Genomic DNA, 60,948 nt, shown 5'->3' on the forward strand with positions numbered 1-60,948 from the left:
GATGATGTTTTTATCAAGGAGGAAAAAGACGGGATTGTTCACGTGGTAGCTCGCTGAGCACCTATTATGTAGGAAGGATGGTGAGGCCCGGGGCTAGAAAGGTTTAAGTGTTAAGGATTTAGAGTGGTCACTGCAGTAGGGGGACGCGGATGGGGGGCAGCGAGAAGAGACCCAGGGCCACTTGTGCCTCGCCACCGAGAACCTGCGGAGCTCCCAAGAGCGGGCATTCCCGTTGGAAGGGCACCTGGAATTGGGCTCTGGCTCCAGCTCTGCCGCTCACCAGTCAGATGGCTTTGGCAAGCTCTGCACCACCCCCAGGGGCCTGTGTTGTAGGTGCTCTTCTCATCTGCTGAGTATGGTTTTACCGATTTTTTTAGAGAGGAGGGGGAGAGAGAGCGAGAGAAACATGGACTGGCTGCCTCCGGCACGCCCCCTACTGGGGACGAACCATAGACCCGGCCCTGCCTGGCCGGGGAGGGCTCGTTACGCACCCAGTTCGCGGTGTCCCGGCACCTAGGGCAGCTCTCCGGCGGGGCTCACTTCCCACGCCTATGGCCGAAGAGCAAACATCGGTGTGTTGGATTCCTGACCTTAGGGGGAACAAACATAATGGCAGGGAATCAATCTGACTTTTTCTCATACGTCCAGAGCGGGGGCCACTTCTTTAAAAAATATAAACCCTTTCAGCCCGGCCGGGTGGCTCAGCGGTTGGCCGCGGGCTGGGATCCGGGAGCTCGCGGTCCGGCTCCGGTCGGGGCGCAGGCCGGCTGCTCCCCAGCAGGGGGCGAGCGCGAGACAGCCGGCCCGCGACTGGCCGCTGACGGTTCCCTCTCCCCTCCTCTCTGACGTCAATTACGACCAAACACCTTTATACGTCGGATCCATCACCCCGGCGTCTGGCTACGGCGCCCTTCCCGGGGTTTGGGGCGCGGGGGCCGGGGCCCCCTGCAGTCACAGGCACCCAGCCTTCCCCTCGCGCGCAGACCCCCTCTGCGTCTCCAAGCACCTGCACCTGCTCCCGCACCCGCCGGAAGCGCGTTTTCTAACGAGCCGGCACCGCGCCTAACGGCCCCGGCGTCCGACGGGGACGGCTCCTCCCCCGGGCGGCCGGGAGCACCGGGCGCGACGGAACGGCCTGCACACGGCTTCGCCTCCGCCGCGGAGCGGGACGCACGGGGCCCGCCTCGCGATGCTCTGCGGCCTCCGCCGGCCCCGCCCCGGGGGACGCAATGTGGGGCAAGTGTCTCCGCCGAAACTCGGGCGGGCGGGCGCGTCTCCGCTCCTGCGCGACCGCGGCCTCCGGGACCCTCCGCAGCCAGGCGCGAAGCGGGCCACCCCGTGGCAGGGCCTCCGGGGCGGCGGCCGGGGCCCCCCGACGGGACGCCATCCCGGCGTCACTCACGGTTCCCGCGCCGCCCGCCGCCTGCCTCCTCGCGGCCCTGCAGCACCCCGCACGGGCCCCACCGGACCTCGGCCGCGCAGGTTCCCGCCGCGACGGGCGGGCAGCGGGGACCGCGCGCCTGCGCCTCGGACGCGTCCGGCGGCCGACACGTGACCCACGTGCGTACTCTCGGGCGGCGAGCGCGCGCTCTTCGGCTAAGTCCGGCGTGCGCATGCGTGAGAGGGGCGCGCCTCCCGACGGCGGTTTCCAGGGAGCGGGGCGCATGCGCCGCGGGACGCTCCCCGGCCCGCCGCAGTAGGGAGGGGGCCCGCCCGGCGCGAGCGCGCCTGCGCAGGCCCTGGGCGCGAGCGGCTCTGTCCTCGCTCCTTTCGAACGCGCTCCGAGGGGCCGACCGGAGGCACAAGATGGCGGCCCGGGGCGCGCCCGGCGCTGCGGCTGCCCCAGCGGCGTCCGGCTGAGGGGACGGCTGTTTCCTCACTGCCGAGCGCAGAGAGACGAGGCGCCCGGGGACATGGTGTTTGAGACTCGGGGCCTGCCGATCACCGAGTCCTTCGAGAACCTCCGCGCCCCGGAAGCGGCCCGGGGCGCTCCCCCGGCGGCCGGCGGCCGCCACCCCGCACCTGCTCGCAGCCGGCACCTCGGCCCAGCGAGCGCCGCGGCAGCCGCCCGGGAGGTGAGAGGCGGCGGGCAGCGCGGGGCCGGGAGGGCCGGGCGCCGGGGCCGGGGCCGGGGCCTGACAGCAGGGCGGGGGCCGGGGCCGGGGCCGGGGCCGGGGCCTGACAGCAGGGCGGGGGCCGGGGCCGGGGCCGGGGCCGGGGCCGAGGAGCCGCATCGGCTTGTGGGGCCCGGGCCTGGAGGGGACTTGGGAGGATGGAGCCGCCGGATCGGGGTGCGGGCCCCGGGCCTGGAGGGGACCTGGGAGGGAGGCGCCGGGGTGCGGGCCCCGGGCCTGGAGGGGACCTGGGAGGATGGAGCCGCCGGATCGGGGTGCGGGCCCCGGGCCTGGAGGGGACCTGGGAGGATGGAGCCGCCGGATCGGGGTGCGGGCCCCGGGCCTGGAGGGGACCTGGGAGGATGGAGCCGCCGGATCGGGGTGCGGGCCCTGGGCCTGGAGGGGACCTGGGAGGGAGGCGCCGGGGTGCGGGCCCCGGGCCTCGAGGGGGACCTAGGAGGGAGGCGCCGGATCGGGGTGCGGAGCCCAGGCCTGGAGGGGACCTGGGAGGGAGGCGCCGGGGTGCGGGCCCCGGGCCTCGAGGGGGACCTAGGAGGGAGGCGCCGGATCGGGGTGCGGAGCCCAGGCCTGGAGGGGACCTGGGAGGGAGGCGCCGGGGTGCGGGCCCCGGGCCTCGAGGGGGACCTAGGAGGGAGGCGCCGGATCGGGGTGCGGAGCCCAGGCCTGGAGGGGACCTGGGAGGGAGGCGCCGGAACGAAGGGCCTGGGGGGTGCGGGCGGTGGGGCGCCCGGGGGGCCGCGCTCGGAGCCGCTTAGCTCGGGCTCTCCGGGTGCTGGGCCCGGCGGCGGGGGTGCGGGGACCGTCCTGGGGGACCCCCGGGTTTCCTCCTGGCGCCTTCTCGCGGTCCTTCTGTCCGCTTGGCCGGCTCACCGGCCTCCTCCTCGGCCTGGCCGCGCTTTCTGACCGCGACGCCGGGCCCGTGATGCCCCACGACTGTTCCTTCACGAAGGAAGCCGTTTCTCTTTAATTGACTTTCAGAGAGAGAGAGAGAGACCGGGAGCCTCCCCCCCCCCCGCGTTCATGGGCCGCTGCGTGTGCGCCCCACGGGCGGGCGGAAGCCGTGGCGGCCTCTCCTCCCGGGCCTTCGCCGCCGCCTCACCCGTCCCTCGCCCTCGGTCTCCGGCGCTTTCGCCTCAGGGTCGGCTAACGCGGCCTCGGCGCGCCCCGGCCGGGCCCCGGGCGGCGGCGAGCACGGTCCCCGTCGCCGTAAGTTTCCGCTTCCCGGCCCGACGCCGCCGGGAATCGCCCCGGACCCGGGTCCTTCCGGCGCTTCCTCCCTCGGGCCACAGCCGCCCCGACCCCCGCGCCGGGCCGCGTGCCTTTCCTCCTCTTGTTAAAAGGAGAACTTAGTGCCCGAGGTGTCAGGCTTTGAAATAAAATGCGGATTTGTTGAAATATGTTCTAAAGCTTGGCTCTTAATTCAAGTAAACTCTTTTCCCACAGTAGAACTTTTACATTTTGGAGGGAAGATAGTACTGTGTGGCCTTTGCCTCTAACAAAACTTGTTCCTTTAATAGTACTTATTAAGCCCTTCCTCTGTTCCAGGCACTGTTCGAAACCGAGGTTTTTGTTTATCTCATTTAATTTCCATACCTCCCTGTTCTGCATAGGAAAAAACGGAGGCACAAAAGTTAAACAGCTCGCCCGAGGTCTCCTGCAAGAATACAGGAGAGCTGAGGTGCCCACGTCTTTCTGGAGTATTTTTTTCAAATACGTGGTTTCCCAGCTCACTGATTCAGCAACAGCTAGAATACCTGTCTGGAGATGGGCAGGCTGGGGTGTTGGAGAACCACCAGCACACCGAGCAAAGCCCCCTGTCCCCTGGTTAGGCTCTGACTTGATGACTGTGGTAGGATATGGGAGCGGCTACATTCAGATTGTTTTGCTATGCTGGTTATGATTGTCAATTGTGGGTATGACTTAGAGGTTAAAATTTTACTTTACTACAGTTTTTGCACTTTCAGCTCTACCCCTTTTTCCGTTGAGTAGCTTAAGTTAATAGTTAATTTCGATCGCAGCAAGACTATGTCAACTCGCCTCTTCCGCCCTCTGGTGGGAGTGCTAGGTACTGAACAGCAAAATGGCCAAAAGACTGCAGGCGGAGACCTGGCCTCCGGACAGCCACGTTCAGTAAGGAATTACGTGTAAGAGTACATTGTTCTTGTTTGGGTCACAAAAGTTAGTAGCAAAACTTGGCCAAGTGTTTGCAGAGGACATTCAAAGATGATTAGTCAGTTATTCAAAGCTGGAAAACCCCTATGTAATTACAGGGGTCAGATTTTGGAGGGCTGGAATGTCAGTGTTGGAAGTTTACTTTATAGAGACCAAAGAGCAGAAGGTGACGTGTAAGCGTGTATCTTAATGACCCTGAAGCTCCAGGAAATTACTCTCCGGCTGTGCTGAGGACAAACTAGGGTGGAGAAAGGCTCAGAAAGGATGTAGGCAGTTTCAGGAGCCCCGAACTAATTGATAAGTTCCTGGGTAGGTGGGGGCAGAGGAAATAGAGGGTGTTTTTTTTGTCCATTTACCTGGTGAGTTACGCCACTCACAATGGAGTGCTCCATTTATTATTTTTGTTTTTTATAGCAAAGGATGTGATGTAGGATCAGAAAGCAAATTGCAAACTTTAAGGGACAGCTGCAAGCACCCTCTTTGGATAGGTGCTCGTAATACCATCAGTCCCCACCCCCAACCCCGCCCTGCCACGCGGTGGTGCTGGAGTTGAGCTCCTGGCTTATTTTTGAAAGGGCTGTAAATTCTCAGAATGTTAACACATCCATATTAATTGCATTTTGAGCTTTTAAATGATGTCCTATTTTAGCTGTATACAATGTGGGATAATTAAATGTTCAATCTTGGGAAATGTATTTATATCAACTGTGTGTAGCCTAAACAAGAGGACTTGTGCTATCAACGTAAGACCAACGCCTTATTAAAATTCCTGCCTAAGCCCTGGCCGGTTGTTCAGTGGCTAGAGTGTAGGTGCGCACCCCAGCAGGTCTTGGGTTCGATTCCCAGTCAAGGGAGTGTGCCTGGGTTGTAGGTTCCATCCCCAGCCCTGGTTGGGGCCCTTGTGGGAGGCAGCCAACCAGTGTGTCTCTCTTGAATCCATGCTTTTCTCCCTCTCTCTCTTTTCCCCCTTCCTACTCTAAAAGTCAATGGAAAAACATCCTACGGTAAGGATTAACAGCAGCAATCCCACCTAAGGATGAACGTCTTCACTGGGTCATCTTGAAGAAAGTTTTAAACATTTAAAACATTTTGTCTGTAGCAAGACTATATGTGTAATGTGCACAGAAAAAGTAGTTAAACACTCCTTGATTATATATACAGTACTTAAGATTTCAGATTTAAAAAATCAATTGAGGTCGCATATTAATATTTTTCAAATGGAGTTGGTTTGGTGTTGTTCAGAAAGGGTGCCGGTGTTCCTTAGAAGACCTACCCTGCCTCCTCGCATAGCCCTTTATTGGATTTGAAACAGTGGGAGCCTAATAACACCTCTGTAAAGTTCTCGTTAGAGCAGTTCCCAGTGGTATCAGGAATGTTTTTTATCTCATATCATGCTACAGCAAATTTTTAAAATGCTTTGTAAGAGTGATCTCTTGGTCTAAAAAAGCAAACTTTTTACTTCTGATCGTTTTACTTTTAGCTTCGGAAAAATGGCCAAAAGAATTGCCGAGAAGGAATTGACAGACAGGAATTGGGATCAGGAAGACGAAGCAGAAGAGGTAAGAAATAGCTTTCCTGAGAGTGACCTCCCCCTGCTTCTAAATTTAAACTTGAGCTCCTCGTGAAGACTGTGATAAAATGAAAAGCCTTTTTAAGACCATCCTGCTCGGGAAATAGTATGGTTTCTTGTGACCTGTACTTAGAATAGACATTTATTAATTACATCCCGGTGTGCCTCCCCACCAGCGCTTATTCCCTGAATAGTCTCCTCCGTGGTAGAAGCGCCTTCCTCCTCAGTTCCGTATGCTTGCAGCATCTGACCCCGTGGTTTTAGTCAAGACAGGGTGACTGGATGATCTGGTCACGAACTTAGCACAGTGCCACACTCACACCTGACAGGTGGTCCACCCCCCACCCCCTTAGTCTGCCATCCTCGTTGTTTCAGATTTCAGGTGGTTCGGGCCGCCTCGCTAACTGATCTTCTCAAAGGCAGCTCTATTTCATATTCTTATAGATCTGAGATAAACTGTCTGCCCCCCCCCAACATTGGCATTAACAGGAATAGAATTTAGATTGGCCTAGTTTCTTAACAAAATCAGAATGAATGGCCTTCCCTGAAGAAATCTTAATTTTTCTCTCACAAAGAGTAGAGCACAGCTGCATTCCCGGTGCCTCATCAGCAGTGTGGTCCTCCTGGGTGGTCCAGCGAGGATGTCGGCAACCAAGCTAGCCTTTCAAGTAGTAGTGTCAAGCAAAAAAAAAAGTTAAAGAACCTGCAAGAGTGTCTTCAAGCTTATTAGATGGCTGTCTTCTTTCTGAGTCTGTTTCCTGGTGCTACCATTTTAACCTTTACAAAAATGTGTGCACTAACATGGTGAGAGAAGTCAAATCACAAGAATGGCAACATTTCAACAGGCTTTTAATGTTTCTAACTGATGTGCTGTTTCACCAAGACTCTGGTAGCTACGTTTTTCCCAGGTCTTATGCCCAGCTGCATTCTGGGCCTGGTAAGATTTAGACTACCATGTAAATGTTTGCTCGAAGGTATTTCAGGACTGAAGGAGCTCCCGTTTGATAGAGGCTAATAAATGACTGTGGAAGGTCGTCACATTTAATCTGGGCAAATGCCACTAAACAGTCCTTCTGTGGCTGTAGAGATCTCTCTAAGTTTAACATTTTCTGAAATAATTACGCATGAGAACTTTTTACAGGAAATATTTTATGCCAGCTGTACAGGGTAGAAGAAGGGAGGAACCAAATCCAGAGGTCTTCGGCCCATTCCTATGTGGACGGAGTACTTGGAGCACGCTCTAGAGGTTTTAGCGCTCTCCTAGAGTCCCAGTGCCGCCCTGGTCTCTTGGATGGTGGGCAAATGGGCAGAGCTCTTTTCAAAAATAGTAATGTGTGTGTGTTTCATAAGTACAATTTTATTTTTTAAAATGGTGGTAGTAAGATACTAGATATGGGCATCTGGGTTTCAGAACTGGTTCCACTCCCAACTGTTCATGATCTTTAAGGCACCGTCCAGCTTAAGTTTTATTAATACTTTTGAATATATTTGAAATAATTGAAGGCTGTGCTAAGTACTTTTACACCAAAGTTTCAATGGGCTTAGTCTTGTCAACTTTCATGCACACACACCTGTCTCTGATTCATATCTTGGATTTGTAGGTTCCAGAAGACGTACGATTTGCCAGGCAGATCATGGGCAAAAAACTTTTTTTTTTTAACATATATATATATTTTATTGACTTTAGAGAGAGGAAGGGAGAGGGAGAGAGAGAGAGAAACATCAGTGATGAGAGAGTCATTGATTCTCTGCCTCCTGCATGCCCCCCCACTGGGGCACGTGCCCTGACTGGGAATCGAACCGTGATCTCCTGGATCATAGGTCAATGCTCATCCACTGAGCCACAGCAGCCGGGCACAAACTTCATTTGAATGTGCTCTCTCTATAATGTTATTATAAGTATTAACAGTACTTTAAAACTAGCAGGTAATAGATAAGTTTGCCTGGTCTGTCTTTTTTGTTCAGCATTTTATTGCCATTTGGCCTTATCTTACTGCTCTTAATTTGTATGCTCCTACAGGTGGGAACATTCTCAGTGGCCAGTGAGGAAGTCTTGAAGAACAGAGCCATAAAGAAAGCCAAGCGTAGAAATGCTGGATGTGAAGTGAGTGTTTTCTACAGCTTTCTACTTGGGGGGCAATCAGATCAATAAATGGTCATTGAAGTGCGTACTCACTTGTGAGAGTACTTGGTGTGGACCATAGAAAAAGTGATCATAGATTTGTGCCTTACAGGGAGCCTACCCAGCTGTGGAAATAAGATACAGATGTAGACAAATGAGAGTTGTCACGGTGTGAGGGCAAATGAGGATAGCAATACAGGAGGCCAGAGGAGTGCCTGTCAGGTCGGAGTGAGGAAGGAAAAGAGAAGAAATTCTCAGTCTCCTCTACTGCCTGGGATCGAGGTGCGGGTGGGAGAAGTCCTTTCACTATAATAGAAGCATTTCAGGTGTTGACAGGATAGTGTATTAAAATGCTTCCTTCCTGTGCTCAAATGATAAAAGATGAATTGTGTGCAGCTCATGAGTTGAAATCATGTGCTCAGAATTCAGCAGTCACTCCACATTGAACAACTCCCCAGTACTGACCTCAGCCCCCCATACATTCCAGATCTGTGGGTGCTGTATTGGTGCCTGGACACCCGTGGTCAGGCAGCAACACTCTGGGTGGCAGCTTCAGAATAAACCTACATAGTCATGCCTCTGTCAGTTGTCTTATTTTAATTTCTAAGTTCTTTCCTTGTCTGATCTCATTCTTTAGAGCAGTGTTTAGTTGGATGTAGGTGTTAAGCTAGTTTTCAAAAAACAAAAGTTTCCATAACATCTGATGGGGAAGGGGACACCTTAACTAAGGAGGAAATGATGGGTTTAGTTTTGGAAATGTACTTTAAGGGCTGTGGTGTGAACTTTTCTATAAGACCGCTAGGTGTACTGGTGGCTACTCAGAACAGGATCTGGGGTATGAGTTACAGACAGGAGGGGTTCAGCCATACTGGAAGTTGAAGCCATGGGTGAATGAGAAGAGGCCTGAGTGGAGCTCGTTATGAGGAAGGGGAAGCCAAGGGGAGACAGGCTCAAGGAGGGAGGACTGAGCTGTTGGGTGAGCGCAGAGGAAGAACTAGACGCTGAGTAGACCTCCATCCACTCTGGGCCAAGGGGAAGGGGGCGAGGGAGTCCTTGGGCTGTTAATGAAACTTATGTGGGTATTTGAAATCCACATGCAGTGTTAGCTGTAACTTTCAGCATGGAGTTTCCATCACAGTTGATACATTAGAGAAGTTCAATGCTGAAGGAGCTTTTACTCTATAGTACGTTGTTCATCCACTCAGCAGATCTGCTAGGCACTGGGGATGACTGGTGGGCAAAAACGGACCCGACACAGGGATGTTTTGTTTCTGTGGAGCCCAAATGGACGTCTTCTCATTCAACTTTTAACTCGCATTGTTCTGAATGTCCCTCACTCCTTTTTTTTTTTCTCATTGGAGAGAGAAAAACATCAATGTGAGTGAGAAACACCGATTGGTTGCCTTCTGTATGTGCCCCAACTGGGGATCATTCGTACCCAAAACCTGGGTGTTTCCTGACTGGGAGTTAAACTCGCTACCTTCTGGTGTATGGTACGGCGCTCCAACCAACTGCGCCACACTGTTGTTTTTTTTAAACAAGTGGTTCTTGAACTTTTGTCATTCTGGAGCCAATTTACTATCAGTAATTTCCAAAATAGCTATAAATACTGTGTGGCAAAATAGAAGTTTCTGAAGAGCCACTGTCAACTTTACAGTTTGTCTGTGAATCACTGTTGTAAAATAACTATCCATTTGGTGTATTTTGGATTTTGAATCATCAAAAAGCAAATTTAAAGCATCAGAACCTAAGCTAAATTTATTACATGCATTAAAACTCATACAAGTTAAGATTTTGCATTCTTTGCCTAGTTTTGTTGCCGTAAGTGGTCAGTAACCATCTGAGATTCTATAGATGTTATGGAAACTTTTGTTTTTTGAAAACTATGCAATGATAGTAGGCTAGCTGGCCCATTTAGGAAATGAAGTTTCCAGTGGAGGTAATTTCTCTGTGAGATCAAGATTGTCGTTCATCTGTGTGGGAGCGTAGGGTTTGTGGCTCAGATGTTCTGGAGCATGTTTTCCAAGATGTAGTTTTAAGAATGTTTCCTACAGCCTCCCTTGGATCCTTATCTGAGAAACAGATCCCCCTGTGGTATAATCACTACCTTGAATGAAAAAGCGATCTTACAGAAATTGTCGGGACTTGAGCAGAGCCCTGTGAACTGAGGAAGCTTTCTCCAGAGGTTCTTGGGGACAGAGAGAGCGCCTTAGATTTTCGTAAGGAACGCCAGGTATTTCCCAGGCATCTTGGGTTAGAGATGAGAAAGCCAGCAACCAAGGAACATCCACTGGAAAGACACCTTGTGAAAGGGAGCAGCGAGGCAAGTGAGAATACAGTGTTGCCCTGCATTTCTCAGCTGTGGAAAAATCTAGATTTGAGACTGAAATCACCTCCCAAAGTTTCTGTAGGCTGCAATGGAGAGGAAAAAGGGGGCATCTGTAATACTTTCAACAACAAAGAAAAGTTTTTTAAAAAGTTTCTATGGGCTGAAAGCAAGTTGAAAGCTACAGAATGTCTTGGGAAATCATAGGTTAAGTGGGTAAAAACTTTCAGTTAACCTAATTTGATATTTCTACAACTTATGCAAGTTGTCTTTGAGCAATACACGAAAATATTTTATTAGGGGCTTAGTTGTGTTGATAATGTGTTTTTAGTTATAATTCTGGGCAGTCAGTTATTGCATTAGGGTTTTTTTTTTACCTTTTATATCTGAAATATATCTTTAGCAACATATTTCACTGTAAATTAGGACTCTCCTTGGCTGTTGCAGGAAGGCAGCTTTGGTTTGCAAAGCTGTCGTGAATAAAATCTCCTTTCCTGTTTCTGGCTCTGCCGGCAGTTTTCCTTTAATGCTGGTTGCGTAAGGACTCTAGTTGCTGTTTAGCCAAGATAATATTGTCACTCACTTGCCTATTGGTTATAAAAATAGGGTCACCTAATCTATGCTCTTTCTTTACGTTCCAGTCTGATGGTGGAGGGGCCTTTAAAGGCTTCAAAGGGCTGGTTGCTCCTTCTGGAGGAGGAGGAGGGTTTTCTGGATTCGGGACTTGTGTAGGAGGGAAGCCTTTGGAAGGACTGTCAAATGGCAGCAGCATGGCCGGTGCCCCGTCTTTCTCCAGTTCAAGGGCCACAACCAAGACCAAGGTGACCTTTGGTAAGTAGGTTCCCTCTCTCCACTCACTCACATCCGTGTGAAAAATGACTTCGCAAAGACGTTTTTCTTATGCTTACCCTGTGTCCTGGAACTATGTGAGCAAAAGACAGTAGTAAGGAAAGGGATGGGAATTAGGGAAATGCTGGGTATTTACGTATGTGATGGGTACAGCATGAGTTTTAGAGCCAGAACAGACCTAGGCTCTGTTCTCTGCCAGTTACCAGCTCTGTGTCTCAGTAAAGCTCCTTAACCTCTGAGCCTCCAAATCTTCAACTGTGAAATGAGAATGACCCTCAGAATTGACCTAAGGGTCAAAGGAGGAGAGGACACTCCTAGAGCACCCTATGAAGGCCTGCCCTCCCATCCATCCCCTCCTTCACTGCTGTGTGCTCGAGACTGGCTTCTGGCACACACCTTCCAGAAACTTGGGGGGGTCCTCTCGTCTACATTTCTTTTGCCCAGGATGCGTTGATTGTCTGATCTTGTTTTGAGGGTGTTATTTGAAGGATCTTGTTTTGAGGGAATAATTGATGGAATAACCTTGGGATTAGCAACAGAGAATGGGATCGTGGGTTAAAATCTTGGGTTCTTGGAAATGATCCCAACTGGTTGGATTATACTTCGCTAGTTATTCTGAAGTGTGCACTTTTATTTTAATGAGGCAGAATGTTTAGTGTGATTAAAATAGGCACTCTCTTTAAGATTTTAACTGCATTAATACATGTCCTTTCCTACAGTCTTGGGGATTAAGTTTTATACTAACAGCATTTTGATAGTTCTGGGTGAAATGGGCATCTTTTTGAAGGAAAAGATTATTTTAAAATTCCTGATGCAAGCATATAATAGATACTATTCCTGCATAAAGTTTGATTTGATTTTTGTGATGACCAGATCCTAAGTATTAGGTGTGCACATACTTCTTGAACTGTCACAAAAATGGGATGCAATAAAAGCAAAAATATGAGTGATAGAAAAATCTAGATGATTTAGTCAAATCAACTTCTAAATGAACCTTAAAACTTAAATTTTCTCTAGGATCTTTTGCTGTAAATGGCCCCACCTCCTTTGTTGGTGATAAGGTTTCAAATCCCAAAACAAATGGTGACAGTCAGAAGCCTTCTTCCTCTGGTGTTGCCTCAAGCCCCGCCCATCACGGGAACACATACCACAAGCAGCTGGCGGCCTTGAACTGTTGTGTGCGGGACTGGATTGTGAAGCACGTGAATGCAAACCCACTGTGCGACCTGACACCTGTCTTTAAAGACTATGAGAAGTACCTAGCAGGCATTGAGCAGCAGCAGCGGCTCGACGACAGTGAGAGCAGCGACCCGGCAAGGGAATCTGGCAAAATGCCCCTCAACTCACCGTCTCCCGTCCTATTTGGTTCAACAAAGTTACAGCAGGAGTCAACATTTTTGTTTCACGGGGACAAAACTGAGGGTACCTCTGAAAAGGAGACACAGGCTATGCCTGAAAAAAAGGGGGACCCATCACTAGGAGCGACAAGTGCCTCGTTTAATTTCGGCAAGAAAGTTGATGGTTCTGTTTTGGGCTCCTTAAACTCTAGCCCCCTGGCTGGGTTTTCATTTCCTTCTGGAAACTCCAGTTTATTTGGCAAAGATACTACCCAGAGTAAACCAGTATCTTCACCATTCTCCATTGCACCGCTGGAGAGCCCAGCAGGCGGCGGCAGTGCTGGCTGCAAAGGTGAGCTTACCCTTGAGTCCAGCTTAGGTCTGTGAGGTTTGTGTTTAGTGGGAGAAGCGCAGACATGGCGCCATCATTTCTGAGCCGTGTGACCCTGGATGGAGTTTATGAGCCTTTGAGTCTCGGCTTCCTTATTTGCAAAATGGATTAAAGCCTATTTTATAGGATTATTATGAGGATTAAGGATAGGATATAAAAATAAAAGTTAAGAATATGAAATTATCTGGCACAACTACTTTGAAAAGTATTGAACACATGGCTTGCACATGAAACAGAAGTGAATTAACATGTTTTGAAAAGTTGTGTTTTATTGACAGTTTTTCATGAACATCCATTGAATTGTTTGTATTTAGGAGATTTGGTTATGAATAAAGTCACTTACCGAAGCAGTACTATACATTTTAAAAGGTAGGCTTTCCATAGTCATAGGGAACAAATTCACGATGTCTTCCCAAGACATATCTGGATTGTAGCCGCCTTTCCAGAACTCTCTGTTGTGTGTGGTGTCAGTGCCCCAAGCAAGGCAAAGCCTGGGTCTTAGAGTTCCAGCCCCTCCACTCCCTCCGTAGCTCTCAGAAGAGTGAGGTTATTCATAATCCCTCTCCCTCACATGGGGTGATGAATGAATAATGTCTGACGCTACTTGTAAGCAGTATTAACGTATCAGTCCCTGAGAAAGAAAGAAAAGGCAGTTGCCAGTTTGTCACTAAATATTCTGTTTTTTACCTGGAGCTAAACTTCCATTACTGGTCCTCTGGCCCTGCCGTCAGGTGTATCCTCAAGCAAGGGCCCTCCAAGGAGAAGCATGGAATGAAGCCCCCCACCCTCACCCCCAGGATGAATGGTCAGTCTGTCCAGGCCTACGGCAGCCACAGGGACAGAGATGTGGAATCAGTTGAGTCTCCATCTCTGTGGGAAGCCACTCAGAGCACTTACTGCCGTCCTGTGCTTGTCACAGTTTTTGCATCAAAAAGACTTGGAGAGCTTGTTTAAACCTCAACCTCCTGGCCCACCCTCCACCCTAGAGACCCTCACTGGGGAGTCCAAAGATCTTATCTAAAAATAACCTCCTGAGGAGATTCTGTGGCACACCAGTTTGAAGGCCATGGCATTTGATGGAAGAATCTAGCCTGAGACATGGTGACCTGTCATGAACTACTTTTCGTTAAGTTTTAATTTCAGACCATCCTTTGCGGTTACTTTAGGTCTCTGAGTTTGCAAGGCCACTGTGCAGGCCTCTCCTGAGCTTGTCAGGTTAGCCTGTGGCTTCTTTTCGTCCATGGTTCAATTATTTGAGCACCAGAATTGTTTCTCTCAGAGTTGCATTTTAATTTAGGGAGTTCATGGGGCTGCCTTTCTCTTTAAGAGGATGTGTACTTGCATCTTTTGCAGTATCTTAAATCTCATCTCCGCTGTGGTTGGCGCTGGAGTGAAAGGAAGTACTGTTCTGGCTCAGTGTGGATATGGGTTGGGGGCGGAATCTGAACTTGAGAGGCATGCAATTCAGACAAAGCCGAAGTTACTTATACTTGGCTTTGGAGTAATTTCTCTGACAACTTGCCTTGTAAACATTCTGTTTATCTTCCCCACCTGATTGATGTTGACTGTTCCTTGGCATAATGCAGTTGTGGTCACAGGAACATTTGGGGATGAAAGTGTTAGAAGCGTATCTGAGATTTAAATTTTCCAGTGGTGATCTGACTATACATAAGTGTTTGTTACCCGTCTGTGTGCCCAAAGCTTCAAACTTCAGAGTTTGGAATAAGGAAAGGCTTATTGATCAGGAAGGCACCAGCCGAGAAGGTGGGAGACTCAACCTCAAATCCATCTTAAGAAAGTACAGAGTTTGGGTTTCTTTTATGTGAAGGGAAGGGAAGTGGGAGAGGCAAGAGGTGACTGACCCCAGGAAGCTGGGCACCAGCAGGGGTCTCAGGAAGATTGTGCTCAGTCTGTTGACCCTAGTTGATGTGAGTCTGGAACAAGGTCCTGCATATCTCTGATAAACAATACATACTTCCCTTATCTCCTGGAAGAGGCACTTTCTGGTAAGGGGCTGTTTTGTAAAGCTCAAGGGGCAAGCAGAACTCTAAGGGTTAGTGTGTCTATAGGCAAGACTGAGGAGCTCCCAGCCTGCAGGCCCTGGGGACAGAGCAGGCTGGGACAGGACGGAGTCAGGGAGGCCGACTACTTCACTCTGTCATGTCGTCTGATTTTTTTTCTGTAAAAGTTTGCATATGCACTGAATCATAAGCAAGGACATTTTTTCATTCCAAGGCTTTCTACAAATTAACACTTGTTTTAGAAGAGAGGTCTGTTCCCATTAAAAATTGTTCTTATTTTTCACAAAATCATTAAAATCCAGTGGGTGCACCCCCCACACAAGTTGATGTCAGCTTACCTGGGATTGTTAGGTTGACATGGGGGGTAATAACCAACTTCCTTTATCACCTTTTCAAGCGTTTGATTTGAGTCTCACCGAGTTAATGTTGTTTCAGAAGGTGGAGATGAAGAAAATGAGGAGCCGCCCCGAGTGGTAGTCACCGAAGTGAAGGAAGAGGATGCCTTTTACTCCAAAAAGTGAGCTCTGACCCGAGGGGCCCACATGGTGGACATACTTCCAGAGGCTTGGATGGGGGCTTCTGACGGAGGGTGTGGGGTGACTGTCCCCAGAGTTACTGAGCACCCCGTCCTGGGGTCAGGCTGTGCCTACCCTTTGAACCAGAACAAGGAAGAACTATTGGACTGTTTATCTAAAAACAAACAGATTCTAGAAATTTCCTTCTGGGCACAGCCCTCTCTCTGCTGATCCAGCTCCTCTCTGCATTTGAAACACTGTAGAGAGGGCCTCTGCTTTGCCCTCCTGGCCCGTCCTGTCCACTACTTTCTTTCCCCTCCATCCCCCACAGGCTACCAGTCACTGACTGCAGGGTCAGGGTCATTTTGTTCTTGGTCAGGAGGTGTCTCCGATCCTGCCCTGGAGGCCTGTTGGGCTTCGTGATGTTTCTCTCTCATCAGTGTTCCTGTCTCTCTCCCCCTCTCCCTTCCTCTCTCTCTAAAATCAATTTTTAAAAAACATTAAAAAAAAAAAAAGGCCAATAATTCCTTGTGCCCATTTTTTAAAATTTATTTACACAGATGAGAGAAGGGCATGGCCCTGACTTAATATTTTTTTCTTATCAGAGGTGCAGGCACTGGTGTTGATTTGTTCATTGATAAGTTCAGGAGCTGTGTGGCGCAGAGGCTGAGAGCCCTTTGACTGCACTGTCATTCCTTGGGGGGATCAAAAGCGGCAGGAGTCCTAGCCCTGGCCTGGTTGGCTCCGTGGGGAGAGCGTTGGCCCGAGGACTTAAGGGTCCCGGGTGGATTACAGCCAAGGGTGCGGGCCTTTGTTGCAGGCTCGGCCCCAGTCGGGGTGTGTGTGGGTCGGGGGGCAGTTGATATGTCTCTCATGGCGATGTTTCTCTCTCCCCTTCCACTCTCCTGAAAACTGTGTGAAGAATATCCTTGGGTGCGGGTTAAAAAAAAAAAAATTGACAGGAGTCTTGACGAGAATTCAGAAATAAGAAACGAGGAGAGGGGACTGGGGGCAGTGTTTGTCCCGTGGTTGCTCTTACCCCTGAAAGACCAGATGGGGTTACAGGAGGACAGGGTGTCTGGCCAGGATTTTGATTGTCTTGAGTCAGGGTAGTTTCAGAAAGTTACTTGAAAAGTTACATGGGGCCCACTGTGTAATAATTTGGAAAAATAGGGGTGGGGTTCTAGACTACCCAACCAGATTTTCCTATTCTGCCTTGTGCCCAGACCCAGTCTGGGTCCATAGGAGATGGGTCCTGACGCTTCTGCTCTCCTTTAATAGTTTCCATACAAGTATGACTGGTGGTTAGAGAACGGACTTGACTGGTCATTGCCTGTCTGACCATCCCTGCTGTTCTCCTAGGTGTAAACTTTTCTACAAGAAAGACAGTGAATTTAAAGAGAAGGGTGTCGGCACTCTGCATCTGAAGCCCACAGCGAATCAGAAGACACAGCTGCTGGTGCGGGCAGACACCAGCCTAGGTGGGTGCCTCTTCTGGGGCGCGGCACGCGGTGCACCGGCCCTTCTCCCTGCTCGTGTCAGTCTTTGAGGTTTTCAAGTACATTGATGTGGGGTTTGGATGAAGGAGATCGTTCAACCCAGTTCAGCCCATACTTAGCGGTGGTTTCCGGTTTGTTTGAGTGCTGGGGATGGTGTGTGAGAAGGGGCACTGTTGAAAGCTGTAGTGAGAAGTGAGCAATGGTTTTCATGTTCCTTTGTGTTAGAAACGTGAGGAAGGTGCTGGAGGTAAATTGAATGCTTTAATAATAAACACAAGGGGAATTAATCATTTAAAGGAATCCTTTTTCTATAGCAAAAAATCATTAATGCACACACCCCGCAGCTCACCCCGCAGCTTTACCCTTAAACAGTCCACAGAAAGGGGAGCTGTGGAGGGGCAGGTCTGAGAAAGTGGGCCACATAGGCTGGCTTGCAGAAGGAACCTTCCATGAGGCTTCTGCTTCCCTGTCAGCTTGACTGATTGGTGGTAATTCTGCAGTCATGCCACTCTATCCGGGGGGCCATGTCTCCTCTGTGACACGCTTCTTTGTTGACTGCTTTTCTGTGTGTATGATTTAATGCGGACTCTGGGCACGCCAGTGTGTTTGTCCTTTAGTGCTACGGTGGACGGGGTTTGGCAGGCTGACCATCAGCAGGGGCCTGGGTGGGAGGGTGAGTGAAGGGTAGGCAGAGGCTCCTCCAAGGTTGGGTCAGGTCCAGTCCCACCAGTGGCCTCAGGTTCTCTGGGGCACCATGCCTGCCTCCGTCGGAACCATGCCCATTTCTGTGACACTCTTGTGGCTCCCGGTTTTCCATCCAGGGTGTATGGGTTGGCTCAGTATTTAACGTTTGGCATATGGAAGCTCTGGTTCGTAGAGCTGTAGTTTGTCTGATTTTAATTATTATTTCTTTAAATGCAGGCAACATACTGCTGAACGTCCTGATTCCACCCAACATGCCGTGTACCCGCACAGGGAAGAACAACGTGCTGATTGTGTGTGTCCCCAACCCCCCGGTGGACGAGAAGAACACCAGCGCGCCAGTGACCATGCTGATTCGGGTGAAAACTGCCGAGGACGCAGACGAGCTGCACCGAGTCTTACAGGAGCAGAAGGACGCCTGAGCGCCTGGGCCTGGCTGCGCCAGAGAGCCGCTCCCCGCCCTCTGTGTAGTTAGTCTTTCATTGATATTTTGAGGACCTTTAGATGACTTAAAACTTTTGTGAGGAAGATTAATATGGCCAATAAAACCTTTAATGTTTAGTGTCGAGAAGCTGTATTCTCCCTTCTTAACTGTCTAAAGTGTAAATACATTTGAAAGATATTTCAGGAAAGATTTTTAATGTTCATTTATTAAACTAACCACAAGTGATTTCTTAATGGACTGAAATCAGGGTATCGTGTGGACTTCCCAAAGGCTTTTCCCACCCATGGGTTTGGCAAGGCTCCCAAGGGTGGGGTCCAGAGGAGCCAGGCCTGCCGCCTTCCGTCCAGATGGAGCCGCTGCCCAGCTGGGCAGGTGTGTGCTTTCTTTTAAGTGTTCTTTTAAAGCTGTGATGTGGGCACCAAATGTCACCTTCAGCGTCAGGGCCGCTCAGCAGACGGCCTTTCACTCTGGAGGCTGTTGTGAGGGACTCAGGAGCTGCTTAACCTTTTAAAAGGAAACAGGTGGCTTGTTCTTTGGTTTCGAAGTTTATTTATGAGGTGCTGTTACTTCCTTGTCCCCCTCGTGACAAATGGAGAGACGGGGGTTGCCAGGAATGAGGTTTAAAAGCACAATTTTGGTAGCTTACAGTTTGTAAACCATGTAAAAAAGTTAAGTCAGAGTTAAGTCATCCTACAGAAAGGAAGCGAATATGCTTAGTTGTACCACGGCAAACCCTATGGATCTAAAAACTGCTTACTGCTTAAGTCTAAGAGCTTTTATTACACACAAGCCGTGTGAGTTAACCAGGAAAGCTGCAAGGAGGCAATGAGGGGAAAGTCATGTGTGTAAATGTCGCCTTTAACTTAGGCTAGTCCACATTTGACGGCTGAAGTTCATTTCCTTTTTTTTTTTGAGTAAATCGTTCAGGAAGTCCGTGAGGAAGGAGGCACAGTTGGCCCAGGAATACTGTGTCTCCCCCGCGGCCGTCCGGTAGCCATACTAGCTTCTCTGAGGACTGGGCGCGTGAGTAGGTGCGGATCTGAAGGCTGAACTGTCTGTGTTCGTGGCTCGTTTAGTGCTGGCACCGGGCGATCTTCTTGTTTGAGACTCAGGGTCAGTGCCTGAGGGCTCACTCTCTGTGTTCTGATCTTCAGCACATCTTCTGACTTAGAAAAGAGGAATCAAAATAATTGAGATAGTGTGTTTGCTTTTTTAAAAAACCTATAATTTTTAGATGTAAAGGGGGCAGGGAAACTCAATCAAATGTGTTAACTCTTCAATACTCAAGGTCAGGTACTGGTCTGGTGTTTGTCATGGGGCTCCTGTACCGCTCTGTCTGGTCACTGCGGTGAGAGAGGTCGGCCGGTGTGACTGGGTAAACACGCAGAGGCCTGCTGGCCATGACAGGCGTGGTCCCACTTGGCTCTTGCCAGACCCTGGGGAAGCCACAGTGGTGGTTGCATTTACTGCTTAGAAGTGAGATTCTTCATGTGCTTTTATTACCGGTGACTTAGAATAGACAAGAGGTCGATGCTGTTAGAGCCACCCTGCCCAGCCCTGGCGCCTTGGTTTTTCCAGTGTGTCCAGTAGTTAGAAGGTGAGGGAGTCCGGGGAGCACGTTTCAGCACGTTTCAGCTCAGCCATGTGCTCCCGTGGTCCCCCTGAATAGCCAGCCCCAGCAGGCATCTTCAGGAGCCCTGTGGGGTCATGGCCTCTGCGCGACCAGTAGGGTGCTCAACAGAGGGCCCGGGAAGAGCGCGATGGGCCGCCTTTAGCAGCCTGTGGAAGCGGCCCATGCCTTTCAGTTACTGATGGGGTATGGCTTCCTCTGCTAACATTCCCAGCACATCCTTGCTGCTAAGACTCACTGTTAGAGTGAAAATTACAGGGAAGGTGTAATGTGTGTACATTAACTCCAAATGTGATCTTTCCTTAAATTCCCACACTTTGGGAACTCAGTCTCCACTTTAATCGTGGGCTGGTATAGAAGCGCCTCAGAATGTGTGGCTGTTACTGTAAACTCTACACCCCTTGTGTGACTGGGGGGCTTGCCTCTCCTTCCCCAGTGTGTTCATAGCTAAACTCCGTCCCCGAGGTTAGATCACTTTTTAACAAAGTATTAGAAATGTCTGTAGAATGTTTCAGTGTGGACTGAAATTTTCATTTTTGGTTTAAGAGCCTGTAACATGGATCATGTATGTGACCTAAAATGAGGTGTGTGTCTCATTCTGAATCAGGTGTCATTGCATCTTGACAAATGCTGAGCATCCCAGTGGCCTTTTCTCAGACTGGCATGTGTCCATCTCATCCTGAGCATTCCCGGTAGGAAAGTGGGCATCCTGGTTTGGAAGAAGTTCAGGTTGTGTTTCCCATGGCAGGGCAAGTCTGGCTGCTTAGGGACTGGTTTTCCTTAAAAGGAGACTGTTTTACAACTTTAATTCTGAATCACATTTTTGATCTGCTGCATGCCAACATGCCTACCTGCTATCGCGTTTGCTATTAATTCAGGCCAATCCTCACTTAGAGCCTCCGGTTGTGTTGGAAAGGCAAAGCTGCGTGTTGGGGGCATGTCAGTCATATTCCGGACCAGTCCACACGCAGGCACCGTGCACTGGGAAGCTGTGTACACCAAGTGGCACCCTCCTGACCCTAGTGTCCATTCTCATTCTGAACATGAGGCTGTTAAATAAAAAGTAGGCTGTCCTGTGGCACCGCAGGTGACAGCAAGCCACCTGGCCAGCTGGTCTCCCAGCTCTGCACTGTGAGCACAAGGCCTCCTGGTTGTACCAGGTTGGGCATCCCAGGAAGGCCTGGGGACTCTCCCTGCAGCCACAATTGTAGCGGGGATGGGAAACCTACTTCCTAGCCATCAGATGGGTAAATTGTTTGCTTTCTATTTTAAGTAGGAAACTTTTTAAAATACTTGAATTATCAGACCATGTAATCTCAGTTTGTGTTGGTTTCTGAATGATCCCACCGAGGACATGTAACAATCCTGGAAATGTGAATAAATGGAGAGGAAACAAAATCCGTGTTTGACATTTCATGTTCCTCTGTGAGCCCCTGGCGCTAGTGCAGGTCCTGCCGAGCAGAGGGGGGCCTGCGGGGGTGCCCAGAAACCTCTGCCTGGAGGGAGGCGGGACATTTACCAGCCCGTATGCGCTGGACGAGGCCACTTCCAAACCAATTAGAGTGGGAATATAGCTCCTTCACCGGCTGCCATTGGAAGCGCTGTGCTCGGCGCTTTCTGTGTGTGACCTGGTCTTGTCCTCGCAGCAGGCCTCCCTCACACGTGCTCTGGGGTGTGTTTCCCAAAGAAACAAGTTCAGGCAAGTTACGTTTCTTACAGATAATGTGAGTGGAGTTGGGATCTGTGTCCAGATCCATCTCAGTGAAAAATCAGGCCTCTTAAGGATGTTTTAAAACTAAGAGGATGGAAATGATCAAGAAAAACTATACTTTGAGTTTATATAACTAAGTTGTCGGTGCTTTAGAAAATTGCTATTAAGGCATTAACAGAATTACAGTATCTGGAGTCAGGTTCGCATTTTTAAAAGTTTCCTGAATTGTTCAGCACTTGGCCGGTTTATAAGAGAGGTTCCCTGGTAAAGAAAAGACTGAAAAGACTGACATCAGTGTTTTCCTGACCTGGCAGCAGCTAACGGAAGGATTGTGTTAGGCTCTCAGTGGAGGGGCTGGGCTAGAACAGTGGTTCTCGTGTGGCCCTGGGTGTAGCAGCCACCTGAGGACTTAGACATACTGGGCCCACCCCAGACCAGTGTCAGAGCCAGGTGGGAGCCAGCATGTCGTTTTGTTCTGTTTTTTATTAAGATATAACTTACATACTATAAAATGCACGCTTAGTGTACAGTTAAGTCATTTTAGTATATTCATTAAGCTGTGCAACCATCACCACCATCTAAGTCCAGCGTATTGTCTGGGTTTTAACAAGTGGTTCTGATACTGATACAGGCTCAGATTTGAGAACCACTGGGCTACATCTGTGCTCCTTATGACTTGTGTTGAAAGGTAACCTGTGGCACACCCGGCCGGCGTGGTTCAGTAGCTGAGTGTCGGCTCTGGAACCAAGTGGTCACGGCACATGCCCAGGTTGCAGGCTCCATCTCTAGTAGGTGGCATGCAGGAGGCAGCCAGTGGAAGATGTTTCTCTCTCTCTCCCTCTCCCTTCCTCTCTCTATAAAATCAATGAAGAGAAACATTAAAGATAACCCACGGCACACCCTTCGGGCACGTTCCAGTAGGGGAGGAACAGCAGTGGCTGTCAGACTTGCAGAACTGTGCCAGCCCTTGTACATGTGTCCCTCACGTGAACTGTGTTGCACCTGGGAAGGTAGCTGGCGGTTCTGTTCCCCAGTGAGAAAGCCCAGCCCGGGCTTGGGCAGCAGCCCACGGGGCTTAGATGCGGAGTGAAGGGGGCCAGACTCACGCAGCTATTGAAGGTTTGCATGGGCCCATCCAAGGGCTCAGCATGATTAGTTTCTGGAATTGCCTAAAGTCTTTTAACAAAATTGTTTATTCAAAATATAATCATTAAAGTTCACTAACAACCATGGTTATTTCAAACTGAGCAATCTAATGGTTTTATTAAATTCAGATTCCAAGATGAAAAACCCTTAGTCCAAATACAGGGAAGAGATGTCGTGTTAAACCTGTTGGCTTGTGTAGAGGCCAAGCCGGGAGAGAATTCGACATGAAGCTGGAAGCAAAAGAAAAGACATCTTTTCTCATCCCCCAAAACAAACATTTCCCTTCCTCCTAAGTGTTCCAGCTGTTCTGTCATTTTAACAACCAAGCACAAATACAGCGTCTTTACGCACTCGACATGTGTATGTACAGTGAGCCGTGGGGTTGGACAGGTTAGTTCACATTCCCCTCCTCCTGGGATAAAATTCCCAAAGGTTTTCCCTCCTGGCAACACGTTTTCCTAAGCTAGGGCCTGACGGTAGTTCCTAAAAGTCCATGTAGGTCAGAATTCAAGAACCGAACCCCATCGAGCGTGGGCGGCACATGGGAATGAGGTCCTGGTAGGTAGCTTCCAGGGCAGAGCCTTTCCCCCCGTGAAACATTGCTCAGGTGACTGCTTTAAAAGGACCTGATTATTTAACAAGAAGGGCTGAGCTGGACGGCAGGCCGTCTTTGTAACCTGCCGCACTGCCCGCGTCACCGCCGTCGCAGCCTGCCCTGGAGGGGCCGGGCGCCGATTTCCCGCTCAGATGTTCCTGAGGCAGTCAGCTTCCTGCAGTGTCAGCTTGGCGTGTGTCCCTCGCTGTATCTCAGACGCCCTCTTTCTATTCTACACCTTCCTGCAGAGCCGTAGGCCTCGCACCCATCGCCTCATGACATAGACTTCATCTGACCATAGAAAGGAAAAGCCTGTCGCGTGGGAAGTGACTCACGCCGCTTCGGGCTCTGCACACCTGCACTAGCAGGCGCCAGGGGTCAGCGAAGTGTGGGATCGTGCTCAGCATCGGCTTCAGTCACTGCAGGGCAAGGCCACGGAGAGCCTACGGCCCGAAACCCAGCTTCCGGGAGGCCAAGCAGCCAGCCGGGAGCCTGGCAACACTCGACCTTGGGACCTGCAGGTAGGTGACTCCACCATCTTTCCTACATACCACTTCACGGGGCTGAGCGCTAAGGCTGGGATGTGTCCCTTGTGACTTAATTTTGCAAGCACAGCACCTGACGGAACCGCAGCCGGGCCGCCCCGCTGGCGGACTCGAGGACAGCTGAGGCCGGGCAGGGGTGGTTCCTGTCCGTCTCAACAGCAGTTCAGAAACACAGCTGATGTGAGTTAAATCTTTGGGGGCGAAATAAGGCTCAATCACTAAGTTATCACATTGCTGTAATATCTGTATTTCATCTGAAATACCCTATTAGAGGGGAAAAATAGCTAGGTAAAGATTCAGTAGAGGGCAGAAAAATAAATAATCCACATGCAAATCAACTTCCAACAGAAATGCAACCTCATAAGCTCAGCTGAGAGCCAGCCCCAAACACGGGTCAGAAATGATTCCCACTGCGTGTGGACGGCGGCTGACCCGAAGCTGCTGCTAATGGGATGGAAATGCCACTGTGATCTGCCGGAGTGTATCCAGTGTGTGCCACCGTGGCGCTCTCGCTAAAACAGATTTTGTCGAAATCGCCTTAGTTATGACTCAAAGTACTGAAAAATCTCAACAGATTTCCTTGCAGGTCTCAGCATCCTCATACAGAGGATTGGTTTGGAAAACAGAAGATTCATATTTGCACCCACATCACCCAACTTCCTGTGAAGTGGGGACCCAAAGGACAAGGGAGGAGAGACTGCGTGCTTCCAGTGCTCGGCAGAGGTGCAGCGTGGTTGTCGTCTTAGATCCACTTAGCCCAAGGCCCGGAACAAAACGGTAACAGCGCCCGCCTGCCGCTGCAGTGACAGAAAACTGGGAACACATGCTCCGTGTCCGTGGCTCCCTCCGCTTCCGAGGTTCTGCCCGCTCGGAACTGAACCCAGCCCCAGGCCACTCGGTGGTCCAGTGATTCGGCTTCTGCGTTCCGAGTTCTCCAGGCCTCGGGGACAGGGCGGGAAGATGATCGTGTCAGTGCCAATTTCATGAGGGAAAAGAGAGGAAGCCCCAGCTCGCGCCTGGCACCCGGCTCCCACAGGCCGTCTCCCGAGAGGGACGGGGGAGGCTCTGGCCGCCTGGCCCAAGGAGCACGCTCCTGGAAGGGGAGCCGCTGACACCCCGAAAGGCTTCTCCATTCAAGCTCAAGGGCCAGACGTCAGCCAGCACTTACATTTTCATGTCTGAGTCTGTGTCCTACCAGCGTGGTTTTTTAAAAAGAGAAGTTTGTTTTCTGTTACCAAGATGAGAGGAAGCCTGAACAGGAAGAATCGACATCATGTCAAAAGATACTGGTTTTCGAGACTGACTATAAAACTAAATTCTGGCTAAATTGGAAAACTGAACAGGATATATATATATATATATATATATATATATATATATATATATGAGTGAAACCTATTAAATCTGATTAAAAAGCTAGCAGATTTGACCTGGCTGGCGTGGCTCAGTGGTTGAGCGATGACCTATGAACCAGGAGGTCACGGTTCGATTCCCGGTCAGGGCACATGCCCAAGTTTCGGCCTCAATCCCCAGTCGGGGGCGTGCAGGAGGCAGCCGATCAATCACTCTCATCATTGATGTTTTCTCTCTCTCCCCCTCTCCTTTCTCTGAAATCAATGAAAACATATCTAAAAATAAATAAAATAAAAAGCTAGCAGATTTGTAATATGTAAGCCTTTCAAGAATTTTGGCCTGTGATTTAAAACCACCACATTATCACAATGTCAAATATTTTTCAAAAGTCATCAGAATATACCAGCTACATAGGGACTGCCCCATGGAATGTCTTTTAATGGGAAAAATATTTTATTTCATTCTTCAAAAGTCTACTAACTAGCCCTGGCCAGTGTGGCTCAGCTGTTCCATGAACCGAAAGGTTGCTGGTTCGATTCCAGGTCAGGGCACACGCCCGGGTCCCCAGTAGGCAGGAGGCAGCCAATCAACGTTCTCTCATATCGATGTTTCTCTCGCCCTCTCCCTTCCTCTCTCTAAAAATCAATTAAGATTTGTTTTTAAATAAGCCTAGCTAGCCTTTTTGTGTTTAAAAAAACAAAAATAGATCCTGGTTTAATTCTCACTGGGTTCTTTGGGGGGAATCACAGTAGGAACGTGCCTTTATGTCGTTACTATCTTTGTCCCACATGCAGAGACGCCCAATTGATTTCTGACGGTTCATTCAGTCCTTGGAAAGTCCGAATGTCCGCGTGGATTTGACTCGGCAGAAAACTCACCCCATCTCCAAGGGGTCAGGGCTATAGACTATTTCTGCTGCTTTTTGTTTCCTTTGAATACTTCTCTGGCCTTTGTTTTCAATAACCTTCTTCTTTTCAAGTACGGAGCCTGGGCCGTTCTATAGGCCACTGGAAGTTTCACCAGGCCTCAGAACGAAAAGACTAAACGCCGCCTCGCCGATCAGGGGCTGACCGTTGTCAGCCAAGATTGTTACCCACCAGACGCTAAAACCAGGACGTTGCTGCCTGGCCGGGGTGGCCCAGTGGCTGAGCGTCGGCCTCTGAGCCGAGAGGTCCCCGGTTCGATCGGTTCCCGTCAGGGTACATGCCCGGGGTTGCAGGGCTCGAGGCCCCATGGAGGACATTCGGGAGGCAGCCGATGTTCCTCGCTCATCGATGTTTCTTTCTCTCTATCCCGCTTTCCCCTCTAAAAAATAAATCAATAAAAGCGTACTAAAAAATAAATAAAAAATAAATAAACCCGGACATTTCTTTAAATGGGGAAAAAAACAAAACCTTTCTTACACATGTCCTAAAAAGCGACACCTAGGTTTCCACAAAGGAAAACTACTTCAATTCCAGGCCCCGTTTAGGAAGTGCGCGCGTGCTTTGCAGCCCCTGCGGGACACCAGGCGGGCGTGTCCCCGGAAATGAAAGAGGGCCTCACCCCCTTGAAGATGTACCCACACCAGGACCCGCGGGACCCGACGCTGGGGCTCTGGGGCTGGTCCTGCCACTTGTTCCTGTAATTTGTTACCGATGCCCTCTGTCACTTGGAAGAAACCCTCAGCGAACAGCTCTCTGCCTAGTTTCCAAGCACCTCTGAGCATGTGTCAGATTCAGTGTCAGAAGGACCGTCGGGAAGACTTAAAGACGAAGTTCAGTCCCACCGGCGTCTGTCCAGGGTCCTGGGCAGCGGTGTCGGGCTCAGGGGGGACTCCGCCCTCCCGCTTGCTCTTCAGTCCTGGGCGGTCGGCTTCACCTCCCGGCTGTCTGGTCGGTAGGATGGGGCGATGCGAGTACTAAGGGGAGCGCGGCACCTGCTCACGCCCGGAGCTGCCTGCGTGCGGACCCGAGGCCGCCGAGCCGCTGCGCGCCTCTCTCTGCTCACGCTTTACAAACGAGGCGCGAGCTCTCGAACCCCACAGCCGGCACGCCTTAAGCTCTGCAAAGCATCTTCGTGTTGCTGCAGCTGGCCCCAGACACCCCGCAAGGCCGACAGGACAGGAGCCTGACTCGCCCGGGGCCCCACCAGGAGCCGTGGCCACGCCTGGGAGCTGGGCCGACTCCGGGCCCCAGCAGGGGAACCTTCTCGGCTCCTCCCCTCGGAGAGCAGAGAAGGGGGCCCTGCCGTCTGCAGGTGCTGAGCTACCTGTCCTTGCGTGGCAGCTACATCAGGGCTGTTTCTCCCCGGAACCGAGTTCCTGACTTCAGACCCCAGACGCCCAGGGAGGAAACGTTCCTGAAGAGCCACCTTGGATGAAAGCTTAGGGCTGCGTTTGGGCCCCGACACCCCGACGGCACCTGGCGCGCTGGACACTGTGGGCTCACGGCTCCGGGGCTTGGCTCCCTGCTCTGGGGTGAGACATGGCCCTTGCCCGGTGACCTTGCTTTGGAACATGAAATCGTGCGGAGTGGGGGCACCGCCAAGCAGGAGCTGGGCGGTCAGAGAACTCAAGGATGCTCAAACCCAACCCAGTCAGGCGTCTTCTGGGACAGAGTGACGAGGGGGGCGGGGGAGGGGGAGGTAAGTGTCCAGAGTCTGACCCTGACCCCAGGGGTACAGAATGGCTGGCGGCCGCCCCCTGACCCAGTGGTACACTGGAACCTGGGAGACTTCAGTGAGGTAGGTGGTATCAGCCCCATGTTACAGGTGGGCAAACTGAGGCAGAATGAAATGCAATAGCTCGCTTTTAATAACAGCATACAAAATCTAGAGAAAGCCCCAGAGGAGTCCCTGTTCCGGAGCCCAGTGCAAACCCTGGAGCAAGCATAAAAACAGATGGGAGAACAGCCCTCTGATCTGCCCCCCCCCCCTCAGGACCTCTAAACGCACAGCAGGAGCCCCTCGGATATTCCTGGGGACATCAAACACAGCAATGAAGCTACAGAGGCCGGCTGACAGTTCGCTCCCAGTGGGCTGGGCAAGGCCTCTGCTCCCGAAGGGGCTCAGGCTTGGAGAGGAGCACGTGGGTCCTCCCAGATGGAAATGCTGGCTGGACGAGCTGCGGGCAAGCGGTGCTGGAGGGCCGCCCACACCCAACCCGATGGCCGCATGGAAGCCAATTCCCTGTGCCTCAGTGAGCTGGTCTGAGAAATGGGACCAGCATGCTCAGGCGAAGGGAGTGAGCTCTAGAAAACCAGAGATGAAACTCCCTACCCCCTCCTGGCCTCCAGAAGAGTGGAGGTTCTATTAGAACCTTCCTGGGAGCATGCAACCCCGCTCCACACCATGCACCTTTGGCAAAGACCCCTCTCCTTCCCTGTCTGGCTCCCAAGCCCTCCCACCGGCCCTCAGAGTCCACGTTCTGGGGCTCAGCCCCCCGAGGCACGGAGCTGGGTGTCTCCGGTTGGAGGTGTGTTGGGGGTGCTCTTTGGCTGGAAGCAAAGGCCATTCTGGTGGGATCGGGCCTGTCTGCTCAGCTCCAGGCCTTCCTGGGACCAGGTGTGGGGTGGGGACCAGCCCAGGGCCACCCCATCAAACAGCTGTGTTCCCATCTCCCCAGGTCACCCCTTTAGGGCCATGCTAGGGCGGACAGACAGGCCGAGACCAGCTCGGATGCTCAAGTTCATTGGCACAGCACTACAGAATCTAAACCATGTCCTTCGGAGGTGCTGACAGGGGGCCCCCCATGCCCCGGCTGGGGGGCCCCGCCTGCTGTCTGGTGGGACAAGCGCATCGGCACACTGGACGGTGGCTGCTCCTTGGCTCTCTCATGGCCTTGGGCGTCTGTGGTCGTCTTTGGGTGTAGAGGGCTCTCCAGGGACAGGCTGGGGGTGATGGCGGGTGGGCGCAGGGCAGGGGCAGAGCCAGCAGGGAGGAGACAGAGGCACTTCAGTTTGGGCTGGTGTTCATGGAGTCGGCCCTGGCCCCAGGGTGGAGTGGCCCCGCCTGGCTCCGGCTCTGGCGCTGGGTTGTCACAGAAGACCCCGGTGGCGGTGGACAGGTAGGCACTTGGCAGTACTCCCGGGGCGGGCCGGCTGGGGGCTCCACGCGGGCTCCGCGCACGGCTAGGTCATCAGGATGGGCTTCTGCCGGACTTCCAGGATGTCTAGGGTGGAAGGCGGGGAGCGGACAGGACGGGAGTGTGGGAAGCAGGGTCGCACGCACTTCCTCTCCCAGCCTCAAGGGCTGCAGTGCCGGGACCCTCCCCACATTAGACGGCCTGGGGCTCAGACAGGCCCCCGACAGCGGGGACCCGAGGGGCTGCTACAGCGCTACACAAAGGGACCCCGGAGGCCCAGGTATGCGCAGGGAGCCTGACTTGGGATGATGGGTAGGGCTGGACACCCCACAGCCCGGCCTCGGGGCCAGGGCCCAGGAGGTGGGGTGGCCAGGGAGAGGTGGCGCCAGCCCTCCGCAGCACACAGCCTACCTGTGAGGATCCGAGGCAGGGGCAGGGTCACGTAGGTCAGGTGTGCATAGAGAAGGAAGTTCCCTTCCGTGCGGCTCAGCTTCAGCCAGGACCCCACCAGGGACCGCCCCGTGCCGGACAGGGACCGGGACCGCAGGTTAGTGGCGTTGTGCAGATCAGCTGGAGGGAGGAGGCCGGTCAGGGGGGAGTGGGGACACCTGCCGCCCCATGCCACTCCTCCCTGCCCCGCTGCGCCCTCTGCTGGGCGCTGTCACCCTGGCCTGTGACATCTGCCCTCTGCTGCCCACCCGCCCTGCCCCATTCCTCAGGGCCCCACCCACCCTCTGAGCTCTCCCCGACCCCCCTTCTGTCCCAGAGTCTCCTCTTGGGGGCACGCGGGCAGTTACTTCTCTGCTCCCTGGGGACCCATCTGTCACTGGGACTAGGTGCCACCGGTCTGCAGGACCTGGGTTGAGCCTGGGATGACTTGTCACCATCACCCAGTCTATGGGTCAACCCGGAAGGCAGGTGGGCAGTTATTAGTGCTTTCCCACGGACGTGAGATGAGCTGGATGAGGCCACTCCTCGAGCTCACACAGGGCCCTGGCCAGGGTTCAGGGGGCCCTTGCCTCTGGGCCCTGCAGGCAGGGCCACTCAGCACCACAGCCCCAGCTCCCTTTCATCCTGCCACGTGTCCAGCAAATACCGAGGGAGTTCCTGCCCTGCCGGGTGGTCCCGTCGTCCAGAGGGGGACGGTGCAGGACACACTCACATGTACACTTGGGCTTCACCAGCTCCGAGTGGACCAGAACTGCCCCCCCAGAGTCCATCCCCTGCGGGACAGCTGGGTGGGATTCTGAATATGGAAATCTGACTTTCAGTCGTGGCCCCCCAGGGCTCCTGAGGTAACGGGAGCACCCCTGGCTGCACAGATGACCGACAGCGGGGCCGACGCCATGCAGAGGCGCAGGTTTGCTGGGAGAGATGCGGACTGCGTGGGTCAGACAGCGGGCCTCCGCCCACAGACAGGCCTGGGCCCCGGGGGGCCGGAGAGCTCGAGCCCTCTGGAGACTGCGCAGAGCAGAGATGGGCTGGGGACCTCCTGCAGGACCCCCACTGAAGGCTCTAGAGTGAGGGCAAGCTGGCCAAAGACAGCGCTAAGGAGTAAAACCGGGCAAAGTCACCAAATGTGGCCCTGGCCAGTGTGGCTCAGTGGTTAGTGTTGGCTGGTGGATGGAAGGGTCCCGGGTTCAAGTCCTGCTGAGGGCATGTACCTCGGTTGCAGGCTCAGCCCCGGTCAGTCAGGGCACGTGCAGGAGGCAACCAATCGATGTATTTCTCTCGCATGGATGTTTCTCTCCCTCCCCCCCCCTCTGAAAAGCAATGGAAAAAATATCCTCGGGTGAAGATTAAAAAAACAAAACAAGAATGAACCAGAGCCCACCTCGCCCTCGGCAGGCCCGCTGCGGGGAACAGTCAGACCACCGTGGCAGCGAGGGCAGGAGCCCTGAAGCTGCGCCAACTGCTGCGGGCCCTCGGCCTGCACGCGGACACCCGGGGAAGGGGGCTCCTCAGGGCAGGGCTGTCTGTCCGCAGCGCCGTCCCCACCCTGCCGGACCGCCCTGGCCCCGCTGCTCTCTAGGTGTGAGTGAGGGAATGAATGAATGAACGAGCCACAGGAGGCCGCGGGCCCGGGCGGTCACCTCCACCGGCGTCCTCGCGGAAGAACTCCTCGCTGTCGTTGGCCGAGTGGGATTTCTTCATCTCCGCCACCCAGCTCCGGGGCACCTTCCTCTTGAGGGATGGGGAGAAGAAGGTAGGCCGGCTGTTCCGCTCCGGGGTGGGGGGCGTGCTGAAGGAGGTCACCTGGGGACAAAGAGCGCAGTCACCAGAGCAGCCCGCCTACGCGGGGGGGGGGGGGGGGGGGTCCCAAAGCCCACCCACCTCCTGCCCTCAAACGAAACCCGACCCAGAGCTCCAAGTGGGAGCCCCTGGCGGGAGGGGGGACTCGGGCTACGGTCGCCGGCCCTGCCCTCCTGAGGGCTCAGCGGGCACCCGGAGATGGCTTCCGCTCGGGGACCAGCAGAGCGGCCTGGACGCCAGCTCTGGCCGCTTGAGGGCCCCGAACACGGGTGGGGGGTTTAAGTGCAAAGACTGGCTGCCGATGCCGCTGGAGCACCTGCCACAGCGCGTGAATCCACAGCCCGCCCGCCAGACAGGACCCAGCATTAACCCCATCAGACAAGTGAGCAAACTAAGGTGGCGGCAACTTTAACATCATCGGGCAGGATCGTGGCAAAACTGTGACGGCAACTCGGGTCTTCCGCCCCCTAAGGCCGGGCTCTTCACCCTAATTCCTTCCCCATCCCTGTCACCCCCCCCAGTGTTCTTTCATAGATGTGCTACGGCTAAGTGGTCCATGCTTCCATCCCCTCCTCTCCTCTCCTCTCACCACACTGCTCAGTTCACCAAACATTCTCCACACCCACTCAGGGCCAGGGGAACAGAGCACTAAGCACAGACAGGCACATGACACTGGTCCCTGCCCTCAAGGAGCTCACAGTCTGCTGGGGGTGACAGACTCGAAAAGTAACCACCACACGCTGCATGTTAGTTGCTGAGACAGAAAAAGAGAGGCACAGGATACAAGGGAGCAGAGGCAAAAGCCTGAGAAACCAGGGAAGGCTTCCTGGAGGAGATGCCGCTGGAGCTGGGTCTTGAAGGACGAGTAGGAGTTCGCCAGGTGAAGAAGGGGGGGAAGGGCGTTCCAGGCAGAGGGAACTTGGCCCATCTCCTCCCTCCTCCCCATGCAAACAAGAATCTGAGGAACAGGATGAGCTGGGACCGAGACTTCGGGAGCCCCATCAGCCTCCTCGTCAGGGCTCCGACGTCCACCAAAGTCCCGGCAGCCGCTGGCTCCAGACGGTCCTCCCACAAGTCGGGGAAGGTTTTTAAAAGATAAAAAACAAACACCAGAAACCACAATACACACAGAATCTGCATTTGTCAAACTCTGGTTACAAATGACCCCCCTGGAAAAGGGGGTTAAGCAGCGGTGAGCACAGAGGTGGCAGGGGCCTGGGCAGTCCCCGGGAGGTCAGGCCCTGCCACTAACAGCTGTGTGGCCCTGGCAAGTCCCTCCCTGTGCCCCCAGCACCTCCCTGCTACTTTTGCAACAGGAGAGGGCCCTCCCTGCCATTCTCACCCATCTTTAGAAAGAAATGCCATCTGTTTTGTTCTGTTTACAAAACACTTGCATTGCAGGAGACTGACAACAATAAAAGGTGTAAAGAAGATAATACGCAGTTAAAACAACGCGACAGGATTAGAAGTTCGACAAATACACTCCCCCTCGTCAGCCAGTGGTACTGCATTATTTACATTCCTCAGACTCACTTCCCAAGCAGGTCACCAGCAAACAGTCCCTACAGTGGCTGCTCCTGAGGACACCTGAGGGCCAAGCCCTGTTCAGGTGCCTGAGGCGCAGTGGCTCCCTGAGCCTCCCAACACTGACAGAGCAGGGGTTTCACCCATTTCTGGGTGAGCAAACTGAGGCTTAGGGGAAGAGAGACTTGTCCCAGGTCACTCGAGCAGCAGCACCTGGATTCCAGCCCGCGGTGTGTCACCCTCAGCCCCTCTCCTGGAGGTGTGCTGAGCAAGGCTGCCTCCCTGCCCCGGTGCGCTAACTCACCTGTCCGCTTCCCAGGCCCCGGCTCTGAGCAGCCCCCTCGAGAGACCCCAAGTGAGGCAGAGCAGCCAGTGGGCTGGAGGCTTTCTCCTGCCTGAGCCCCGGGCCCCACTGGCGACTCTGGGAGTAGAGCTGCCACTGACCTGGGTTCCCACCGGGGGAAGGACGGGGCCCTAGAAAGAGCAGGGCTCAAGGCCCAGCGCTGCCACACCAGAGTCCTGTGACCTGGGGCAGTGCAAGTACCTCCGGCGGCCCTGGGTTCCCAGGTCTTCGGACAGGAACCCTCACTCCTATCCCTGGGGCTGCTGGGGGGGGGGGGGGAAGCACCCAGCAGGGCAAATGCACAACACCTGGTAAACAACTGGGCCGGGCAGAGCAGAGCTGGGTGGCCCCAGGACGTCACGGAACAGGAAGGGGGCCAGCTCATCATGTCCCCATCTCTCTCCGGGGAAGGCCTGTCACCGCCCACACTCATCCAGCAGGCCCACTGAGGCAGGCGCCGGGACATGGCAAACAGCCTGGCTACTGTTCAGGGAGGCAGAAAGAGCTCTGGCCCAGGCACTAACCTGCTGTGTGACCCTGGGCAAGCGACTCGCCCTCTCTGAAGCCCGGCCTCCTCACCAGGGAGATGGGGAAAACGACACCTACCTCACTCGGGGCTGTAAGGATCAGGGAGATGATGGGAAGCAGTCAAGGGACAGGAGGCCCCTGCCCGAGCGGTGCAGCCCTTACCCCCTCATGCATGGGCGAAGCCGGGCTGGAGTCCTCCTCAGTCCCGCAGGGGGACGTGTCCCCAGTGGACACACGGCTGACTGCCATCTCCGCGTGGCCCTTGCCCTGTGGCCCCTTCATGCGCACAAACTCCATGTTGTTGTACTTGTAGAAGCCAAATGACATCTTCTGCGCCATGCGGGCGGCCACGCTCACCTGCGGGCAGGTGGGGAGATGCCCTGAGCCAGGCTGCTAGGAAGGGCTTCTCCCCAGCGACACGAGCAGCTCCGACGCCAGTCTTCAAGGAGCAGTCCCCTCAGGGGAGACGGAGCCCCAGCTGACCAGCCATGCCCAGCAGGCAGGGCAGTGCTGAACACCTGGGGTCCCCAGCTAACATTCACCCCACTGCCCGACGATTCACACCCACAGCAGGCCCAGGGCTAGGCTGGGAACAGAGCTGCAACCCCAAGAACCTGAGCCCCCCTCCGGTCCCCCCCTCCCCCCCACAACCGCCAAGTTCCGAGGGAGGCGAGCCTCGGTATTGTGCCCGGCTCAGCGAATGGTCGCCACCTGATTCCTCCCCTTCAGGTCAGTTGGTCAGGGTCCAACCTCGGGAATGTTCTCCCTCGGGGTGGCCATGAAAAGCGTCACATGACGCTGGCCCTGAGCCACCTTCGAGGGCCTGGGTGCTGCAGGTGTTCTGAGGAGGGGCATTTCCAGGAGGGGGCTGGGGCCCCCTGGACCCACCCAGCACTCACGCGGTTGTCATACACCTTCTTGAGCGCCTCGTAGCGGATGGAGCCCTGGAAGATGACCCCTTGGAACATGTTGGTTTTGTCACTGGCCACCAGCTCCACACAGACCATCTCTCCTTCCCCCACAGTCATGTCGCTGAACACCTGTGGGGCACAAGGTGGAGAGGGGGACATCAACTGTCGGCTGCCCACCACCCAGCACAGCTGGCCGGCTCCCATCCACCCCTCCCTCGCCCAGGGCTGCCCGGGAGGATGGCACGAAAAACTCCCATTTTGCAGGTGAGAACACTGAGCCACAGGTGAGATACCTGCGGCCACCCAGGTCTCCCACCCTCCGCCAGGCCCAGCACAGGAACGTAGACAGCCTAACTGTGGGCAGGGCGGTGTCCAGCAAGGGGCACTCGAGAATGTGACTCTGGGAGGGAAGACGGACTCCCCTAGGACACTGTCCCTCACCACACCTCCAGGCTAAGAAGTCAGGCAGTTTGGAGGACTGCCCGGCCCCCCGGGTTCCAGGGTCTCCCTCTGGCTGTGGGGGCCCAGCCCCTCCCACCCTGTCCTGCCCCACCCCACCCTGAGCTTCACCGCTCGTGTGCAGGTACAGAGTGACTCGGAGTTTTGAGGTGTGTGAGCCTGGAGGGGCACTTAGCCCCCTGAGCCTAAGGTGCTTCAAGGTACCTTGGAATCTAGGAGACCTTGGGAGCCACGCCCCCTCCTTCAGAGGCCGCCAGGGCCCGACCACCTCTAAGGAGCGCAGGTGAGCTATCAGGGCCTCAGCGGAGGGGCCTGGCTGGGCCCACAAGGTGCAGGTCGGGAGTGGGACACAGCCCCAGTTTCCCAGCACCTGTTTCCAGGTGTCACCCTTTGCCTTGGGAACCAGTTTGCCCAACCTTAAAACAAAAGAGGCGGATAACTTCCGAAACCCCACTCCTCTGACACCCTGGAATCCCACGCCTGGTGCAGCGTGGGCGGTGCAGCGTGGGCGTGGGGACAGTAATGACCCCTCCTGCAAGGGTGGCACTTTTGCAGGCCCGTAAAATGCCGTCTCCCATTCACAAGCCCCTTTGATCTCCGACCCTGAGGGTAAGTAAGACAGGTGATCACGACTTTACAGGTGGGAGGCTCCAAGCTAAGGGGGCTCACTTGCTCCTTACCCAAGATCAGGAAGAGTGGGGGCCACGTTGGTGGGAGTCCAGACCCGTGCGCCCCCAGCGCTCCCCACCCCGGCACCCCTCTTCCCCCTCGCTTTTCTGCAAGGGCGTGGGGCCTGAGGGAGACCTGATGGGAGACACACTCACCTCCTCGAAGCTGTCGATCATGAAGAAGATGTTGGGGTAGCTGATCTTAGACTCCTCCCCTTTGCTGTCCATGGGGTGTTTACTGGGGGACGCAAACACTTGCTGAAAGAAAGGAGGTTTGAGGGTGGAGTGCGGCCCACCCTGCACCCAGGCCCAGTGCTGCTCAATTAAGTGGAACGTGCTCTCCAAGGCACAGGTCCCCATGGTCACACTGCTCAGAGCCAGGCCAAAGCCAGGGGGGCGCCTCTGGGAGGAGCTGGTGGGATAACCCGGTTCTGTGCTCCTCGCACTGGACATGGGGCCCTGGGAGCCCATGGGTTTCTGGAGTCAGGCCCCCACCTTGGGGGCAGGGAAGTGGGGAGGGGGACTTGACTCCTCACAACCAACCCCGGGCATGGGGGGCTGCTGCTTCTGGGCGAGGGGCAGCTGGCCGGCTGGGGGCTCACCTGGGACTTCTTCTTGTGGATGTGGATGTCCCCGCTGTCGGAGCGCGTGCACACGGCACAGGTCACCATGTAGTCCAGCTGCGGGAGCAGGGGTGCGTGGAGGGCCCGCCGACCTGGGCGCCCCCGCCGCCCTGCCCCCGCGCCCCGCCCGCCCGCCGACCCCGCACCTTCTGCAGGATGAGGTTCAGGCAGACGCTCTCCTCCCAGTCAATGTCGGGGTCCCCCAGGCCCGGCAGCTTCTTGGAGTCCCGCCGGTACACCTCCACCTCCGCCTCGGGCTCGGCCTCCGGCTGCGAGGCGCGGGGAGGCGTGAGCGCTTCCCAGGGCGCCGGGGCCCCCGCCTGGCAGGTGCCACCCCGGCGCGGGCCCAGCCCTGCCCCCGGCTCCGGCCGAGACCCTGCGTCGGCCCAGAGAGGAGCCTCCAGGGCTGCCCCTGGGGTCCTGCGGGGGGGACCCCGGCGTCCTGCCGCACCGCGCTCTGCTCCCCCACCCGACAGGCAGCCCCTCCACCCGTCCGCCCCCCTCCGCGGGCGCGGGAAGCCCGCAGGTTGCTATGGCGACCGGCCACCGGCGCCGCAGGCTGCGGGACGCGAAGGGGGCGGGGCAGCCCGGGCTGCCGCAGAGGAGCCGCAGGGCGCAGGCGCGGCGGAGGAGCCGCAGGGCGCAGGCGCCGCAGAAGGGCCCGCAGTGCGCAGGCGCCGCCGAGAGCGCCCCGAGCCAGCCCAGGGCTTTCCTCCCCGTCCCGTCGAGCGGTGGGGGCTGCGCGCCGCCTGGGAAGCCGCCATCGGGTCCCCCTCCCCGCCCGCCCGGCCCCCCAGGCCGTGGGGCCTCCTCAAGTCGCTGCCCGCCCCCTGCCCTTCAGACACCGTGGCCAGACCCCACGGGGCGCACCCTGGCGGCGCTGTCGCGTGTGTGTGCGTGCATGTGTGTGTGTGTGTGTGCGTGTGTGTGTGTGCGTGCATGTGTGTGCGTGTGTGTGCGTGCATGTGTGTGCGCGTGCATGTGTGTGTGTGCGCGCGTGCATGTGTGTGTGTGCGTGCATGTGTGTGTGTGCGCATGTGTGTGTGTGTGTGCATGTGCGCGCGCGCGTGGGGGTGCATGTGTGTGTGCGTGCATGTGTGTGCGCGCGCGCGTGTGTGCGTGCATGTGTGCGCGCGCGTAGGGGGTGTGCATGTGTGTGTGCGTGCATGTGTGTGTGCGCCTGGCACGCGCCTCCTGCCCCGCATGTGCTGCACCCTCCACGCACGTCCTTAGCCCCTGTTGTCCCCTCTCTCTGCCCTACGACCCTCCACCAGGAGGCACCTCCTCCCCGTGGGGCTCCGCCTGCGCCCCGCTCTCCCCGCAATCACAGCTCTGCGTCGCTGGCTACCTCTGTCCCAGCGGACCGGGGGCTCCCAAGGGCAGGGCCAGGACCTAGTCGCTTCTGTACACAGCTCACTGCGGGTGGTCCACGGGACATTCTGGCCCACGCACAGCTGGACACAGCACTCCCGTGGGCTCGGGCTCCCCTCACTGACCTCAACGCCCACCCCGCGTCTTCAGGAGAATTTGCACAGGGCCCTGCACCCTCCTGTCCCGCATTCTTCAGCCCTGGATCAGGGACCCCCCCTCCCCCCAGGGAAGAGCCGTGTCTGCCCATGCGCTCCCCTGCCCACCTGGCCTCTCCCTTCCTGGAAAATTCTAGGCCCGGACAGGCTAAGAAAACGCTCCCTGCCCAGAGCTGGGGTCTCGCCTGGCAGTGAAATTCCAGGGACAGCTGAGAGGGTCTCAGGGGCACCGACCTTAGAGTCTAGAGCTGAGACAGACTGCCTTTGGGGAAAGACCAAGATTTTGCAAACACCTTGTCTACAATTTGAACTACAGCAGATGCCCACAGACCAGAGGGTAGTCGCTCATTGGCTCCCGCTGCGCCCCCAGCCTCAGGCTGCCTCAGGGCTTCGTCCTAGGCCTCCTCTGTCATCCCTCCACATCTCCCTCTTCCCACGGGCTCCCAGGGCCCAGGGACCATCTCGGTGCCAATGATCCCAAATCTCTCCCTCTTTGCCTGACCCCTGGGCTGAGTTTCAGACCGGCCATCCACTGCCTGGAAGACGTCTCGACAGGCACCTCCCACAGACTCAACTGCCCAACACTCACTCCCTTCCTGCTGTTTCCCCTCCTAGGAGGGCACCATGCTCAACCTGGGCTGGAGTCAAGAGACCTGGCTCTCAGGCCAAGTCTGGTCACCTGACACCCTGCTGGGGGTGAGCCCAAGAACTTGGCACAATCTGACCACCCTCTGCACCCTGCTCCCTCTCCGTGGTTCAGTCACCACCAGCACGCTCCTGGGCAGCCTCCTGGCTTTTTCTCTAACCCTCTCCAGTCCTGCACCTGAGAGCTTGCTGAATGGAGCTCTGGCCACATCCCCTTCCTCAGTCTATCAGGTTCAGTGGTTTCCCAGGGCTTTGGAGAAGTCTGCATTGCTTGAGGGATGACTGTGCCCCAACACTCAAACCTTTGAGCGTGACTTCAACGTCCCTGTGATCTGGGCCCTGCCTCCCACGTTTCCTGTGTCCCTCTCTTTCTACAGAACCACCAGCAACACCTAAAAGCACGGGGATTTTTCCCACTACCAGGCCCACCATTCCCTGCAGGGGGACGCCTTTCCCTTAAGACTCATCTCACCCAAGTGTCTCTGCTGACCACTCCCATTCCTCTGGTCACTATATTTACCACACAGTGATACACTTCTGGGTTCCAGTGACAACAGTCACACAGCCAGCTGCTTGCACACACCAGCCGAATGCCAGGCAACACAGGCCAACCCTTGGGTCTTCCTACATGTCACAAAGCCCAGCCAGACCCACTGGACTGCCACCGGCGTGCAGAGGGCCAGCAGGGCATGGAAGTCACCTGTCTCCTGTGCAGCAGACGCCAGGCCTGCCCATTTGCAGAAAACCTATTCTACATGTGTCAGGCTCCAGGAGCAAGCAGCACACAGCAGGGCAAGGGCTCCAGGCGCTCGGCGTACAAGCCACAGCAACAGGCCACGGCCCCTGCAGGGGTAAGGGTGCCGGACCCGAGCCAGGCAGGCTGCAGGTGCCACAGCTGCCTCCACAGCCCCCCGTGGTTTGCGGTTAAAGGAAAACTGTGCATTTCTATGTTTGGCATATAGATTGCTCACACATTTACAAACTTCCAAAAAACAGAGGAGGAAGTCTGTTTCATTACTCCTCTACACACTTCAATTTAGGGAATGGGAAACCTTAGGCAGGTCCCGTCATCTCCAAGGGCTCGGTGTCCTCATCTGTGAAAAGGGGATAATACCATCTGCGCTGTTGAAGTGCTGGGAGGACACAGTGAGATCAAGAAGCAGAGAGCTCAGCACTGTGTGTGGTCCTTGGTCTGGGGTCGGTGAGTGGTTGGCATCACCATCATCATCACCGCCACCATCACCACCACCACCATCAACATCACCACCATCATCACCCTCACCACCACCACCATCATCACCATCACCACCATCATCACCATCACCACCACCATCATCACTACCACCACCACCACCACCACCACCATTACCACCACCATCACCATCACCACTATCATCACTACCACCACCACCACCAGCATCACCACCACCACCACCACCATCACCACCATCACCACCACCACCACCACCACCATCACCATCACCACCATCATCACCATCACCACCACCACCATCATCACCATCACCACCATCATCACCATCACCACCATCACCACCATCACCATCACCACCACCACCATCAACATCACCACCATCATCACCCTCACCACCACCACCATCACCATCACCACCATCATCATCACTACCACCACCATCATCACTACCACCACCACCACCACCACCACCATTACCACCACCATCACCATCACCACTATCATCACTACCACCACCACCACCAGCATCACCACCACCACCACCATCAACATCACCACCATCACCACCACCACCACCACCACCATCATCACCATCACCACCATCATCACCATCACCACCATCAACACCATCATCACCAACACCATCACCATCATCACCACCATCATCACCATCACCACCACCACCACCACCACCATCGTCACCATCATCATCACCATGATCATCATTACCAAGCCAAGTCACCTGTCTATGGCCTGGGACCCTGGACTCTGGGGCCAAAGCCCTGCTCTACCCTTTATTCACTAATTGTGAGATGCTGGCCAGATCACGTGGCCTCTGGACCTGTTTCCTCAAAGGCACAGGATGATAACATTGCTCTTTCAGGGGCACGGTGAAGGTCTATCAAGATGTGCTCCACGCCCAGCACATCCCATCGCCAGCAAGCACCTGTCACTGTCTCCCCCTGGCTCCCAGCACACAGTAGGTGCTCGATGAACCTCATTTCCCAACTCGGACAAGGGCCGACCCTGCAGGGACGCGCGGCCAGGGCCGGGGCGGGGCCGCTCACCTTCCTGCCGTCGGCCCCGCTCTCGCTGCCCGCGAACGCGAGCTTCCGGCGCACGTAGAAGAGCATGTCGTCCTGCCGCGGCGCCCATTTCTCCATGAAGTAGGTGGAGAACATCCAGGTCCAGAAGGCGATGCGGTCATCCTTCAGGCACCCTGCAGGGGGGCCAGGCAGCAGTGAGAAAGGGTGGGCGACCTGGCCCTCGCCACGTGCCCTGCCCAAGCCCTGTCCCCTCCATCCCCCCAGCCCCAGCCTGCATTTCTGCACAGGAACCTGCCAGGGCCCTGCGCTGTCCAGAGCCCCTTCGCCCTCACCACCCACCATGGGATGGGCAGCCAGAGAGGCTCAAGGACACCTCCCTGGAGGCCTGACCGTGCACCCAGGGGTGGCCCGCAGCCCCGGCTCCCAGCCCCACAGCCGCGCCAACGCCAGCCCGAGGATGAGTCAGCAGCTTCGGCGGGAAGGAAACACCTAATGAGAGGGATCGTCAGGGGGCTGTCTGCGCTGGAGCAGGAAGGGCTTCGGAGGGGAGATCGTCACCAGACAGGCACCACCCTCAGCCGTCCCCACCCCCACCCCAGGCTGCGGCAATCCCTCCAGAGAATTCGACTTAAAGGAACAGCTGCCCCTTTGCCAGCCAGTCTCAGCGGCGGGCGGAAAATGGGAAGGTGCGTGGTCCCCTCGCCCCTCGCTGCGGGGCCTTTCAGCATGCCAGGGCTGGGCTTATTCTTGCTTGATCTTCAAGGGGACTCTGCTTTTTTGAGAAATAGTGTTTCTTTATGATAAACAAATCTAGCATAATGCTTCCTGCACCAGGAGAGAAAGCCCCCAGGCTCTGGTAGGAAAGGCCTGGGTTTCCACTCCGCCTCTGCCACTTGCCGTGTGACAGCAGGCGGGCAGCCTGGCCTCTCTGATCCCCAGGCTCCTTGTGGTGAGTGTGGGCTGACGGAGACCACGGGCAGGAAGAGCCCCTGCCTGGCACAGAGAGGGGTCAGCAGAGCTGGGTGTCCTCCCTTTCTAGATGGATCCAAGGGAATGTCAGGAGACACCCTAGAGCAATTCTTATAAACTCAAATATTCTGTTGCTGGGTTCTTTCTCTCTGCCCAAGATGCTTGACCATCGTGACCTTGTGCTCCAATTCGGTGCAGGAAGGCCCCGCCTAATCCCCGCACACAGAGATGGGGAGCCGAGGGCCAGCACTGCCAGGACCTTCCCTCGCCCTCACAGGCAGTTCAGTGGCCCAACCAGGACTGGCCATGGGCCCTGACAGCCCAGGCCCCCTCATCCTGGGGGCAGCCATCAGGGTGTCTGGAAGGCAGAGTGACATGCAGAAATCGCAGCCTCAGTTTACTGCTGCTGCACCGCTGCCAAAGAAGCCAGGCTCCTAACCAGCTCCGGCCCTCCGCCCTCTGCGGGGCTGCAGGGCAGGTCGGTGGCCCACCCACTCCCACTCCCACCTCCTGCCCGGCTCCCCAGGGAGGAAACTGAGGGGTCTTCTCTGTGGGGTTTAGATCAGCCGATTAACATAAACGCAGCCTGTCAGCCTGGGGAGAAGGGGGGGCAAAGGCAGAGCCTGACAGCCGTCTCCCAGACTCCCGGCACCAGGGGGAACCAAGCAGACTATCTGCATCACCAATTTGAAATTCCTCCCACTTTTACAACAGGCAAGGCCGATTCACGCCACTACAGATCCCCTGCAAAAGTAAGCAAAGGTGCTGTCTGTGGTTAGTCCTGGATAAAAACTTGAACTCGCCCCATAATTTTGTTTAACTTTCAGCTCCCTCTGAGCCCTGAGCCCAGCAGAAGGCCCCGTCGACGAAACACTCAAAGACTGCCCACTGCTCCCTGGTCCCACAGAGGACACAGAAGCAACTACGGCCAGGACAAGGCAGGGGCAGTGACTCAAAATTCCAGCACCCACCGCAGCGAGGCCAAAGCTGACCAGCAGCATCCTTCCTCGGGGTGAGGCTGTGCCCTTCCTTAGGAGATCTCTCTTTTTATTTTGTTAATAGAAACAAACTGGTGATGGTACCTCGAGCTTCCAAATGACGATGACGATGGCAAGAGCAGGGGACGAAGAGCCCCAAGGAGGTCACCTGGTTAAACTCTCACCAGCCCTCCTGTTACTGCCCCATTTCACAGGAGGAGAAACTGACTCTCAAGGTTAATGGACGCGCCCAAGTTCACAGAGACACAAGCCGGCACACCCTCAGACCTGTCAGATATGTGCTATGCTCACAGCTTTCTAAACGCAGGAACCAGGTACTTAATGCGGACAGAACTGCTTAGCAGGCAGCTGGGCATCCCAGGAGGGCAGTAAACAGGAGGGGTCTCCGGGGGGGGGGGAGTCGGAGCCTGGTTTCAGGAATGTGGTGCTGGAGCTGGCAAATGTGTGCCCGTTTGCTCTCTAGTATCCACATGCCCAGCCAGGGCCCGGCCCAGTGGGGCCCACACGGAGGGCCCCGTTTCCCTTGCCTTACAGTGTGGGGGGTGGGAGTGACCACAGCTCACCCCTCCCCACTGATTGAGTAAAATCTATAGGCCCCAGGGTCTGAACCAGACATAACGCCAGTATTTACTCCTGAGGTTCAGTTCACACGGGGAATCCCGGGGCCCAGCCCTGGCCGGTCCCTGCGCCCTCCATGGCCACACCCAACAGCACCTCAGGGGGATGGTGAGCGGCCCGTTGCTGGTCCCACCACACGTGCTCCCGGTGACACTCCCAGCAGCCACATGGCCGCCAGGAAGCCCGCCAGGTGCCACGCATGTCAAGTCCTCCCCACCCTCGCTAGGGTTAGTACCAACACAACACACCCAGCAGGCCGGGACTCGTACGGTGTCAGGGAAACACGTGTGCACGCACACACTCACACACACATGCGCGCATGCACTCCGACACAATACCCGCCAGGTGGGGACAGACATTCAAGAAGAAGGACTGCTAGAACCACTGCCAGGAGGGGGCCGTGGGGGCCACACCGGGAGCCAAGGGCGGAAAAGACGAAATACGCCATCTCCACACCCAGGACACTCAAAGTTTAAAAGCCAGAAGAGATGTCACGAAGGTCAGGAACAGTCAAAGCTCCCCTCAAGCCCAAGAAATAAAGAACAACAGGGAAATCCCAACCCGAGTGAGGGCTGTAATATAAAGAGTCCACATCATATCAAGTTATGAAAGAAAGTGCGTAAGACCCCGCTAAATACACGGGCAAAATACCCAGACAGGTAATAGACCAAGAGGGAAGCAGGAGCACTTAACCAAAACGTGGGAAAATACTGATCTGCTAGGAATCAAAATTTCATATTAAAAGTCACGTTGTCGTTTGAAGAGGGCAAATTCAGTATTGAAAAAATATCACCTGGGGCCCCAGCCAGTTTTGCTGAGTGGTTAGAGCATCGGCCCTCGGACTGGAGGGTCCCAGGTTCAATTCAGGCCAAGGGCATGAACCTCGGCTGCACGCTCGGTCCCCAGCCCGCATGCCGGAGGCGACAATCCGTGTGTCTCTCTCACACATTGATGTTTCTCTCTCTCTCTGAAAAGTAACGGAAACAACATACTCAGGTGTGGACTAAAAAAAATAATAAAATCTATCTTAAAAAAAAAACACTTAGGAAAAAGGGCAGATTCTTACAAGTTAAACATGTATTTACCCACGATCCAGCCACTGCTAGGGACCTGCCCAAGAGAGATGCGTGTGTCCGCCCAAACACCGGTGCACAGATGTCCCTGGAAGCTTTGTTCTAATGGCCCTGAACTGCAAACCAGGAAAACAAGACGCACGAAACGTGAGATAGCGACTCAACCAACGGTTACTGGCGATGAAAGCAAAGCACTGGTCCACCCACAACAGATAAATCTCAAAACGGTCACGCGGAGCGAGAGAAGTCGGGCACAAAGGGCCACGCACTGTACGATCACAGTCCCCTGATGCTTCAGAAAAGGCGAAACTGTGGTGACAAAAGCCGATGCGGGCACCCCGGAACGTCTGGCTCTGCCTGGCGGGCGTGCTCAGCGGTTGAGCATCCGCCTAGGACCCAGGAGGTCACGGTTGATGCCCGGTCGGGGCGCACGCTCGGGTTGCAGGCTCGACCCCCTGATCCCCAGTCGGGGGCGTGCAGGAGGCCGCGGATCAATGATTCTCATCATCGATGTTTCTCTCTCCCCCTCTCCCTTCCTCTCTCTGAAATCAACAAAAACATATAAAAAAATTAAAACTAAAAAACCACATTCTGTTTCCTGACTGTGGTGCTGGTTTCACAGGTTCGTGGCACCATCAAGCCACCAAATTGCTCACTGTACACAGATGCCCTTTATTTCGCCTAAACTACACTCCGATAGAGCTGATGAGACATTATAACTGCGGAAGCTGGGAGGGGTGGGGGGCGGGGAGCGGGGAGCTCTCGTGCGTGCTAGGGAACAAAAATCACTGCATCCTCTGTGAAAACCCAACGAGTATTTTCCTGTCTCTATGACTCTGCCCTATGGAACAGAGATAAAAAATACAACAATAAAGGCGTATGCACAGAGACGTTTCCTGTGCTACAGGGACAGCACAGGGCTGCGGGCCCGTGGGGACTCTGCGCGGCTCCTTTCCCGTCTCCGCCGGCGGTGTGGCCTGCCCGGATGAGGTCACGGGACCCCAAACCTTCCAACGTCCCAATGTCACGTGGTGCAGTGACTGTGTGTGAGCAGACACACGAGGGGTCACCCGACCCCTCCTACCAGTAAACCCCTCCTCCCCGCACCCTTCCCTGAGGCCCGGCCGGCAGGAGACCCCCGGGTGACGGCCCTGGGAGCTGCCACTCCAGAAGACAGCTCCCTAACCTCCAGACTCTCGCTGGCCCTGTGTCCCTGCCATCAGGCCTCCGGGCAGCAGGTTTTCCTGGCCCTCGGGCCCAGTGGATCCCCATTTGGAGAGGTGCGGTCAGTCCCGATGCCGAGCCCCTCGCCGGGACAGCACCAAGGACAGCTCCACCGCAGGCCCGCCTTCCCGCGGGGCTGGGTCCCTGGGCCGCAGTCCTGGTGACAGCCCCTTCTCCTTCCCGCTGCTTATGTCCTATAAAGTCGCCACCAAACGCTGCATTAGCCAAAGCAGACCGCAGCTCCCAGGGGAAGCGCAGGCTGGGTTCCTTCAAGCCTCCGGTCATAGTGTTTTGTCTGCCGATCAGCCCTGTTTCATGCGTGTTTCTGTCTGAAGACACCTCATTTATACACGGTCGAGCCATTAACAAGGAGCTCCAGGCCCCTGGCACTGCAACTCGTGCCTGAACGAAGCTCATCTAACACACGCACCTTTCTCCGTAAGGCCCACGGGCAGCCTTCGCAGGTCTGGGACTAGCCAGGGTGTTAACACGACGCTTGGGGCCGTTTCAAACAGCACATCACCACCGTGAAGCAGGAAAACGCAAAAGACGTGGCACTAAGTAGACAGCCTGAGGGCTGGAAGCAGAGGCAGAGCCACCCTGGGCCACCTCAGCCAGGGACACGCACCTCGGGTGACTCCAACGTCTCACCATTCTGCACGTCCCCAGTTAACCTCGGAAGTGCCCCGAGAACCGATCTGGGCACAGAGGTAAACTTGAGCAAGCAGCCGAGCTTGCAGACAGAGCCCATAGATCATGAGGGCGGATGCGCCAGGAAAACGGACACCCGCCAGCTCCCGGGGGGCTGCGGGACCCAGCTCCCGCCCCTGCCGCCCGCGGGTGGCCCGCTTTGTGACCACTGTCTCCTAACTTCAGAACTGGACGGGCCCTTTACAGACAAGCGGGCACAGGGACAGAGAGAGGGCACAGAGCCGTATGAGGACCGGCGCCCGGGCCTCCCTCCGGCCACTGTCTCCTCAGAAGCTGATTCTTTTCAGCCCTCGTTTTCCTGGACAGGTTTGTTAATTTATGGGTTTGCCAGTTTCTACCATCGCTTGTTTTGCTTTTTCTGCAGAGCTCTCTGACTTTACCTCATTTCATCCATTCTGTCTTCAAACAAACCTAGAATCCAACCACTTTCCACGAATGACTCTCGCACCCGGGCCAAGCTGCTGTCCTGTGCAGCCCAGACTGTCTGTCCCGGCTTCCTGGGCCCCAAGTCAGTTCTCATCACTTCCCTGCTCCAAATCCTCAGCGAGGCTTATCTCCTCACCTCCCTCGGGCCTTGACTCAAATACCTGCCTTCCCGGGCGGGCCCTCCCCAACCCCCCACCCCACCCCCCGGCTTTACTTTTCTCCGCAGCACCGGCCACTGTATCCGCCACAGCGCACGCCCGACTGTTCGTCGTTTGCTTCCTGTCTTTCCCTGGCACAGGAGCCCGCAAACCCTTTCTGTAAAGTTCCAAACAGAAGACACTTCAGGCTCTGCCGACCACACGGTCCCGTCTCAACCGCAGAGCCAGCCGTGGTGTCGCAGGAAGCCCTGGGCATGGCCGGGCTCCTACACAGGTTTACCTGCAAGCGGGGGCAGCAGGCAGGAGTCGGCCGGGCCGCAGTCGGCCAGCGCCTGCCCCTCGACGACTGAGCTGCGAACAGAGCTATTTTAACAGAGAGCACGTGAGCTCCATGAAGGTCTGAATATTTTTCCTTTTTTTTTAAAAAAAAATACATTTTTATTAATTGTAGGGAGGGGAAGGGAGAGAAACATCAGTGATGAGAGAGGAACATCACTGGCTGCCCCCTGCACGCCCTCTCCGGGCACGTGCCCTGACCGGGACTCGAACCAGAGCTCCTGGCTCATGGGCCGGCGCTCAACCACGGAGCCAGGCCGCCGGGCTGACCGCTTTTCCTCTCTGGCTGTTCTGTTGACTGCTGTGCACTTAGTCCCGAGACTACTGTCTGACATACAGGAAACAATAAAAATGGAATGAACAAATGAAATGGACTCAGTGGTTAATGAAAGCCAGGTGGTACTGGTCATCACACAGATCAATGGGACAGAAACGGCACTGAAACACAGGGTAGCTGAGTTTATGCAGAGATGGCACCGCAAGTCAGCGGGACAAACGTGATTCTTCGACAACTGGCCCCGGGACAACTGGCCAGCTGGGGGAAAAGAAGGTCGGGTCCCTGCTCAGGCCAAAATCGGTTCCAAGAAGATCAAAGCTTATAAATGTTATAACTAAAATCATTAAAAAAATTAAAAAAATAAACCATGAGTCCATTTTCCTATTCTTTCAGAGGAAAAAGCCTTTCTAAGTAAAACACAAAAGCTATCAAAGAAAAGAATGATAAACCACATAAGAAATCTCTATAGAGCCCGGCCGGGCATGGCTCAGAGGGTGAGCGTCGACCTAGGATCCAGGCGATCAGGGTTCGATTCCCTGTCAGGGCATCTCTGCCCGGGTTGCAGGCTCGATCCCCAGCATGGGGTGTGCGGGAGGCAGCCGGTCAATGGCTCTCATCACTGATGTTTCTCTCTCTCTCTCTCCCTCTCCCTTCCTCTCTCTGAAATCAATACAGATATATTTAAAAAAAAAAAAAAGAAAAGAAATTTCTATAGAGAAAACCCCCCCCACACCATAAACAGAGGGAAAAACACCCCGGAAAAGCACTGGCGCTCTTAGTGAGGGCTGAGCACCTGCGCGAGGGGAAGTTTCATTCACACGGCGCCCGAGAAAACGGGCCAGAATGGAAGCAGAGCGACGCACGCGGCTTTTAGAACAGGAAGACACGCTCGACGTCACCCACAGAGCAATGCAAACAAAACCTGGAAAACCCCAATTTTCACCTATCAAAACACCTGCGGACACTCCAGGCTGAAGAGGGTGTGAAGGAGCGGGGCCTTCACCTGACAGCGGCAGGCGGGCTGGTAAAATCCCGATGGAGGGGCGCCGGGCAACGGCGCCCGCACACGCTCACACCTTTGACCCGGCCGTCCCACCCGAGGCCTCTCCGCCGTCTCACTCCCCCGTGTGAGAGGCTGTGTGATTATCACGGCACGTCGCTCTGAAGCTGTTGGCAAGAATGGAAGCAGCTGGCCCGGCCGGTGTGGCTCAGCGGTTGAGCGTCGACCTAGGATCCAGGAGATTGCGGTTCGATTCCCCATCAGGGCACAGGCCCGGGTTGCGGGCTCGATCCCCAGCAGGGGGCGTGCAGGAGGCAGCTGGTCAATGACTCTCATCATTGATGTTTCTCTCTCTCTCCCCCTCTCCCTTCCTCTCTGAAATCAATAAAGATTTATTAAAAAAAAAAAAAGGAAGCAGCTGATCTGTAGCAACAAGGAAAGACGGCCAGGGTGACTGAGGGTCAGGATCGGGTGCGGGGCAGAGCACAGGGTGGGGGGGGGGTTCACACTAGTGAATCGTTCAGAGCGATGGGACGCCCGTGGGGTGGGAGGTCGCAGAGCACACAAGCTGGGCCGCTCGGTCCGCGCCCGCCCAGCAGGGCAAATCCCAAACCTCTCGGTGACCGTGTCCCAACTTGTAAATCGGTGGAGATCGTGGGACCTACCCCTGGGAGCTGTTGGGAGTTTTCATTAGTTGCTACACGGGAAGCCCTTCAAAGGCGCCGGCACCGAGCAGGCCCCGGCGTCAGCAAGTGTTATTACATCCTCGAGGCCGGGGGCAGCGAGGGCACTCGGCGTTGCCACTGAATCTCATGCCCTTGGAATCCGGTGCCCCGACCACGTGTACCTGTCCAGATACCTTTTTGGGTTTTTGTTAATCTTTACCTGAGGATATTTTTTCCATTTATTTTTAGAGAGAGTGACGGGGTGGGAGAGGGAGAGAGAGAAAAATATTGATGTGAGAGAGACACATCGACCAGCTGCATCCTGCACGCACCCCAATGGGGGGCTGGGGATCGGACCTGCAACCCAGGTACGTGCCCTTGACTGGGACGCAAACCCACAACCCTTCTGTCTGTGGCATATGCTCCACCCACGGAGCAACACTGGCTAGGGCACAAAAATACTTTTAATAACAATGCAGTTACTTGGAAAAATGCTTATGATAGGAAGCTAAAAACAACAACAGGACATAAAATTGTACATAAATACTTGAAGGAAATTTTTTTAAAATGCCTACGAAGGAGTATAGGAAATAAACCAACATGCCCACAGTGGTTAGTGTTCAGAGTGGTGGAATTACAACTTTTCCCCGTTTTCCAAATATTTTATAGGCAATATATACAGAGATTGTGCATTTAAGTAACACTAAGGGCTTCCTGTGTGCCTGGCACTGTGCTAAACATGTTCATTCTTTTTTTTTTTTAAAGATTTTTAAAATTGATTTTTAGAGGGAGAGGAAGGGAGGGGGAGAGAAACGCTCCTGTGAGAGGGAAACACTGATCACCTGCCTCCTGCACGCCCCCTACCGGGGATCAAGCCTGCAACCCGGGCATGTGCCCTGACCGGGAACTGAACCAGCAACCTCCCGGTGCAGGGGTGATGCCCAACCAACTGAGCCACACCAGCCAGGGCAGACACTTTCGTTCTTGCTCTCGCTGTTATTGTCACAATTAGCTTGTTATTAATATTAATAACAGAAAAAGAGCAAAGGGGAGGCCAGACATTGTAAACATGGTCATCTGGGGGGATTCACCAGGAAGCTGCAACTTCACACTCTCCTGGAACCACCGGTCCATTCCCTACAGATCACTGGGGGAAGGGATCGAACAAAGGGGGAGATGGGCGCATGCACAGTGAGGTCAATGTGATGCAGGGAAGGTGCTTGCCTGTCAGGCTAACCTGGGGAAAAGATAACTGGCTGGGGGGCTGAGAAATCTTAAAGGGTCCATTGGTTAAGCAAGCTCCTGGTTACAGTCCCAAGGCAAAGAGTTCTCTCTCTCTCGTCTGCTCCTGCCCTTGTGCTCCTGTTTCTCGCTGGCTCGGTGGCCCGCACTCACCATGGGCTCGCCCGTATGTGGCCTTTAGCCGCCGCAGGGCCCGTGGCCGAGCAGGTCCCACACGCGATGGACCCAGCAGGGGACACAAGCTAAGCTAGTGAGATGCTGGGCTGGACCGTGCTTTAATATGGGGCGGAGACTCTGGGCAGGGACCTGAATTCTTGCCCCGCTGAAGACAAGGTTGGACTTTTTCCACGGAGGGTCGGAGGGAAGGACGACCTTGGAAACCCAGGGGTTTAATTCCACGAGACAAAAATTACTCCTCCTGTGCGAGTCTCAGGAAATTCCTTTCCTTTCGACATCACAAGAACTCCACTTCCACCAATGACAGACAGGGACCCAGAGGGCACCCCGCTGATAACATCACCATTCCACGAAGGAAGCAGGTTGGTTTACCAAAGAGGACACCAGCCGCCCCAGGGCACACAGCTGGCTGGAGCTGGAACCGAACCCATTGGCCCACACCTTGCTCAATCCAGGTCACTCCGAGTGTCACTGTTAGAGGCGGGTGCTCAGAGCTGGGGGTGGGACACTGAGGGGTGAGTGGCTTCAAGAACATCCCTGACCCCTGCAGTGTGTGCTGGGGGCGGGATTTATTAGCAAGTAGCAGACAAGTAGGGCAGCCACCTGGGCAATGGCCGGGAGGGCAGGTGTGTACCCTGAGCCCACAGGACGAGCGTCAGGGGTGTCAGCGGGGCTCTCCTGAGAAGGGGAGGTTCAGTCGAGGGCTCACGACTATGAGTTAAGTGGGTGAAAGTGGGCACAGTGCTCCACGCCCCCCCAGTGAGGCAGGGACTGGAAAAAGGCCCAGGATGCCCAGCGGGAGCCAGAACTGGAGATGACCTGACCTCCCACCTCACTGGGCTGGGGGTTTTGTGTATCTTCAGAGGCCTGGGGACCCCTGAAGGGTTTGGGGGGAGGGAGTTGAGAGGGAGTCTCTCTGGAGTGGGGAGAATGGACGGGAGGAGCCGCGTCCCACAGGAAGTAGGTGCCCGATGCCCATCCCCGGGCCGTTGGAACAAGGGCCTGGCGAGGTGCCTCCTGAGAGCTCGCCTGGCTCAGCAGCAGCCTGCCCCCCCCCAAAATGGGGGGTCAAGTGTCCTCTTTGGGGAGCATCCAAGGCAGCCCTTGGCTGCTTCCCCTCCAGGGCAGCCAGGGCCCAGTGAATAGGCCTCTGTGGCCCTCAATAGGCCTTTCAGCAACCCCGTGCCTCTCAGTGCCCTTTGTTGCCCAAGACCTCCCTCGGGGCACAGAAGACAAAGCGGCTGCCCAGGGAGGCCCAGCACTGCCGGGATGAGGCCCTTGGATTGGAAGTACTGGTCGGAAGTATTGGTCCGACTGGTCCACGTGAGCGATCCCACAGGCCGGGCCAGTCCTCTGTGCCGGCCTAAGGGAAGCGTGGGTTTCAGGGATCAGGGTGGCTGGACAGGGACCAGCCCAGCACTGCGGGGACGTGGCAGAGCCGGACTGCAGCCCAGGTCTAATCAAAGCCACGCTTCAAACCTATGCTTCACACAGCCTCGTCACACTGGCTCCTAACCAGCTGACTCAAGTGTCCCTCACTCCCCAGGGTGACCCAGGACCCAGCACAGGGCAGGGCCCACAACAGGGAGTCAGTGTGTGTTGAACAAACAGGTGATTATGAGAAACCTCCAGTTCTCGGCTTGCTCAGGGAGTGACGCAGCAGCTCTGAAACTCACCCTAAGCCGCCTCCAGCAGTGACTTCATTCACAATCCCTTCTCATATATGCACAACATTGCGAAACCCTCAGGTCACACCTGACATCGCCCTAATGACCCACTCCAGTGAAGGGGCCCGAGGCCCTCGATCAGGTGACTCCGCAAGATGAGAACAGGAGCTGGGACTGGGATCCAGGTCAGGCTCAACCAGCGCCCACCCGGAGAGCCTGCTCTGCGCCAGGCGCTGCGTGAGGCCCTGGTTCAGTGGGGAGGAAACCCCGACCCTGACCTCAAGGTTGCTTTAATGGGGTGGGGCTTCTGCCAGAGCAGAAGGTCCCGCAGTTCCCAAAAGCAACCCCCCACTCTCTCCAAAACAGCCATGCCTGCAACCCCCGCAGCCCCGGCCATCAGCACAGCATGTCACGCCTGGGTCCCCACCATGGCATATGGCAGCTGCCACCCTGCCTGGGCACAGTTCCCAGGCCAAACGGTGGTCGTACTCACAACCCTGTCCCATGTGCCCCTCATCACTGTGGCGCTGTTCAAACCCCGACTTCCTGTTCTGTCTGACACATACAAGGGCCTCAAGGGCAGGCCGCCGTTCTCCTGAGTAAGCTCTCGGGCTTCCTGGGACACCCACACAGGTGCAGGTCCCAGACAGGAGCGGCGACTGACCGCCTCCCCTCCCCGCTGCCTGGGCTCACCGGCCAGTCAGCACCCACCTCCTCCCACCTCCACCCCTATGGCTACGCGGCGCGAGGCGGGTCGCAGAGCCCTGGCAGCCAGGCCAGCGCTGCGAAGGATGCTCATGGCCCAGCCGCTCCGACCGGCCCACCGTGTCGCTGAAATGCTAAACCCCGTCAGAGGGACTTGGGCCATGTGAGCGGCCCACGCACTCCTTTCTGCACGCCTTACTCACTGAGCCAGGCTCGGACCCAGCTGGGCCCACCCACCCAATTGTAAGCCCCGAAAAAGGGACCGTCACTCACTGCTGCGCCCGGCACCTAGCTCCCACGGGCTCTCCAGGTTCAGCCAATGTTTACTAAGCACCTGATGTGCCGAGACGCAAAGCTGACGACACGCTGCATGGAATGGGGACTTCAGGGCAGCTGGTCGGACTCTGAGGGACCACTGGCCCTTCAGTCGTCCTATCGCTAATGTCACCTAGCAGCTTCCCTCTGGAAACCAGACAAACCCACCCCCTACACACACCGAGAGGCCTTTCTCTGATTTTTCCTCTTATGAGGAACTGGGGACCTCAGTTCCCTTGCTCAGTTCCTGCCCCGTGCTGCACAGTGTCCTCAGCAACGCCCAGCCCCATGCAACCTCCGGCATGTCCCCTCCACTCTCGCTTCTCCTAAGCGTCCTTCACTGTGAAAAGCTGGGGGAGGGGGAGGCCACGCAGAACGAATGCCACCCTGGGAGAAATGGACAGGTGACTGTGAGAATGGACAGGCCACAGCCGTGCATACAGGACACCTGGGTCCCAGACCTGCTCTGAGATCCTGATCTAAAGCCTCAACCTCTCTGAGTCTCATTGCCTTCACCTGCCACCGGGGATACACCCCTTGGTCACAGGGTGGCCACGGGAAGGACACAGTACCAGCCACCAACCGTCTGGCTCCAACATTCCTTGGGAGGGAAGAGGCCTGACTGGACTTCTGGGAAGGCGCCAGCGCAGAGCCCCTGGCTGAGGACACCTCTGTCCTGCACCCTCAGGGGCACGCAGCCCACACAGGCTGGCTCTTCTGGTTTTGCTGCAAGAGCGAAGATCCCAGGGGCTGAGCAACAGCTAATGAGCCTGCTGCGGGTTGGGGGCAGCTCCGCTCCTCCCCGGGTCAGGAGGAATCTGGGCTCCTGGGCCCACCTCCCTGGCGGGTGGCACAGTCTCCAGGTCACCTGAGGTGGCACCAGCCATCACAGACAAACTGCGGATCAATAGGATGGGCCTGTGGACAGAGCTGGGGGGCTTGGCGGGTAAGAAACCTATAGCCCAGGGTGCTAAAGAGATATCTGAATGCGGAAACCTTTGCACAAATAAAGAGGCTTGTTGCGAGCTACTTAATAATGCAAAACTGGACCAAGCTAAGTTCCCCACAGGTGAAGCCAATCCAGGAAACTGTGGTACATCCACACAGCCATCCTGTAGTCATTTAAATAATTTCGGCGAGTTTGAAAAACATGAAATATTTCAGGAATTCTAAGAAACTCGACGAATATGAAGTATTCTTTACAAAAGCTTAAAAAGACTAGGAAGCAAGACTTTGCAAAGATAACGGTGTGTCTCTGGGTGATTGGAAGTATGAGTAATTTTTTTTCCATTTCTTATATTTTCCAGTTTCTATTATGTGCATGCAACATTTTTTAATTGGAACAAACTGGGGGGGGTTGAGGCTGTTTTTTAACAAGTGGCTCATGGCTCGGCTGGTACTCAGGAGCCCGCCCTGCTCAGTGGAGGAAGCAAGTTCACATGAGGGCAGCAAAGGCTGCAAGCAGGGGGACGTGACGTGTCCGAGGCCACAGACCAGGCCTGGCGGCCAGTCTGGGGGGCGGGGGGGAGTGTAGAGGGGATGTTGCTAACACAGCCGATCACCCCCTGGCCTTGCAGAGATGTCCCTGTGGCTGTGACCCTTGGTTTCTTTACGGTGTGAGGTCCAACGTCCTCAGGTTTCCCTGAAAGGACACAGAGTCCCTGCCTCGGGAGAGAACCACCCTGGCAGATAAAGGCCGGAACCCACAAGCCTTAAAAATAGGCCCAGGAACCGAAAGAGGCACAGCTACCCATCCAAACTGTCACACTTCCTCCCCACACCACTGGCCCAGAACAGCTCTGCCTGCCTAAGGGTTGGAGGGCCCGGGGCCCTGGGGAATCCCGGGAAACGGTCCCCAGTGACTGCAGAGCAGTCAGAGCTGCAGAGTGTACATCCACCCTGATTCCAGGTGCCCGCACAGGGCCACACGTTTTGCATCCTTTATGACAACTGCATGTAGGGGAACCCCTGCGCCTGCCCCGTCTTTTACTGCTCATGTGGCCGTGAGCCTGTGCCTGTCACTTCTCACCCCCCGCAACCTTACGGGTTGCATTGTGTCCACTTTATAGATGAGGGCTCTGAGGGCCTGGACAGCGGCCTGTTGGAGCCCCACAGTCTCCCCTTCCAGCCACACATCCCACTCAAATCCCCACCCAGCCACTTACACCCAGGGACACTGCCTCTAGCAAAACAAGGTCCAGGCCGAGGGCGTGTGGTCCCTTTCCCGATTCACAGCATGGTAGGTGCCCGGCACGTGCAGGGGTTCACACACAGGAGAGGCTCATGGGAAGGCAGTTTCCCCTTCGCTCCTTCTGGCTCATTCCAGGAACTCTGAAAAAGGCCTCAGCTGGAGCCTCATGACCTCCCAGTTCTGCCACCTCCCAGCTACCGACCCTGGGGTGAGTCACTTTCCTCTCTGAAGCTTGGTTTTCTCATCTGCAAAATGGGTAGTAACAGAACCTACCCGTAGGGGAGAACTGCTGCGGGTACAGTGGGGCTGGCACACGCAGGAGGGCAGCGTCCCCTATGCTCACGGCCTCTCCGGTCCAGGCCGCCCCACAAGTCAAACACCCGACAAGCTCCTGAAGCTCCGGCCAAGCAAAAGCAAATTCTCAGCCGGGCATTCAGGGCCCCAAACCACCCTGCAAGTCCCAAACGATTCCATCCAGGCACCTGCTGTTCCGCCTCAGCCTCCCTCTAAGGCCACGCACTGTACAAGCCCCGGCCCTGTCGGCATCGGGGGCTCCTTTCTCTGTGCCCCCCGAGACACACACTCTCACACCTCGACTTGGGCCCTTCCCTAATCCACCTTGTGCCAGGCAGCTGTGCACCTGCTGCAGCACCTGAGGAAGGTGTGGGTGGGCTTCACCTCTGCTAAGAGCTTGGGCTCAGATCCTGGCACTTACGAGCCGTGGGACTGGGGGCATGTCACTTCACCTCTCCACCTGTTTCCTCATCAGGACAGAGAGGAGAGTACAATGACTCCTACTTTATAGGGTTATTTTGAGGATAACAGGAAATAATGAACATAAAACTTCTGCCCCACAGCATTACAGACAGAAGATTTCCTAGGTTACCTACCAGGAGGTGACAGCCCAGAAATGCTCACCCCACACAGGGCCCAAAGATAACCAGTGATGGAGGCCCACCCCTCACACCGGGTCCTGCGGCCAGGTCAGGTCCATGTGGCCTGACCAAACGCCAGTGTCCTGTTGCCCCTGTGGAAAGGAAGCCAGCTGCACAGCATGCTTGGGCTGATGTCCAGGGCCCATGAGAAGGCCCAGGCCCCCGAAGAATGCCAGGCTACAGCCACCGTTGGTCCAGATGTCTGCATCGCACACCTGGGCGCCAGACCCCCTCATGCTTCCCGCTCAGATTCCGGAGGCCAGCAGATGCTACCTCAGCCCCCAGCTTGGATCACCCGCTACCTGGAATTCCAATCAGCTTCCTACGGACAAAACACCAAGATCCTGCCGGGAGAGGCCACAGCCCTGGCCGCTTCCAGTCGGGCTTTTACTTCAGCTCAGTCGCCTGTGCACCTGGCTTCTCTCCCTGGCTCCACATTGCCCTCCCACCAGGCAGGGGTCAGGGCCGATGGCCGCCCCCTCCTGGCACGGAGCAAGTGCTCAAAACTGCTTCTACCGCAGAGGCTGGAGCAGATGAGATTCAAGTCAGGTCTGGATCTACAAGGTGCCTTTTATCCTGACAGCCACTGCCGATCCCCGCAGGGGGCAGGCGCTCTCTCCCGGCTCAAAGACACGCACTCTGACTCAGAAATGACAACAGCTTGTCCAGGATCCAGCGTCTCCACCACAGCCTCCTTGACACTTTCAAAACAACCTCAGAGCACGGCACGGTTCTGAAAAACCCAAGCTTCAGTTAAACGGCAACAAAAACCTGGGCGATTTCGATGAATTCTGAAATGTAACAGGTTGTCACAGCTGTAAAGTAGAGATGAGAGAGTCTCCCGAGCCACTGGATGTAGAAGTGCTTCGGGGCCAGCGTTATGGGTTCCTGTCGGGGTGCTCAGGCCAACTCTTGGGTCCTCACTACTTTGGGCATGAAGTCACTAAAACTTGTCCCTTTCTGTACCCCCCATTTCTCCTCTGAAGAGAGATGGGGAACCTGAACCCTCTTACGAGGTGAGGATTCCACTCTCCTTGGTCATCCATACCCTTCATTTCCCATGAGGTGTTTGCTGGGCAGGTGAGTAGGGGGTGGCCTTTCTAGTGGAGAAAACAGCAGGCATAAAAGTGCAGAGCATCCGAGCAGGCAGGGACTGAGTTCAGGGGGGTCTGGGGCAGGGTGAGGTGCCAGTAAGATGGGGAGACCTGTGAGTGAGGGAGGACTGGAGGATCAGAGAGGAAACAGTAGTAGCGTGACCACCAGCTCTGCCCTCGGCCTCCTATTAGGGGGCAGTCCTCCTTAGATGCAATGTGGCGGGTACAGCAAGGCCTGGCTGGGCACATTCGGGGGGAGGCGGGGCAGGCTCTGGGGTCAGACTGACTAAGGGTCAATCCCAGCTGTGCCACAGCCTCACCGGCTGTCCCTGAGCAAGTCTCTTGCCTCTCTGAACCTCAGGCCCCTCATCGGTGAAATGGAGACAATATTCCAGCATCAATTTGACAGCACACAGAAGGCACCGGCACATAGTAAGGTCTCAGTAACTGCAGCTGCCGGAACAAGTACTGTTCTTAGGGGATGGCCTTGCAGGCTCCCTGGGGCAGGGACTGTCTAACAGGGGGCAGAGATGCTCAGAGGTCAGAGGACAGTGGGAGCAGGTTGACAGGGGGGTGGGGAGGGGCTGCCCAGAGCTGCTGAGCCAAGGGCTGAAGGGCCCGGAGCAGATGGTCCCTCAGACCCCTCCCATTCCAGACATTCTGTGCCAGGTGGCAGGTGGGCCTGCCAGGCTGGCATGCAACCTGGCACACAGTAGGTGCTCAGCCTGCTGAATGAATTAATGCAGATCCTTCCATTTCGGCTCAAAACTAAGCCGAGACACTTTTCCAGAGAAGACGCCAGAGAAACCTGTTTGCCTGTCCGTCCCCACTCTGTAGGTACCCCCACCCTCGCCCCCACCCCGCACCAGAGGAAAGCGTCACTCCCGGGGCCGGCTGGGCTGGGACCTGCTCCCCAGGGGAAGTGTCTTATGCGAAGCCGGCCTCCTACACAAAGGAGGGATGGAATTTATTTCCTTCGCTCATCCACTCTCCAGGGTGTGGCCTGCTGAGGGGCCTGGGCGGCCTGGGGCTGCCCGGTGACTTTAAGGGGGATGCGGGGGCTCCCTGGGACTCAGTGTCCCCAGCGGGAGAATCCCTAAGGCTGACATCCCGGCTCCGCTCAGAAATCAGGCCCAGCCCGGGAGGAGGGAGGTGGGGGCGGCAGACAGCGCGCTATGAAGTCATCGGGCAGGAGGAAGAGGGGAGGGGTCTTTTCACCGAGAGAACCGCAAACCCCGCGCCGCAGGGGAGGGGGCTCCGCGGGGCCAGGCTGGGCGCAGCCCATCAGCGGCGGTGGCCTCACGCCAGCCAGGCCGGGACCCACCCACACCTGCAGCCGGGCCCTTCCCGGCCACGCGGGGCCCCTCCCCCCGCCCGCCCCGCCCGCGCGGCCACGACTTAGCGCCCCCCGGGGGCAGATCCACACCCAGGGGGCAGCGGGCCTGCTCCCCCTGCCAGGCCGGCAGGTTCAGGGCACCGCAGCCCAACAGGTCCCCAGATGGAGCTCAGGGTCAGGGGGCGGCGGGTGCTGACAGGTGCGGGAGCACAAAGGCTGCGGGAAGCCGGGGCAGGGCCTCCTGGTCAGCCGGGGGCCTGCCCAGGGCCGGTGGGGCCCGGGCTCCGCAATGACGAGCTGAGGGTCTCCCCGAATCCAGCGCCCGCACTCTCCGCAGCGGCGCCCAGGCCGGGACAGGACTTCCTGGAGAAGGGGGGGGCCGGGCAGCGCCCCGGAAAGGAAGGAGGAAGGCGAGCAGAGGGAGACGCCGGGTGACCCGGGAAACAGAAAGACACAGGGGCCGGGGCACGGGGGCCGCGCCGGGGACCGAAATCAGAGGCGGAGACCTCCAGGGGCGCAGGGAAGACCCCGCCGGGGGACCTGGGGCGCGCGAGAAAACACGGCACGCAGGGAGCCCGGAGACACGCGCGGAGACGGACACGCGCAGAGACAGGCAGGCAGACAGACAGACAGACAGGCACAGAGACGGAGACGCGCAGAGACAGACAGACAGACACCAAGAGACGGAGACGCGCAGACACAGACAGACAGACACGGAGAGACGGACAGGCACCGAGACGGAGACGCGCAGGGACGCAGCGGCGCCGGCCTCGCCCCGCCGCCCGCCGCCCGCCGCCCGCTCACCGAGGCCGCAGACCTCGCGGCGCAGGCTGAGCCGGCCGCGCTCCTCCGCGATGGCGCGCAGCATCTGCTGCAGCGAGCGCTCCTCCGCCTCCGCGCCGCCCGCGGGCTCGGGGGACGCGGCGGCGACGGCGGGCGGCCCGACCCGGAGCCCCGCGGGCGCGGGCGCCGAGGCGCAGGCCCAGCCCGGCGGCCGCGCAGAGGCCATGCCGGGCCCCGGCTCATCGCCCGCGCCGCGCCCGCGGGGACACCCGGCGTGCCCCGCCGCGCCCGCCCCGCCTCCGCCCGCCGCGAGCACCAGGGAAGCCACAATCCGCCTTTGTGCGCGTCGCCGCCGCCACCCGCGGAGCCGAGTGAGGCCGGCGCACCTCCGCTCCGCCTCCGCCAGCGCCGCCCGCCGCCCCGCCCCAGGCCCCGCCCCGCCCCAGACTCAGCCCCGCCTCCAGGCCCCGCCCCGCTCCAGACTCAGCCCCGCCTCCAGGCCCCGCCCAGCTCCAGACCCCGCCCCGCCTCCAGGCCCCGCCCAGCTCCAGACCCCGCCCCGCATCCAGGCCACGCCCCGCATCCAGGCCCCGCCCAGCCCCACCCCGCCGCCAGGCCCCGCCCCCGCCCCGCCCCGTCTCCAGGCCCCGCCCTCCAGGCCCCGCCCCCTCCCCAGGCCCCGCCCCACACTCCCTCCCGGCCTCTTCCCGACTCCCCTCTGGCTCCCCTGACCGCCTCTGGTTCTCCAGGCCCCGCCTCTATTACCCTCAAGCCCCGCCCCACCGCCAGGCCCCGCCCCGAGCCCCCGGCCCCTCCCTTTCGCCCCCCCCCCCCGCCCGCGGTCGGCTCTGCCCAGCCCACTTCCAAGCCGCGCGCCTCCGCTGACCACTCTCTTCCTCAAACGGCCCTCGCGGTCCCGCCTGGACCCCCAGCGCACGGCCTCCTGACCCTCCCTGGCCCCTCGGCCCCTGTGGCCACTCACCGTCCCCAGGCCCTGGCCCCACGGCCCTCTCCCAGCAGAGAGGCTCCTGAACCCCTGCAGCAGTGTGCGCCCCTCGCGCTCCCGGCCCTGCGCTCCTGTCCCCCTCCCCCCATCAAGCTGCAAAGGCCGGTTTCGCTGAGAACTTCCTCCGAAGAACCCAGAAATAGGTCACCCCCCCCGAAGAGGTCCCCGGGGGCGCG

At 56.1% G+C, this 60,948-nt stretch overlaps 2 protein-coding genes across 4 annotated transcripts; one reads left to right on the plus strand and one right to left on the minus strand.

Annotated features, from left to right (window-relative positions):
* The first annotated feature begins 1,693 nt into the window (after positions 1-1,693).
* On the plus strand, positions 1,694-18,309 carry NUP50 (nucleoporin 50). 2 transcript variants are annotated; one of them, XM_081127350.1, is made up of 8 exons: positions 1,694-2,075; positions 5,788-5,866; positions 7,898-7,981; positions 10,967-11,156; positions 12,192-12,863; positions 15,359-15,440; positions 16,801-16,919; positions 17,859-18,309. In XM_081127350.1, the coding sequence occupies exons 2-8, from the start codon at positions 5,798-5,800 to the stop codon at positions 18,059-18,061; spliced, it is 1,419 nt and encodes a 472-aa protein (XP_080983476.1). In that variant the 5' UTR covers positions 1,694-2,075; positions 5,788-5,797; the 3' UTR covers positions 18,062-18,309. The 2 variants fall into 2 exon arrangements, with proteins under 2 accessions (XP_080983476.1, XP_080983477.1); XM_081127351.1 differs by having other exon boundaries at positions 1,731-2,075; positions 15,362-15,440.
* Positions 18,310-27,836: 9,527 nt separating this feature from the next.
* Positions 27,837-59,934, minus strand: KIAA0930. 2 transcript variants are annotated; one of them, XM_081130392.1, is made up of 10 exons: positions 59,788-59,934; positions 40,888-41,039; positions 36,583-36,705; positions 36,416-36,493; positions 35,970-36,071; positions 34,675-34,815; positions 33,938-34,132; positions 31,221-31,383; positions 29,539-29,697; positions 27,837-29,214 (listed from the first exon to the last, which is right to left on the minus strand). In XM_081130392.1, exons 1-10 carry the CDS (start codon positions 59,849-59,851, stop codon positions 29,174-29,176), a joined length of 1,218 nt encoding a protein of 405 aa, XP_080986518.1. In that variant the 5' UTR covers positions 59,852-59,934; the 3' UTR covers positions 27,837-29,173. The 2 variants fall into 2 exon arrangements, with proteins under 2 accessions (XP_080986518.1, XP_080986519.1); XM_081130393.1 differs by lacking the exon at positions 59,788-59,934 and adding an exon at positions 41,206-41,385.
* Between the last annotated feature and the right edge of the window lie 1,014 nt (positions 59,935-60,948).

The sequence above is a fragment of the Miniopterus schreibersii genome (genome assembly GCF_964146895.1).
Source record: "Miniopterus schreibersii genome assembly, chromosome: 2".
NCBI classification, from domain to species: Eukaryota; Metazoa; Chordata; class Mammalia; order Chiroptera; family Miniopteridae; genus Miniopterus; species Miniopterus schreibersii.

Coding starts and splice junctions, on each gene's coding strand:
- NUP50 (XM_081127350.1), top strand. CDS start 5,798: ATGGCCAAAAGAATTGCCGAGAAGGAATTGACAGACAGGAATTGGGAT. Junction 12,864..15,358: donor CGGCAGTGCTGGCTGCAAAG/GTGAGCTTACCC, acceptor ATGTTGTTTCAG/AAGGTGGAGATGAAGAAAAT. Junction 15,441..16,800: donor GATGCCTTTTACTCCAAAAA/GTGAGCTCTGAC, acceptor CTGTTCTCCTAG/GTGTAAACTTTTCTACAAGA.
- KIAA0930 (XM_081130392.1), bottom strand. CDS start 59,851: ATGCTGCGCGCCATCGCGGAGGAGCGCGGCCGGCTCAGCCTGCGCCGC. Junction 34,816..35,969: donor TGATCGACAGCTTCGAGGAG/GTGAGTGTGTCT, acceptor TGTGCCCCACAG/GTGTTCAGCGACATGACTGT. Junction 29,215..29,538: donor CCTGCCTCGGATCCTCACAG/GTAGGCTGTGTG, acceptor CTTCCACCCTAG/ACATCCTGGAAGTCCGGCAG.